Source organism: Coenobita brevimanus, chromosome 57 (assembly GCF_032717465.1).
Source record: "Coenobita brevimanus isolate Jiangsu-jjx chromosome 57, ASM3271746v2, whole genome shotgun sequence".
NCBI lineage: Eukaryota > Metazoa > Arthropoda > Malacostraca > Decapoda > Coenobitidae > Coenobita > Coenobita brevimanus.
In genome coordinates, this window is record NC_137010.1 from 54,977,956 (window position 1) to 55,039,359 (window position 61,404).

Sequence of the window (61,404 nt, forward strand, 5' to 3'; positions counted from 1 at the left end):
AAATCTGCTGAAAAATCCACAAATAAAGAGCAGAAGAAGTACGACTGTCATGTGTGCGGCAAGGTGTTCACTCGTAACAGCTACCGCAACAAACACGTTGTAACCCACACAGGGGTGAAGAAGTTTGAGTGCCTGGACTGCGGCAAGTTGTTCGCCCATAACATCGACCTCAGGAGACATGCACTAATCCACACCGGAGTCAAGGAATTCGCGTGCTCGGACTGCGGGAAGAGGTTTGCCCGTAATGCCGACCTGACCCGGCACTCGCAGACGCACGCTGGGGTTAAGAAGTTCCAGTGTTTGATGTGTGGGAGGCAGTTCACTCAGAGCACCAGCCTCAACCAGCATTTACTGAGCCACTCCGGGGTGAAGAAGTACATGTGCGGCGTCTGTGGGAAGGCCTTCAGCACGGAGCGGAAAGTGGCAGAGCACGTGGCCAATCACCCGAGGCCAAAGGAGTTCAAGTGCCCTGAGTGTGGTAAGGTGTTTTCTCGGAACTGCGATCTCAAGAAACACGTGTTTAACCATTCGGGGGAGAAGAACTTTGAGTGTTTGGAGTGTGGCAAGAAGTTCGCCCACAACTTCGACCTAAACAGACACAAGCTGATCCACACGGGGGAGAAGAAGTTCAAATGCCGAGAGTGTGGGAAGACGTTTGTGCGCAATGGGGACCTGATACAACACTCGTCCATCCATGCAGGGGTGAAGTTTAAGTGTGACGAATGTGGAAAGTCGTTCTCGAGAAAGTGGTACCTTGCCCAGCACAAGGAACGGTTACACTAGATGGAGAGGGAGACAGATGGACAGGGAGAGAGCGTGAGAGATAGATGGAGAGGGAGAGTGAGAGAGATGGAAAGGGAGAAATAGATGGAGAGGGAGAGAGAGATGGAGAGAAAAAAAGAGTAAGAGATAAAGAGAGAGAGATGGAGAGGGAGAGAGGGAGAAACAGATGGAGAGGGAGAGTGTGAGAGATAGATGGAGAGGGAGAGATGGAAAAAGATGGACTGTGAGAGACAGTTGGAGTGTAAGAGAGATGGTGAGTGGGAAAGACAGACATAAGGAGAGTGAGAGACAGATGGAGGGTGAGAGAGATAGTTTTTATTGGGAGTACAGTGTTGGGGTAGAGATAGATATAAGATTAGTATGGTAGTTTCTTTTTTTGCTTCATTTACTGACCAGAAAAGTGAGTAAGTGAGGTGGAGGTGGAGGGATGAAGAGATGAGAGAAGGGTGTGTGAGCTGGAGGGAGGGAAGCCAAATGGTAGGGGACAGGGCAACATGAAGGGGACTTGTTTGTGGCCACCCCTTATGGGATTAAGACATCTGGCTGTAGATAGATAGATAGAGAGATAGATAGATAGATAGGGTAGACAGATAGAGTTTGGTGGTGACATGACCTTCAATAGCAACAACAATACGTCTTTGCTATGGTGAAAGAAGACGCTGAGAAATAAACAGTGAAAGATCCCCATTTTACTTTTCTTTACCATCCTTGAACTTCATCCCTCTCATCTCAATAATGTACATAATTTTGGTTTTACTCCTGCTGGTGCCACACGATTTTATTCAGCGTGGGAGTAAAGTCCTCGAAGGGAAGGGGTTAAAGAAGGCTGTATATAACCCAGCTTGAAAAATCTACATGGAAGCAGTGATAATAACAATAATAATAATCCATCCATCATCCAATCCTACATTGCCATAATAATAATAATAACAAGAACAATCCATCCATCCATCATCCAATCATGAATAATAATAATAATAATAACATAATAATAATAATACCTGTACTGTAATAATTCTAGTACTGCTACAACTACTATTGCTATTATTACTACTACTGCTGCTGCTGCTAATGCTACTACAAGTAATAAATAATAATGGAAGAGATGTATCGGTGGTATTGGCCCATTTTTAGAGTATCGGAATCGGTATCGGCTGATTTTCTGCTGATACTTCTGATACTTAAAAGGAATTTAGTGTGTAGCAAATCACTCACTGGAAATTATTTTGTTAAACGGAATTTGGATGTTTTATAGGGATGAAAAATAAATTACTGATAATATCCAATTCTTTAGTATCATATTATTTTGAGTACATGGTGCATAGTACTTTAATGACAAACTTGAAAAAAAGAAAGCTGCACGAATATGGGCAACAGCCTAACAGATTGGTCTCCAATGCACTGGTATCGGTATCGGTAATAGTATCAGTATCGGTCAAAATTTTGGTATCGGTTCATCTCTAAATAATGGTATTAATAATAATATGTGGTAGGTGGGGTGCCTGTCATCCACTTACTCAATGTAATGCTACCTTATGGTCCCTACACCAAGTGACAAGCCAAATGGTTTCCTGTAACCTTGGAAACCATTTACTACGCTGGGTGGTAACCATATAATTAAATTATGGCTCCTGGTGGTTTAGTGGGTAATTAAGGCGCTCCAATCAGATTGAGCCGGTGAAGGTTTATATCCAAGGGATGGTTGGGGTTTATTGCTCATGTAATGCCACTCAGGGATGAGTGAGGCTGGTCACATATCTTAAATGTCAGGACCAACTTGCCTAGCCACGGGCTCCTACGCTCCTCATGGGGCAACATGGGATTAGATGATGGATGGATGGACAATACTGGGATAATAATGTCAAATCTGGGAATATTGGTGATACCCTAGTGGTGGCATGAGGTGGCACAAAGTAACTCCATCCACCAGCAAGAAATGGTAAGGGTTAATTCCAGTTTACCCCCATTACAGTGTAGAGGATGTGTATGCCTAGGAGGTGGAGTCAGGATTCCAGGGGCTTGTATGGTGAGTGAATGAGTGTGTGGCCCATGGAACTAGGCAAACTTTGGCATAAATCATTCCCCCCCCCCCCCGGGCTCTCTGGACTGTACCTCATCTTCAACTGTGGAAATAAAGACATCTGGATGATGATGATGATGATGATGATTAGAAGGATGGTGGTGGTGATGATGATGATGATGATGATTAGAAGGATGGTGGTGATGATGATGATGATGATGATTAGAAGGATGGTGGTGATGATGATGATGATGAAGAGGAGGGTGATGGTGGTGGTGGTGATGGTGAAGAGGATGGTGGTAGTGGGGGTGGTGGCGATGATGAAGAGAAGGACAGGTGTAGTGGTGGTGGTGGTGGTGGTGGTGGTGGTGGTGGTGGTGGTGGTGGTGATGATGATGATGATGATGATGATGATGATGATGATGATGATGATGATGATGGCATTACATGATCAAAAATCCTCCAGTTACCCCTTGAGCATCACACCTATATAAGACCATCACTCCAACTGGGGCATTCTAACCCCTACACCACCAGAGCGTTGTGTGGGCACCATGCAATAAACAATTTCATTTTTATATTTAATCAGGAACACAACATTTGGACAAAGAAATGTAAAACGCTGACATAAACTCTATATACACAATACAACAAACATTAAATCTACAGATGGGAAATTGTTGTACAGTATGCTGCTAAGAGTACACATGAGGCAGGAAGGGCTACAGTGCATGTGAAAGTGATCTGAGAACCTTTGATTTTTATGTAAGGCTGAAAAATGGATGTGTCAGGTCTTCAAGGTTGTTTAATATATATAAAGGATGGTGTTATAAAATACATACAAGATAGAACAGTGGATGCTGGAGTGTCATTAGTAAGAGAGGGTTGTTGCTCAGCCTTAGCTTGCCTGACGCAGCAGACACACTAAACACAGGTAAACAACTGCCCCTATAGAATCATTCTAAAGGTTTCCTACACTATTTCATGGTGTGCCTGTGACTGGTGTTGTATGTGTTATCTGTGGGCATTTCAGTGTGGCATAATTTTCTGTTATGCTTCACTATGTGTGTTATGTTGTGTGGGCATATTCTACAAGGAGGGCATGTGACATCTGTGAATCCATCCAAAGCAAATCTGAGCCGGTAACTAAAAAGGGATGACGATGTCCTCATCTAACCCCATTTAGATGAAGTCAATCAATTCTATTTAAGGATGCCTCTGGTGGGTGGATGTCAGGAGAGAGGGGTTGTAATACAGTGTTGTAAATGAGGGGTTATAATGGCTGGATGTACTGCCTTGCATATTCAATAAGTACATGGGTGTTTCTTCATTGCTAGTGTTGGAATGTCTGGAAGTGGGACGTTGGTGAAGAGGGTCTGGCAGTGTCTAAGTGGTAGTTATTTTATGTGTGTAGTTGTGTTGTGTGGCTGTGTTATATAATGAGAGGGTTGTTGTGTGTCAGCACAATATGCCACATAAAACTGTGTGCCCATCATGTCAAGATATTCTGTAACTGGGAGGACTTGAACTTCAAAGTGTGAGGCATGGGGGATGGTTTTGGTGCAGCCAGCGGTGATGCATGGGGCATTATTGTGTATGGTCAGTAAGGTGCATGATGTAAGTAACTGTGCTGTATGAATGTGGTACCTACGGTAAGTATATGTGTTGCAGTATGAGGGGCAGGTATGTAATAATTCCAGCTAGTAATCCGCAGCGTTGGCAGCCAGGTAATCCTTGCGTCCAATCCCTGCCGCCTGCTTGTTCTGCATGGCTTCGAGGCGTGGACAGGCAGTGATGCGGTGACCCAACCCACCACAGTACGAACACCCACGCTCGTCACCACCAACGTCCTCCATCGCTGCAAGAAGGTCCTCCTCACCACCCCCAATCATCAGCAGGAATGGTGGAACCTGAAACAACCACAATTCACTCAGTCATACTGGCTTTAGTTAGGTGGTTCCTAACACCTCCTCATCTACTATGGCACTTTAACACAATATCACTTCAATGTTCTTCTGCTGATGCTGGTGAGGGATGCCTTCACGTGGTGACACCAACAGTATCTGCAACCCTTAGCTATTTTCCAATCCCTCAGAAGGCGGATGGTGGGCTCTTGAGGGAGGCTAACTTCAACCTGCAGTCTGCCGGGTTCACATTTTAGGTGAACCTGTGGCTACAACTAGTACTACATTAATGAGATCTAACTTCAACCAAGTTATCCACGCACTGTGGGTGGCAATGGTACAGCTGGTGTTTTATATGGACTGGAAGCTATATCAGGAGTAAAAATTAGCTAATGATCTTCCTAATGGCTGTTGGAAATGGGAAAAAATCAATTATGCACCAACAAGCAACTTGTCAAAACTGGATCTCTAAATACAACAAACCAAGAATTATAAACAGCAGGAATAACAGTGAAAGATCCAACCAGCAGCATCCACACTGTACCTTCTGCTTGGCCTCAATCAGCAGGTGTTTGAGATCGAGCAGAACAGACTCATCGTTGGCCTTGTTGACGAAAGTTGTGGCAACGCCCTGCTGACCCGAGCGCCCCGTCCTGCCGATGCGATGGACATAATTCTCGATGTCGTCGGGCATGTCGTAGTTGATGACGTGCTGGATCCCGGGGAAGTCCAGTCCCTTGGAGGCCACGTCTGTCGCCACCAACACATCTTTGTCGCCTCGCTGGGGTGGCAGGGTCAGTGTCAGTATCATAATTCATCTATCTATCTATCTATCTATAGCCCGACGCCCTAATCCCACAAAGGGTAGCCACAGACAAAACGCCTCCAAGTCGCTCTGTCACCTACCATTTGACTGCTCTTCCCCCAACTCACTCCCCCTTCCCTCATATACCTCTCAGCTCCATCCCTCCACCTCATCCGTGATCTCTCCCTCCCTCCACTTCACTTACATACACCCTCTTAGTCAGTCTTTCATTCTCCATTCTCTCCACATGTCCAATTCATACAGTCTTTTATTTATTTTTGAGCTTTGAGGGAACAGTTATTGTGAGTGCCTTGCTTTTGGTTTCCCCTTTCTTGCATTAAAAGAAAGAAAAGAAAGAAAGAAAGAAAGAGACAGAGAGAGACAGACAGACAGAGGAAGAAGAAAAAAGGTTATGTTACAGGGATAGTCATCATCCATTCACCCAGTGTCATGCTACATGCTAGTGACTCCACATTGAGTGACAAGCCAGATAAAGCACTTTCCAGCTCTCCAGGAACAGGGGAATTATACCTGTCAAAGGCTTCAAGATCTATTATCAACCAGCATACACCAAGGAATCATATTTCGGAAAATGTAAAAGAATTTTGTACAACTGAGAAATCCTTACAGTAAAAGAGTAACTTGGGTATAACCTTATGTCCTGCCAACTGACCAGAAAAGCCTGAACCATGGCTGAGCGTCCCTCCCAGTTCTTTCCCTTACATACAGCGACCACTGTTATCCCCACCATAAATACGTACTATCCGATCAAGTTTACAAACCACAAGATAAAAAAAGAGAGTCAGCAAGTCCAAGAGATAGGCAAACCTCCTTTCTACCCACCTGGAAGGCCTGAACCGCAGCCGAGCGTTCCTCCTGGTCCTTTCCCCCGTGTATAGCCGCTGCCGTGACCCCCTTCAGCAAGAGATATTCCTGAATCAAGTCCACGTCCTGCTTCTTCTCAGCAAAGATCAGCACCGGTGGGGGGGTCTTGTTGAGGCAGGTCAGGATGTGAGTTACCTTGGCTTCCTGCACAGAAAATAATACAGTAATCAGCATCAGTTTTAATTATCATCAGCTTCATCCTCCTCCTCCTCCTCTTCTTCCTCCTCCTGCTCTTCCTCCTCCTCCTTCTCCTCCTCCACCTCATCATCATCATCACCATCACCATCACCATCATCATCATCTCTTCCTTCTCTCTTGTCTAATATACCATACGTCAATTCCGGCACCACACACAGGATAAGCTAAATCACTAACCAAGAGGCATTAAGAAGCCCCCTAAGCCCCCAAGACCACCCCATCCCTTTAATCCACTCTCACCTGCTTGACGTACTCCACTTCCTGCACGACGCACATGGATGCAGCTCCGGCCCGACCCACATTCACCGTGACCGGCTTGACGAGGGCCGACCGGGCGAAATTCTGGATCTTCTTGGGCATGGTGGCCGAGAAGAGGAGGGTCTGACGCTGGGCCTTGAAGTACGAGTAGATGGTGCGCACGTCCTCCTCAAACCCCATGTCAATCATGCGGTCAGCCTCATCCATCACAAGGTACCTGTTGAGGACGGCAAGGAGTAAAAAGCAAAATGAATCACTTAGGAAAGGTGCTAGGGAAAGATTTATACAACAAAGAAGAGTAGCAAGGTGTAATAAGCAAAATGAATCACTTAGGAAAGGTGCTAGGGAAGGATTTATATAACAAAGAAGAGTGCAGCAAGGTGTAATATGCAAAATAAAATGCTAAGGATGTGTTTGGGATGGATTTATATGACACAGAAGAGTACCGCAAGGTGTAATATGCAAGATAAATTGCTTAGGAAAAGGTGTTGGGGAGCTTCCTTAATCCATCCATCATCCAATCCTATGTTGCCCCATGAGAAGTGTAGGAGCCAAGGGCTAGGCAGGTTGGTCCTAACATTTAAGATGAGAGTGACCAGCCTCACTCATCTCTGAGTGGCATTACATGAACAATCAACCCCAACCACCCCTTGAATATAAACCTACGCAGGCTCAATCCGACTGGAGCGCTGTAATTACTCACTAAACCACCAGGTGCCATAATTTGGTTACTGTATATGGTTACCACCCAGCATAGTAAATGGTTTCCTGGTGTATAAGAAACCATTTGGCTTGTCACTCTGTGTAGAGTCACCCACAGGCAGAAGGATGAGGAAAGAATGAAGGAAAGAAAGGCAGAAGAGGGAGTGTAAAGTCACCCACAGGCAGAAGGAAGAGGAAAGAATGAAGGAAAGAAAGACAGAAGAGGGAGTGTAAAGTCACCCACAGGCAGAAGGACGAGGAAAGAATGAAGGAAAGAAAGGCAGAAGAGGGAGTGTAAAGTCACCCACAGGCAGAAGGAAGAGGAAAGAATGAAGGAAAGAAAGACAGAAGAGGGAGTGTAAAGTCACCCACAGGCAGAAGGACGAGGAAAGAATGAAAGAAAGGCAGAAGAGGGAGTGTAGAGTCACCCACAGGCAGAAGGAAGAGGAAAGAATGAAGGAAAGAAAGACAGAAGAGGGAGTGTAGAGTCACCCACAGGCAGAAGGAAGAGGAAAGAAAGACAGAAGAGGGAGTGTAGAGTCACCCACAGGCAGAAGGAAGAGGAAAGAATGAAGGAAAGAAAGACAGAAGAGGGAGTGTAAAGTCACCCACAGGCAGAAGGAAGAGGAAAGAATGAAGGAAAGAAAGACAGAAGAGGGAGTGTAAAGTCACCCACAGGCAGAAGGAAGAGGAAAAGAATGAAGGAAAGAAAGACAGAAGAGGGAGTGTAAAGTCACCCAAAGGCCGAAGGAAGAGAAAAGAATGAAGGAAAGAAAGACAGAAGAGGGAGTGTAAAGTCACCCACAGGCAGAAGGAAGAGGAAAGAATGAAGGAAAGACAGACAGAAGAGGGAGTGTAAAGTCACCCACAGGCAGAAGGAAGAGGAAAGAATGAAGGAAAGAAAGACAGAAGAGGGAGTGTAAAGTCACCCACAGGCAGAAGGAAGAGGAAAGAATGAAGGAAAGGAAGACAGAAGAGGGAGTGTAAAGTCACCCACAGGCAGAAGGAAGAGGAAAGAATGAAGGAAAGAAAGACAGAAGAGGGAGTGTAAAGTCACCCACAGGCAGAAGGAAGAGGAAAGAATGAAGGAAAGAAAGACAGAAGAGGGACTGTAAAGTCACCCACAGGCAGAAGGAAGAGGAAAGAATGAAGGAAAGAAAGACAGAAGAGGGAGTGTAAAGTCACCCACAGGCAGAAGGAAGAGGAAAGAATGAAGGAAAGAAAGACAGAAGAGGGAGTGTAAAGTTACCCACAGGCAGAAGGAAGAGGAAAGAATGAAGGAAAGAAAGACAGAAGAGGGAGTGTAAAGTCACCCACAGGCAGAAGGAAGAGGAAAGAATGAAGGAAAGAAAGACAGAAGAGGGAGTGTAAAGTCACCCATAGGCAGAAGGAAGAGAAAAGAATGAAGGAATGACTGAAGGGGAAAGAAGGTGCAGAGGAAAGAGCAGACACCCAAAGCAGCACTACACCAAGTGAGTGGATGGTAAGCAGCCCTGCCTACCACAATCCAGCTTCCTTTACCACCGAAAATACGAGATTTGTAATGTGTCCGTTACTCACCTGCAGATGTCCAGCCGAACCATCTTCTTGTCCAGCATGTCAATGAGGCGGCCGGGGGTACACACCATGATGTGGACACCTCTGTGGGGAAGGGTGGCTTTATAACATTATCTATTGATCTATCTATTGCCAGACGCCTTAATCCCATACAGGGTGGCCACAAACAAATCGCCTCCATGTCGCCCTGTCCCCTGCCATTTCCCCATTTCACTGCCCTGCTCCCAACTCACACCCCCCTCATTCATATACGGTACCTCTCCACTCCATCTCTCCATCTCATCTTTATTATTATTATTATTATCATTATCATCATCATCATTATTACCACCACCACCATCATCATCATCATAATAAAAACAATATGGCAGTCATCATAATCATACTCATCATCATCATCATAAAATCAATCAGAAGTACAACGTTAAAGTATTTGTTCTCTCTCTCTCTCTCTCTCTCCCTCCCTCTCCCTCTCTCTCTCTCTCCTCATTGTCATCATCATAATCATCATCGTATAATCAATCAGAAGTACAACATAAAAGTAGGTTCTCCCTCCCCCTATCTCTCTCTCTCTCTCTTACTTCCTGATGGTGTGCAGTGCCGTGGCCACCGGTTCACCCCCTATGGCCAGGCAGGTGCGCAGTTCAGGGAAGTTATCCGCCTCCACGAACTTACAGATGTACTCGATGTTGTCCTTGATCTGTTTAGCCAGCTCTCGCGACGGTACGATGATCAGGCCTGTGGGATGGACGGTGGGCATTAGAGCTAAAGTGGCGACGTGTAAAAACATCCTCACTCATATCAATACACCAAATCCTGTATGAGGCAGCCCTAGAATGTATTCAATATGGACAGTGGGTGTTAGAGCCCAAGTGGTGATATGTGTGAGTGGCACATCGGAGGACTCTGGGCCTCAGGGAACAGGGTATTAAACCAACACCCAGCCAGAAAAAAGGTGACTATAGTTATGTGGAGAGGATGGAGAGTGAGAGACTGATGAGGAGAGTGTATGTGAGTGAGGTGGAGGGGGAGAGAGGAAGGGGGAGGCCAAGGATGAGATGGAGGGATGGAGTGGAGAGGTATATGAGAGAGGAGGGTGTGAGCTGGGAGCACGGCAGTGAAATGGCAGGGGACAGGGTGACGTGGAGGTGATTTGTTTGTGGCCATCCCATATGGGATTAAGGCGTCTGGCAATAGATAGATAGATGAAAAGATCTGAGTCAAAGTGGACAGTGGCAATCATCATTACTGTCACCATCATCATCATCTTTTCATCATCATCATCATCATTTTCATCATCATCATCTTATTCTTCATCATCATCATCTTATTCATCATCATTTTCATCATCATCATCATCATCTTATCATCATCATCATCATCATCTTATCATCATCATCATCATCATCTTATCATCATCATCATCATCATCATCATCATCTTATCATCATCATCTTATTCATCATCATCATTTTCATCATCATCATCATCTTATTCATCATCATCATCATCATTTTCATCATCATCATCATCTTATTCATCATCATCATCATCATTTTCATCATCATCATCATCTTATTCATCATCATCATCATCATTTTCATCATCATCATCATCTTATTCATCATCATCATCATCATTTTCATCATCATCATCATCTTATTCATCATCATCATCATCTTATTCATCATCATCATCATCTTACTCATCATCATCATATTCATCATCATCATCTTATTCATCATCATCATATTCATCATCATCTTATCATCATCATCTTACTCATCATCATCATATTCATCATCATCATCTTACTCATCATCATTATATTCATCATCATCATCTTATTCATCATCATCATATTCATCATCATCTTATCATCATCATCTTACTCATCATCATCATATTCATCATCATCATCTTACTCATCACCATCATATTCATCATCATCATCTTATTCATCATCATCATATTCATCATCATCTTATCATCATCATCTTACTCATCATCATCATATTCATCATCATCATCTTACTCATCACCATCATATTCATCATCATCATCTTATTCATCATCATCATCATCATCATATTCATCATCATCTTCTTATTCATCATCATCTTATTCATCATCATCATCATCATCATATTCATCATCATCATCATCATCATCTTATTCTTCATCATTATCACCATCATATTCATCATCATCTTCTTATTCATCATCATCTTCTTATTCATCATCATCATCATCATCATATTCATCATCATCATCTTATTCTTCATCATCATCATCATCATCTTCTTATTCATCATCATCATCATCATCATCATCATCATCTTCTTATTCATCATCATCATCATCATATTCATCATCATCTTCTTATTCATCATCATCATATTCATCATCATTTTATTCATCATCATCAACATCATCATATTCATCATCATCTTATTCATCATCATCATCATCATCATATTCATCATCATCATCATCATCATCCACACCTCTTTTTTTTCCCCATCACTGGATTGGATATGGTGCGGTTTAGAAAGCAGCAAAAAAACGATGAAAGGAGTAACTCATCACCAGACCAATTCACTGTGTCACAACTGCATTCCCTCACCATCTAAGGCCGGGAATCATGACTCTATATATCTATAGCCCGACGCCCTAATCATGACTCACTGTGTAAATAATATGGCTGTTGGGGCTGTATCATAACAACTAAAGACACAAAGGTAAAGGTGACTCACTAATTACTGATGGTTATTTAAAGTGAGAGACTGACAAGGAGAGTGTATGTGAGTGAGGTGGAGGAGGAGAGAGGGAGGGGGAGGCCAAGATGAGATGGTGGGATGGAGTGGAGAGGTATATGAGAGAGGGGGATGTGCTGGGAGCAGGGCAGTGAAATGGCAGGGGACAGAGCGACATGGAGGCGGTTTGTTTGTGGCCACCCCTTATGGGATTAAGGCGTCTGGCAATAGACAGATAGATATTTAAAGACACCTGTAACTGTCAGACGCATTTATGTGATCATGGTATACTTTGAAATTAACATAAAAAACTGTGGGTTTCTCTCTACTTATGCCCTCCATTGTTATTGAGTGAATTCAGTTTGTCTGGCCAAGGAGACCCACCACCTGCAGGCAAGCAACCCACCATCCCTGCAGTGAACCAACATTCCCTTGTAGCAGACAGCATCTCAACACAGCAAGGAGCCGGGAACAGTGTGGAGGTTTGGTATGCGTCTCTCCACCCAGTTAACAGGGTCACCATAATGGGCTTCACTTCACCCAGTTATTTGGTTATATGGTTACCACCCAGCATTGTAAATAGTTTCTAGGGTTACAGGAAACCATTAGACTTGTCACTCACTGTACGGTCACCTGAAGTGGAAACAAGAGTAATATTGAGGCAGGAGGGGTGGGAGAAATAAAAAGAGAGGAGGACAGTCAAAAAAAGAATGATAAAGGTGATGAAAGAAGTAGGTGGCACCAAATACATCTCCACCTTAACTTGGGCCAGATTTCATCCTTCTGCAGCTTATTTCACATCACTGAATGGGAGGATAAGACAATATTACTTCTCTATATCACTTCTTTGTGACTATCATCATACTTTGGTGCTAATCTACTGCTACAACTCAGGATTCAAGAGGGAGAGATGACAATTTTAGGCCAAGGTAGCATAAAACCAATATACCTATCTATCTATCTATCTTATCTATCTATGGCCAGACGCCTTAATCCCATATGGGATGGCCACAAACAAATCGCCTCCATGTTGCCCTGTCCCTGCCATTTCACTGCCCTGCTCCCAATTCACACCCCCCTCACTCATATACCTCTCCACTCCATCCCTCCATCTCATCCTTGGCCTCCCCCTCCTTCTCTCCCCCTCCACCTCACTCACATACACTCTCCTCATCAGTCTCTCACTCTCCACATGGCCAAACCACCTCAACGTGCTTCTCCTAACGCTTCCTATCACATCACACATCCACACCACAACGCTCCTTCACATCGTCATTTGTCAGTCTGTCTCTCCATGTGACTCAATAGGCTCCTCTCAAATAACTCATTTCCACTGCTCTTACTCTTGACCAATATACCACTTATGCTTTCAGGTTTAATACACTGTATGGTAGTCATTATAAACTCACCATAGGGTCCCTCATTGCTCATAAACGGCAGCTTCTTCTCCTGCTCCAGACAGAACATAATGATGGGCAGAATAAACACCATACTCTTGCCACTGCCGGTGAAAGCAATGCCGATCATGTCACGGCCCTTCAGTGCAGCCGGGATTCCTTGCATCTGTGGAGAGATAGGACGTTAGGAGGGAAAATTATGCTTCTGGTTTCCTACAAGGGTGGTTTGAGCTGGAATGAGGGCAGCCTGAGAGCAGAGCAGAACAGAGGAGAGTGGGTAATGGAGGTGATTTATTCGTGACCACCCCTTCTGAGATTAACGTGCCTGGATATGTATAGACAGACAGATGATGGTGGTGGTGGTGGTGGTGACAACAGCGGTAGTGACGATGATACTGATGACAAAGATGATGGTTGGTGGTGGTGGTGACAACAGCGGTAGTGACGATGATACTGATGACAAAGATGATGGTTGGTGGTGGTGGTGACAACAGCGGTAGTGACGATGATACTGATGACAAAGATGATGGTTGGTGGTGGTGGTGACAACAGCGGTAGTGACGATGATACTGATGACAAAGATGATGGTTGGTGGTGGTGGTGACAACAGCGGTAGTGACGATGATACTGATGACAAAGATGATGGTTGGTGGTGGTGGTGACAACAGCGGTAGTGACGATGATACTGATGACAAAGATGATGGTTGGTGGTGGTGGTGACAACAGCGGTAGTGACGATGATACTGATGACAAAGATGATGGTTGGTGGTGGTGGTGACAACAGCGGTAGTGACGATGATACTGATGACAAAGATGATGGTTGGTGGTGGTGGTGACAACAGCGGTAGTGACGATGATACTGATGACAAAGATGATGGTTGGTGGTGGTGGTGACAACAGCGGTAGTGACGATGATACTGATGACAAAGATGATGGTTGGTGGTGGTGGTGACAACAGTGGTAGTGACGATGATACTGATGACAAAGATGATGGTTGGTGGTGGTGGTGACAACGGCGGTAGTGACGATGATACTGATGACAAAGATGATGGTTGGTGGTGGTGGTAATAATAATAATGACGATGAAATTGGTGGTGGTGGTGGTGGTGAGAGAGAGAGAAAAACACACACGTCTTCAGTTGACCTCTGACCAAAAGCCGCATCATTGACAAGAAGCTGGTAAGGAAGTTTTTTTTATTATTATTATGATTATGATTACAGTATTATTATTATTATTATTATTATTATTAATTATTATTATTATTATTATTATTATTATCTTCCTACATGGCAACAAATTGGTCACTCCCACTTAACCCCTTGGAAGCATTTCTATCTATTGCCAGACACCTTATTCCAGTAAGGGGTGGCCACAAACAAATCGCCCCCATGTCACTCTGTCCCTTGCCATTTCACCGCCCTGCCCCCAGCTTACACTCCCCTCTCTCATATTCCCCTCCACTCCATCCCTCCATCTCATCCTTGGCCTCCCCCTCCCTCTTCCCCCCCTCCACCTCACTTACATACACTCTCCTCATCAGTCTCTCACTCTTCATCCTCTCCACATGGCCAAACCACTTTAATGTGTTTCTTCTAATGCTTCCTATCACATCCACATCCACAACACAACGCTCCTTCACATCCTCATTTCTCAGTCTGTCTCTCCATGTGACTTTTTACTCTGACTTGGCCAAATAATAATAATAATAATAATAATAATAATAATAATAATAATAATAATCTATCCATCCATCATCCAATCCTACGTTGTCGCATGAGGAGCGTAGGAGCCCGGGGCTTGGCAAATTGGTCCTGACATTTAAGATGAGTGAAAAAAAAAATAATCGTAATACACAAAATACAGTAAATAAAAATAAAATAAAGTCACCCAAAGCTACACCCCCCCCTCCGACGGAGTTACCTGTATGGGCGACGGCTTCTCAATGCCCTTCTTCTTCAGTGCCTTGATGATACATGCCGGGAACTTCATGTCAGCAAAGGACTTGAGTGGCGGAGGAACATCTTCACCCTCCACCAGGATCCTACGAAATATCATCATCATCGTCATCGTCATCATCCAGACCTCCTTTCCCACCCTAGGGCAGGGTGAGGAGTAGCAATGTCCAGACAGCCCAAATTTGCCCAATCCAGTGGGCCACGCTTCCATTCACTCATCATGCAAGCCCCCGGAATCCTGGCTCTATCAGATACACCAAAAACATGCACCAGTTCACAAAATATGCGGATGGTTAGTGTTGATGCCCTGTGCTAAGCTGTTTAATTTACCTCATTCCCCCCCCCCTCATATAACTTCACCTCTCTCTCTCTCTCTCAAAAACTTCATCTCTCTCTCTCTCTAATAAAACTTTCCTTCTCTTTAATTTACCTTATTTCACCCCTCTCTCATACAACTTCACCTCTCTCTCAAAAACTTTATATCTCTCTCTCATAAAACTTTCCCTCTCTCTCCCCCTTCCTGCGCTTGCTTTTTTTATGCTTCCTTTATACCTCCCAAAAAATCTCACTCTCTATGCTTCCCTCTCTCCCAAACTCTCTCTCTCTCTCTCTCTCTCTCTTCTTCTATCAGCACTCTTAGCCTGTACTGCTCTGAGAAAAAAAAAATTGACCCCCCTCTATGCCAGCCGATTTTGGATTTTTTTTTTTTTCTGGCTAAATGGGTTTGCTACATCAATATAAGATCCACGGCACACATCAAAGTAATCCACAAAGCCAGACGGTTGGTTGAATCGAGTCAGGCTGGTGCCACTCCACCTCTAAAATCTTCAAGGTTAAAAATCTTCAAGGTTACTGAGGGGGCGGAGCGGTTGTGAGCCTGTGAAGACCATTACTTGCCTTCTTCTTGTTCTCTCTCTCCCTTTCTCGTTTCCTCTCTCTTTCTCTCCCTCTCCCTTTCTCTTTTCCTCTCTCTTTCTCTCCCTCTCCCCCTTTCTCTTTTCCTCTCACTTTCTCTCTCTCTCTCTCTTTTGCTTGCCTCTCTCTTCTATCAATCCCCTCTTTTCCCTGCCTCTCTACTGCCTGCCTCAATTTATGTCACCCTTCCTGCCTCAACTCTCCACATATGTCTGAAGTTAGCATGATACGTTATGACCTTCCAGTTTACTTTGGTTGCTTGCAATGTCTTCTCAGTGCTGCAGGACATAGATACGTCACCAGCGTTTTAGAGGGGGACGTAGATCTACATCGCCAGCACGGTACGGGTTAAAACACAGAGACAATTATCAAAATCATCACTACAGTAATCTATTCATCATTCTACTTAAACTTTCCATCCATCTATATGTTTGTCTGTCTCTTTATCTGGCTACTTTCATATCTGTTTACCCTTTGCCATGATCGTATGAAACAAGACAACACATAACAGAAACCAATACTACTACTACTACCGTACTCTTAATCATCATCATCCAATCTTGTGTTGCCCCATGAGGTGCGTAGGAGCCCGGGGCTAGGCAACTTGGTCCTGATTTTTATGATGAGAGTGACCAGCCTCACTCATCTCTTGAGTGGCATTACATGAGCAATAAATCCCAATCAACCCTTGGATGTAAACCCATTCAGGCTCAATCCAAATGGGGCACCTTAAATACCCACTAAATCACCAGGCGCCATAATCTGGTTATATGGTTACCACCTAGCATAGTAAATGGTTTCCTGGTGTACAGGAAACCATTAGGCTTCTCACTCTGTGTAAAGTCACCCATAGACAGAAAGAAGAGGAAAGAGTGAAGGAAAGAAAGACAGAGGAGGAAGGAAGGAAGGAAAGAAGGAAGAAGAGAGGACAGGGCAGGCACCTGAGAGCAGCACTACTTTGAGTGGATAGTGAGCACCCCCACCTACCACATAATGATAAAGATAATAATGATAATGATGAAATAACTGTGGAAATGTACAACTGGGTACATTTTAAAGCCAGGAATGAGTCTTACTTGTACTTGTTGCGGACGCGTTCATGTCGCTTGTCATCCATGGCCAGGATGCGTCGTGGTGGGGTCCAGGAGGTAACCACCGGGTCTTCATACTGCACTCCCCTCGCCAACTCCGATACTCCCATCAGCGCTCGTTTCTCCGCTACTGCCTCCAGAAGCCGTTTCTCCTCCCGACGCTGTTTCTCAAGCTCTGATTCCTTCCTCGCTGCATGAAAATAAGTGATTCGTTATTACCTGTACTGCTATCATCATCATCATCATCATCATTTTACTGCATACTCCAGCCAATTTTGACATTCCCACTTGCACACGTGTCTCTTTCATTGTCCCCCGGTAACCATTTCTCTTCATGATGCTGTTTCTCAAGTTTAGATTCCTTCCTCGCTACGGGGAAATAAGTGACTCATTATTATTACTATTATTATTATTATTATTATTACTATCATCATCATCATCATCATACTGGACCCCCCTGAACAACTCTGGCATCCCTATCAGTGCACGTTTCTTTGTCTTTATCTGTAATCTCTTCTCCTCATGACCCTGTTTTTCAAGATCAGTCTCCTTCCTCAATAGTATTAGTAGTTGTTGTTGTTGTTGCCTCAGGTTCATCCGAAACATGAACTTGGTGGACTGCAGGCTTAAGTTCTTCTCTGGCAGTGCATCCTACTCCTCCTGGTGGGACTGGGAGGGAGGTGAGAGATGTTCATATAACCAGGGAGCTCCTTCACCCAGTTATATAAGTGCCACCACATGAAGGCATTCCTCTTCAGTATCAGAGTCCTTCCTTGCAACAGAAAAATACACACGTACAAACACTATTCCTCCTCCTTAAGACTATGCTGGAGTGGGGCACCTTTGTGTGGTGGCACCAATATAACCAAGCAGTACTGCAGAGCTGCCCACCTATACAAACTTCCCTCAACTCCCTCCCTATCTCTGAAACAAGGATTCTGAACTGAAGGAGAAGGGCAGTTTCGGCCAACAGTCAAGTGAGTTCATGTTCAGATGAGCCTTGGGCCACAACAAGGCCAATAACAGACCCAGCTGAGATGTGGGCATCATCCAGCCCTCTTGGACTATTAGAAGGGGCCGGATGACTCCGTCACTGATGCCTGTCCAGGATGCAACACAGCACCCCATACTATTAAGCACATTATGGAAGACTGCATTGCACACAATGTGCAACACAGCACCCCATACTATTAAGCACATTATGGAAGACTGCACTGCACACAATCACCTACGCCAACAACACAACATACACTCTTTGAGAGCTCTGTGGCAAAGCCCGGTCTCGGCTGTGGCCTTCCTTAGGGCTGTTCGACCAGACTGCCTACGGAACAACTACTACTACTACTACTACAGGCCACAACAAGAACAAGAACAACAAAAATAATATGGGATTGAAATAAACATGAACATAATAATGACCCAAACCTTATTTCTCTTTCACTCCACACAGAAGTACAACACAAATTATCATGATTGTGTTTTTGAGAGAAAATGAGTGTTGCATCACAAAAAACTTTCAAAGTCAGTAGCAGAAATAGTTTTTAAGGGATCTGAGTCATATTTTACTGTGTGTTAGAGAGACAGTAGTAGTAATAGTAGTAGCTGTAGACCAAAGTTCATCTGAAATGTGAACTCAATGGACTGCTGGAAGATGATGCCCTTCTGCAGCCCACCATCTTCCTTTTGGGGGATTGGGAAAGGACTAAGAGACATTTGTATATTAAACAGCTCTATCTATCCATCTATCTATTGCGACACCTTAATCTCGTAAGGGGTGGCCACAAACAAATTGCCTCCATGTCTCCCTGTCCCCCGCCATTTCACTGCCCTGCTCCCAGCTCACACCCCCCTCTCTCGTATACCTCTCCACTCCATCCCTCATCTCATCCTTGGCCTCCCCCTCCCTCTACCATTAGTTATATTAGTGCCAATGCATGAAGGCTACCCCCTCCAGTACCCAGGTTGGAGCAAATACACTATACAGATACATTCGAATTACCATCATAATACACACAGGGCAGTCCATGAATAACACTTCCCTAGATACTCAACTGGTGGTATATTATGTGTTGCAGGGATGGCTCAGTCTGCTGGTGTGGGCATGGGTGTGGCAGTGGGAGTACAAAATGAATAAATAATACACAAAAAAATAAAGAGTAGGAGCAGGAAATGAATAATGAAGCAGTGTTGGCTGTGTGAGTGGGAAATGAAAAAATAATACAATACACAAAAATACAGTAGGGGTAGGAAATGAATAAGTGATGCAGGGTAGAAATGAATAATGAAGCAGTGTGGTTGTGTAAGTAGGAAATAAATAATTAATACAATACACAAGAAATCACAGTAGCAGGAACTGAATAAATGATGCAGGGTAGACACTAATCACGCTGACTGAGGCCATCCCCCAACACACACGAAAATATCAGCAGGTGGAGCGCTACAGGAGTGCTATATAAGGACCAGCCTCATTACACACGCACCTTCGGCAATCTTCTTGAGTTCCGTGTGCTGGTCGAGGAGGGAGATGTTGTTCTTGCGCGCCAATTCCTGGACGTCCTCTTCCTCAGGCCCCCCATCCTTCTCCTGTGCACTCAGCCCGCCACTGTCATCATCTTCCTGAGTGACAGAAGAATATCTATCTATCTATCTATCAATTGCCAGACGTCTTAATCCCATAAGGGGTGGTCAAAAACAAATCGCCTCCCTGTAGCCCTGTCCCCCACCATTTCACTGCCCCGCTCCCAGCTCACACCCCCCTCTCTAAAATACCTCTCCACTCCATCCCTCCATCTCATCCTTGGCCTCCCACCTGCCTCTCCCCCCCTCCACTTCACTCACATACACTCTCCTCATTAGTCTCTCACTCTCCATCCTCTCCACATAGCCAAACCACCTCATTGTGTGACAGAAGACAATTACCACTATTACTCTCTCTCTCTCTCCTCCGCTCCTGTCCTGTTCCTGTCTACTCAGCCCTCAACTCTGTCTTCCTGAGTACCAAAAAATTAATCTCCCTCTCTCTCTCCTGTGTCCTCATGTCCACGCAGCTCTCCACTTTCTCGCTCTTTCACTCTCTCTCTCAAGTATCTCCCCACTATGGACGGCAAGGTGTTTGAAATACTAATTGTTCCTCATAATCTCTCTCTCTCTCTCTGGGCCATCTATCTTTGTCCTGATCAACGAGCCCTTTACTATTATCATCTTCCTTCGGGGCGATAAAATCATCACTGTCATCGTCACCAACACCATCAACACCACCACCATTATCATCATCATCACCACCACCACCACCACCACCATCACAATCATCATCATCATCACCACCACCACCACCATCAAAATTATCACCACCACCACCACCACCACCATCATCATCATCATCATCACTACCACCACCACCACAATCATCACCATTATCATCATCATCATCATCATCATCACCACCACCACCACCACCACCACCACCAACAACAACAACACCATCATCACCATTATCATCATCACCATTATCATCATCACCATTATCATCATCATCACCATCATCTAATGTCACTATATCAATACTAAGTGTGACATCCCTGGCATGTATTCAGGATGGATGGTGTGCTATCAATGCCAAAGTGGTGACATGTAAAGGTGTGTGGTGCCACCTGGACTACCGTGTTGCAAATAAATGTACAGTGAAAGACACAACTATCTTCCCAGTTCTGTCCAATGATTTACACCTGGCGAAATACACTGAAAGCCCTATCTCTACAGGTGCGTGTTGCAAACGGTTCAATCTTTCCACTATATGCTCGTCAAACTTTGGGAAGATAGTTGTGTCTTTGATTGTACATCCCATCCCAGTGCTCACCTGAGTTATCTTCAGTATCTGCTTAATCTTCTGCTTCTTGCGTTCCTTCACTGGAATATACAGCTCATAATCCTCGTCATCGCTTGATCTGGTGTCCTCCAGTCGGTACCTCTGAAAACACATACTAAATAAATATACAAAACCACCACCACCATCGTCATCATTAATAAGGCTTTTTTTTTTTTTATGCTAGGAAGAAGGAACCAAAGGCCACGAGCCCACAAACTGTTCCTTCCAAGAAAAAAACAATATACAAGAGAAAGCCAACCTCAAGAGTGCTTGTACTCTATTACGTTTTGGAAATTTCATAAAACTTCAAAGAGAAAATATGAAGAAAACTGCAGATATGGTGGTCCCTTGTCTCCTTGAGGATTCCTGTTAAAGTCTAAAATTATGAGGTAATATACATTCCTGTTAAAATCTAAAATTATGAGATAATGGCCATGTGGAGAGGATGGAGAGTGAGAGACTGGCAAGGAGGGTATATGTGAGTGAGGTGGAGGGGAAGAGAGGGATGGGGAGGCCAAGGATGAGATACAGGGATGGAGTGGAGAGGCATATGAGAGAGGGGGGTGTGAGTTGGGAGCAGGGCAGTGAAATGGCAGGGGACAGAGTGACATGGAGGCGATTTGTTTGTGGCCACCCCTTACAGGATTAAGGCGGCTGGCAATAGACAGACAGATAGAATATACAAACAAACAGGACAGCTCCCATTAGCAAATCTATCAATCTATCTACTGTATTGCCTGAAGCCATAATCCCGTAAGGGGTGGCCATTTGACTCTGAGTTATTTGTTTTACAGGGAGGGGCACTAATGATGAAAAATTAATGACTGGAATTATCTTTCATGATTCTTAATTCTTGTATGAACTACACTCCTCAGAAATATTTATCGTCACCCTCATAAACTGCCTAAGTTATTTTTTCTACTTTTTGGGACATAAAAAAAAAACTGTCTCATTTTCTTAATTTTCAATGACTTAGGCAGAAACTTAAGGTGCATTTTAGACCACTCACACCCTAGACCTGGCAAAGGCAGCTATACCAATAGGTGCGCCACGTGATGAAGAATTGATTTAGGCAAAATTCCACAAATTGCCGAACAATTACTTGGGCAGTTTCTTAATGAGGGTGATGTTATGTTACTAAAGATTGTACAGTTCATTCATGACACCCAAGTTCTGGGAAAACATATTACTTGAGAGTGCAATGTTAGGTTTCTTGATGTCAGCCATGGTGTCTTACAGAAGGCAATGGGCTGAGTCACATCCAAAGCTCATTCGTCCCCAAATTGTTCAGGTTCGTTACGTTAGATTAAATCAAACTAGGCTTGCATGAGTTACATTAGGTTACGTTAGGCTGGACTGTGTTTGGCTAGGCTTGATCATATTAGGTTAAGTTAGTAGGAAGGAACAATTAGTGATGTACTGACTCTGGAGCCGAATCAACCTAAAAGTTCAGTATAGTGGGTGGCCACTTGCCATGGTTTGCCTATAAATCTGGTGTTTTTATGGCTGATATCTTCAAAGTTACACATTTCCACAATTTTTTAACACTATCACAATGGTAATTATTATGGTTTGTCGACAAAAAAATCTATCTATCAATTGCCAGACGTCATAATCCCGTAAGGGGAGGCCATTTGACTTTGAGTTAGTTGTTTTACAGGGAGGGGCACTAACCCTCCACCAACCCACATGCTGACACATAGGAAGCACGTATGGTTTGGTTATATGGTTACCACCCAGCGTTGTAAATGGTTTCTTGGCTTACAGGAAACCATTTGGCTTATCACTCAATGTAAAGCCACCTGTAAAGGAAAGAAAAGCAATAAGAAGTGACAGGAAAGATGGGAGAAACAGGAAGAGAGGAGGGCAGGCACAGAAAAAGAATGATACAGGCTAAGGAAGAAGTAGGCAGCACTACATCAAGTGAGTGGATGATGGTCACCACCACCTACAACTATGTAAAATTTATGCACGGGAGCTCTCTTGCAGCTTCACCCACAATACATTAACAATCGAGGAGGCTTATGATTCCAAACTGGTGCTGGAAACGAACGCCTTCACGTGGTGACACCAACCTAGCTGTGCAGCTCAACACATCCCACAACTACTGCACTATTCCCCAAAAGGCAGAAGGTTGACTACGAAAAGGACAACTTATCCCTGCAGTCCACCGGGTTCACGCGTTAAATAAAGTCAGTCAACAACATATCCTTAACACGTACGGGTAAGCCAATGTGATCGGAAATACATCGTCACTCACCTTCGCTGCATTAGGGCTGGGGGAGTCCATTATGCTGTTGTATTTTTAGGCTCGCATTCTCCTGCTACTGTAAAAATATATGCTCAACCCTCACAGCACAATAATAAATCTTTAAGGCCTAATTCCTAGTTTATACAAGAACGTTTGAGAGAGATCCCAGACGACAAACGTTCGTCCCTCTAAACATAGCCCGGAGAAATCTACCTTTGTAGTGTTGCCAGATACGTTTATTCTCAACACACTATAGAATATACTTTTTTTTTTTTTTTCGGGGTTACACCTAAATGACACTGAAATCAATATGATCATCAATGTACTTAAGCAATCCTAAGCGTTTCCTCTTCAGTAAGCATCCGTCGCAAATGCTTTTCACGTTCTTATAAATAGGGAGGTGGGAGAGATATACTTCCCTCCATCTTGTATTAAATCTACGTTAAAGTAAACTAACCAAACTAAACCCAGCTTAAACAAACCAAACTTAAACTAATTCTAACGTAGATGCGACAATAGATGACTACCATGAGGTCAGAGAGAGAGAGAGAGAGAGAGAGAGAATTAAAACTGCATAAACTAAATGGTGAACATAATAGGCTATTAATTTCAGCGTACATTACTTCGTGTAATTACGCAATAATACCGAATGTAGGGAAAACACACAGTACTAAAGGGTACTTACAATACTGAGGAGAAATTACTCATCATGGAGGGAAGTGACTAGCAGAGTTCCACAGGGCTCAGTGCTGGCGCCAATTATGCTTTTAGTAAATATAAATGACACAGTAACACTGGAAATGAAAACTAAAATACCAGCACCGGGAAGACCACCAAGGGGAGACCACAGGGAGGCGCGAAAAGGGACCAAACCAAATGGGCATACGTCCCCTACCATCAGACGCCCCTCTTCCCCTCGACAGAGCCCGCGGGATGTACGCCACCCCGCCACACTACTCTCGGGCCAGACCAGCACTCGCCAGGATTGGGGTGGGACTTGTTTCACAACAGTCCCAAGTAGGACCGTACGTGGCGAAGGCCACTGTACTCGTCGGGGGAGAGGACGGCCACTGTACTCCTCTCATCTACTACCCCCTGCAGAACCGCAGCGGCGTCCACATTCACTTTCCTTCCCTCACCTGCAGCCTCCACTGGGAGTAGGACCGCGGCAACGTCCACTGTACTCACCGAGGAGAGGACGGCCACTGTACTCCTCTCACCTGCAGTCCCAGGGTCCAGCGGAACCATGGCGGCGCCCACTGTGCCCGTCGGGGAGGGAACGGACACTGTCCTTCCCTCGCCCACTACCGCTGTGACGCCCCTCAAGGGTAACGCCCCTTGCTCACCTCACCCCTCCAGAGGCCGAGTGGGACGTCCCTCTCGCTCTCCCTACAGAGCCAGCCCCGCAGTGGAGTTGCAGCTGGAGAGAATCAGAAGCGGCCCCATAGTGAGCCTGGGGATACACTCACTGCAGCCAGCGCCCCTATGTCGCCCCTCGCTGCCGGACTCCCAGAGGAAGAGACGCCACAGGCAGCCCCTGACGGCTTCTCGACCAAGGCGAGGCCACAGCCCCCAGCCATCTAGGGGCGCCCCCAGGACTCCCGGCTGAGACCTTCCCAGCCCAACCGACAAGCAGTCCTCCTCCAAGAGTAGGCGAAGGGAAGCACACCTGCTCTCCCTGTTCAGCCACAGTCCTGAGGGCCGATGCACCCACCGAGGCCCCACCAGGGAAAGGCCTCCCTCTACACTGCCCAGCAGCCCACACTGGACGACTCGGCCCCTGACGGTTGTCCCGTGCCGCCTGAGAGAGATCACGCCCGACGGGACCCCTCCCACACCTGGATAACACCTGTAGCTACCCAGGCACCATGCCCAACTGGGGTCCTCTGTGTCCATATTAGTGCAATTAATCTGTTACACTGTACTGTGTCCAGCACTGTTTATCTTTGTGTCAATATACGTGTAAGGTGGGCTGACCTGAGTTGAGTCCTGTTCCTTTAGCTGCATGCTCTAGACCCGGTCTTGAAGAGAACCCCACATCAGTAGCTCGTACTCAGAGAGCAAGAAGTTGAGCTCTGACTACGTAGCATAACAAAAACTATCTAAATATGTTTGCTGATGATGTTAAAATACAAAGGAAAATTATTAACAGTTCTTGCAGAGAGCTACAAGAAGAATTAAATAAACTTCGTGAATGGAGCAATAAATGGCAAATGGAATTTCATGTGGACAAGTGTCATGTAATCAAGTTTGGTAAAAGTGGAAACAGACCAGATGGGGATTATAAGTTAGGAAGATCAATCCTACACACAGCAGAAAGGGAGAAGGACCTAGGAGAGATTATCAATAATGTTATGCTGGTGTTTTTAGGTCGACTCCTCGCCCTGAAAACACTAGCGACTGAGCGGGGTCCTCTTTCCGGACCGGAAGTAAAGCACCAACAAAGGAACAGGACATAAAAACCAGGCAGTATACCTTAACACATCTATTACCTTAATTCTACACCGTTACAATATGATACAGAGTGATATTTAGAATATAGGATACAGGGACACAGAGTTAGGTTGGGATGACACGAGATACAACTGTACTCAACTCACGATATGATGCATGTATACCAATGTCTTTAGTTATATATGTGTAGATACCCATCTTTCATTCAAACCCAAAATATATATACACACGATAACAAGGGGAATACACAAGGTTAAGGTCTGGGGGAGGAATATTACTATAATGAAGTCAGGGTGCGGATCACGATACTCGGCTCAGTTACCTAGTCGCGGCGACACTTTATACAGGCTTTTGGTTCTCCCGCGCACCCTGTTCGTCCTTCACAATTACGGGAAGTTCCTTTATTCTGGGCAGGTGATATTACTCTACTTATTATTATTGAATATTTTCTACTCTCTTGGGTATGTGAGTCTGTTGGGTTAATAACAATAGTCACTGGTTTTATATGGATCACACTCTGTCACTGTTCACTGTTCCTCTTCCTCGGGCTTATTTTCGGCCTAAGGGGCGTCACTAATTTACCCGTGTTTCCTGGGTTGATTCACTCTGTCACTGTTCGAGGGGGAGGGGCCTCGACCTGAAGGGAGACCCTTACCTCGGGGTCTCGTTGGTGGGGTGCAGGGAGGCCCTCCTGTCTGGGGGCCTCGACCTGAGAGGTGGCCCTCGGGACTAGGGCCAAACAGCTGGAGGAGGCGGGTCTGACGTCGGCGGCTCTGCGGGGTGAGGGAGTCGGGGTTGCCCTCGCCTGTAGTCTGCTGGGCTCGCCTGGGGGTCCTGGGGGGTGCGGTCGTCTGCCAGGGGACGCGCCGTCAGGGTTGGGCTGCGGCCTCGTCTCCTGCTGGTGCCTGTGAAAGACGGATTTCCCAGGAGTGGGAGGCAAGTCCGGTCTCGGACTTTGCCTCCACTCTGGTGACACCTCCGGGGCAACACTCCCGGGTGGTGTCGAGCAGTTCCCACAGTGGAACGCGGTAGGTGGAGTGTACACGGAGACCGTGTCCTCTCCTACATACAGGGAGGGAAGCACAGAGGCGACTCTCTCTCCTGGGTCTGTCACAGCCGTGGCTCCAGGTCTTTTTACCCTGGGACCCACTTTTAGCTGTCTACTAGGGCCTCCTGCCCTTGGAGTGGTGGAGGGTACTGGAACCTCGTGGCGCACTAAAGGGCCTCCTGCCCTAGACGTGGCGGAGGGTACTGACACCTCGTGGTACACTGAAGGGCCTCTTGCCCTAGACGTGGCGGAGGGTACTAACACCTCGTGGCACACTGAAGGGCCTCTTGCCCTGGACGTGGCGGAGAGTAATGACACCTCGTGGCGCATTAAAGGGCCTCCTGCCCTTGAGGGGGTAACTATGGTCGTCGCCAAAACGTTACTTGGGACTGAATCCTGTTCAGTCCCACCCCACTGCTGGCGATGGTTGTCCCGCCTGCAAGGTCGTTGCCGATCTTTGTTCACCTGGTGTTGGGGCAGGTTGCGGGGAAAAGGGGCGCAGGTCAGTAGTGGGCGGGCGACCCTCTTGCCCTGGGTCATTAGCCCCCCCGTTGTGTCTTCCTGGGGTGGTGGTGTGGTGGTGGCCCGGTGGTGGGGGTGGCGGGGTGGGTGGTCCGGCGGCGGGCATTTTAAATAACAAACTATCTCCGGCTGACCACATCAGTGAGAAGGTAAGTAACATGTATACAGTGCTTGCTAATGATTATGAGAAGAGTATCACATACATAAATGAAGACATGTTGAGAAAGATAATAACATCATTCATCAGACCAACCCTGGAGTATGTATCAGTAGTCTGGAGTCCTCACCTCAAAAAACACATAGATAAGATTGAAAAATTACAAAGGGCCGCCACAAGATGGGTACCAGGCTTAAGGGATCTAAGCTACGAAGACTAGAAAAGCTTAATCCACCAACACCACAGGAGAGAAGGAAAAGAGCAGACATGATTATGCCTGAAATACGCGCCTCCGCCGCCAGACCCCCCACTCCGCTACGGAGCCGCAGACCTACCCCCACCCCGGGAGGACACCACGGGTGGCCAGGTGAGTGCAGGCCTGGCCCAGAGCTAGACGCGTGCCTGGGGGTCCCTACCTTGAGTCCCTCTTCCCCTCAACCTACCCAACTGCGATGTCGCAGGAATGCGACACTACTTCACAGACAGAGCAGCCCTCACCAGGATCGGGGTGGGACTGCTCCAGATAGTCCCAAGCAACACCGCAGTAACGGCCATCGAACATACCGGGGAGGGAACGGCCACCGTACGTCCCTCAGTTGCTTCCTCCTGTAGCCCCGCGGTAACAGCCACCATACGTACAGGGGAGGGAATGGCCACCATATGTCCCTCAGCTACAGCCACATCTGGAGACAGCCTTGGTGTGCTAGCTATTGAGCACACACCGACAGGCAAAGGCGGGAGGAGTGGAACCACGACGACGGCCACCGTACACATCGGGCAGGGAACAGCCACTGTGCGTCCCTCATCTGCCTCTTCCTCCTTCATGAGTAGCACCTCGGTAACGGCCACCGTATATACCGGGGAAGGAACGGCCACCGTACTTCCTTCTGCTGCTGCCCTTAGAGACTGTGGAACCGCAACAATGGCCACCGTACGTGTTGGGGAAGGGAGGGCCACTGTACGCCCTTCGTCTACAGTCTCGAGGGTTCTCCCGGAGGGGAAGGCCCCTTGTGCAGCCGGCTCACTACCTCTTGGCTGCGTGGGACGCCCTTCTCTCTCTCCCTCCAGTTGTGGTTCCCCGGAGGTGTTGCCGTTCCAGGAGTGGTGGCGAGGACCTGTCCTCGAAGGCCGGATTCCTGCCCTACAGCCGGTCCCTGGACAACACTGGCCCCTGACGGATGCCCTGCAGAGGAGGTGACGCAGCCAGCCTCTGATGGTGCCCCACCCTGTAGGCGACTGCAGCACCAGGCCTCCCAGGGCCAGCCTGTGGACCCCAAGGAGGGACCGTTCAGGCCCCACTCCCCGTCAGCCCTCCGCCCGGAGTAAGAAGCGGCAGGCCCGACTCCTGACGCTGTTCGGCCCCAGTCCCGAGGGCCACTTATCAGGTCGAGGCCCCTAGACAGAAGGGCCTCCCTGCACCCCAGCCCGGACATGCGGCCGGGCGGTGACGCCCCCGGGAGCTGTGCCATGCCTCCTACAGGAGAGCTCTCCCGAGGGGCCCCCTCCCACTCCCGGGCGCCACCTCTACTAACCCCAGGCACAGACAGTCTAGTGACGACACCTTCCATCTCCCAAGTCGTGTCAAAGGCTTAGTAAACGTGTCAGTTAGTGAATGTGAACGATAAGACAGAAATAATATACTAGAAGTGACGGTCAGTGAATATGAACAGTGAGACAGAAACTATACACCAGAAGGTAATGGTCAGTGAATATGACCAGTGAGACAAAGTAAAATACCAAGCTTCCTACCCTAACTGACCCAAGGTACTGTCTATCCCTAGTGACCTGTCATATCTATGTATATTACAGAAGGTTGTATATTGACCACGACATCAATACTGTGCTTATGGACACATTGTAGGCTACCAATAATGATATCTCTGTCACTTTGTCCCATTCCATATTCAGTGTATCTTTGTTTGTGTATTGTAAGGAGTTTGGATTAAGACAATAGATGTGTTAAGGTATACTGCCGAGTTTTTATGCCCTGTTCCTTTGTGAGTGTTCTACTTCCGGTCTAGAAAGAGGACCCCGCTCAGTCGCTGTGTTTTTAGGACGAGAGGTCGGACTAAAAACACCCAGCATAACAATGCTATATAAATGCATCTCAGGGAAGGAGAAAATAGACATAAATGAATATATAACCTATGGGGAAGCGTCAGCAAGAGGACACTGCAAAAAACTGCATAAGAAGAGAGGTGATAAAGACGTAAGGAAATTCAGTTTCCCAAACAGAGCAATTGATCAATGGAATGCACTACCGAATGAAATAATGTGTGCCAAAACAATTCACAAATTTAAAGATATGTACGATAAATATGGTTTAAGACACGGGACAATACGAGCTTGACTCATTCCTGTAAAGATACAATTAGGTAAGAACACACACACACACACACACACAGTATCAGCTCAGTGTCGTGTCTGCAGTGAAGGCGTGTGCGTCCGTGTGTGCACTCGTATAGGCTATCTACCGTAACACCAATTCCTAAGCAGTTCATTCAGCACATAACTCCTCAATATCCCTTTGTTTGTTAGTGAAGCACATTTTGTCGCCTTTTCCTAAGCGATTTATCTTACATTTTACTCCTCATTCCTCTCTTCTATATTTAAATCATTCAAATATCACCATACCCAACATAAATAACGTACAAACTAACATTAACCAGCCATATCCAAAATAAATCGCTAAGGAAGCGGTGTTAGGGAGCTTCCTTCACCAACGAGAACCCATGACCAGCAGAAGTGCACTGTAACGGTTACGCAGGGTCTTAACACTTCTTCCTTACCGATTTAATTTTGGGCTGCTGTTGGTTAATATTCTTTTGTAGTTTTATGCAGAATAAGGCGATACTGGATGGATGTTTAAATTACAGAGAATAGGAGAGTAAGGTGTAATGCACAAAATAAATCGCTTAGGAAAAGGTGTCAGGGAGCTTCCTTACCTCACGAGAATCTGGGCCATCATGCCGTGTGGCAGTATGTGATGGCGGGACTGATGACACTACCTATCTATCTATCTATATACATACATACAGAGAGAGAGAGAGACAGACAGAGACAGAGAGGGAGACTGATGGATATATACAATATATAATATATATAACATATTATCTATAATATATACATATATATATATTATATAATCTAGAAAACAACAATTTTTTTCTAAAATAATGTTAAGAAGTCGGAATAGCAAAAGTGCACAGATAAGTAATGAACAAAGCCCTGAGACAAGACGTGCTACAAATGCCTGTTTGTGCTAAGGTGTGGAATGTAGTCACGGGTAAAGGTCTCCAAATTGTGCAAAGGACAAAGGTGCACAGATAAGAGGTGAACAAAGCACAGAAATAAGAGAGCATTCAGGCTGGGTGGAGATTTGGAGACCTATACCCATTAGGCCGACTACATTCCACGCCTTAGCCACAAACATGTATTTGTAGCTGGTGTAATGCTCTTCTTTCTGGGCTTTTTTCACTTCTTATCTATGCACTCTTGCCATTCCTACTTCTTAACATTATTTTAGAAGAAAACTGTTGTTTTCTAGTTTATGATCTTTTTGTGGAAGTATAATTATGCATGATGCAAGTATTAGATTTGGATTGTTACATGCATCGCATGATTTCAGCATCCCAAGCATGCATGTACATGTAACATGTGATGTGATTTGGATACCTCTCTCTCACATGCATTGCATGATTTCAGTACGCATGCACACATTGTGAGCACGCATGTACAGTACATGTACCAAGCTTTAAGGTCTGGCGCCAAGCTGAGAGACTGAAACATATAATTATAGCAGAAAACAATGACATCAAAATGAAATAAAATGAGGCAACAATGACAAATTAACTTTTTTTTATATATAACATTATAGACTGGAGTAGAGACGCCTTGCTGTATGTATGATGACTGATAATATGAGAAGGTAACGTGGTCTGTAGCACTGTCATATCACACTTGGGTCAGACACTAGATATTATGTCCGTACACGCGCGCGCATGTGTAGCACCATGCAGGCATGCACGTAAGTGTAACGGAGAAGTATCCAGAACTGCACCATAGTCGTGAGTCAGAAAACTTGCTCGCTTCCCAGGACTGACTGGTATTCAAGGTAGCGTTTAACCTACTGTTAGCCTTCTACACTAAAGTAGAAAGCACTGTTGTCAAAGGTAGAGATAATGTTGAGACGCGGAGACTAACGCGGTACTGTAGCAAGCTACGGTAGAGCGATGCTGTGTAGACTGCATCTGACTGGCAGAACATACAGTAGCTCCATTGATACTGAAAAACGAAAACGAGGCTGCGTTCCCGTGAAAAGTAGTATTGTGGTACGTTCTGTAACAGCAGGCGAGCGTTGTTGTTATAGATATATCCACCTGAAGGTCAGAGTGGAAACGAGCAAGTGAAGCCCGTCAGAGTAATGGCGTATGACTGTAGGCGAGCTGTTTCTAACCAATTTTGCGCAAAATGGCGTAGGCTACTTACGGGTGACCGCGATGCGGTTTTCAGGCCATAGCTCGCGAACCGTAGCCTGAATGCTTTTATATACATGAAAAGAAACATCTACACTTGACAAACAGCGTTTTGGTGTATAGTACGTTCGCGTTCACCTTTTTGTTTTGGAGTTATGTCTGATTAAGAAAGAAAGAATGAATAAAATCGCTATTTTTGCGGTTCAATTTTGCGACTCCTACGAAGGTTAGCAAGACTTTGCGAGTAGTTTTGTACTTGAACAGCGAACGTCTTTTAGTTCATAAGCTTAGAACTGGGTTTTGCTACCATTTTTGCGTGAATGCTCCTATACCCTATGTACAGGACGCCGTTTTGAACCTGCACTATTCCTACTTATGGAGTGGCTACCGCACTCCGTGATATATAATATATATACCAGTATATTATGTATATAAATAGAGAGAGAGAGAGAGAGAGGTGGACATTTTTAACAGTGAAGTGCATGGGATATTTCCGATAATTTATTAGTCTTATCTACACTGATGTCATTGAATCTCTCTCTCTCTCTCTCTCTCTCTCTCTCTCTCTCTCTCTCTCTCTCTCTTGCCTATTCACCATGACTAGACGGTGCCAGTGTCATGAGATATGCAGCTGTGTCCTTACCACATCTATTGAGACGATTTTACGTGTACACAGCGTAATCATGTGCACACAGCGTAATCATGTGCACACAGCGTAATCATGTATACACAGCGTAATCATGTGTACACAGCGTAATCATGTGCACACAGCGTAATCATGTGCACACAGCGTAATCACGTGCACACAGAATAATCGTGTCACTGGGCAACATACACAGGACACTCTTACCCCAAAAGTTTATATGAGAGGCAGAGATCAACTAGACACCAGCTCCCAATAAAGCATCCGTTAGTAATGTGGGATCTTTTAAAATAACGTGAAATCCTGACGGTATATCTACGGGACCATCTCTCTCTCTCTCTCTCTCTCTCTCTCTCTCTCTCTCTCTCTCTCTCTCTCTCTCTCTCTTCTTTCGTTGTATAAGCACTCTTTACCTTTTATAATACATATTTCAAATTCAAATTTCTCTCTCTCTCTCTCTCTCTCTCTCTCTCTCTCTCTCTCTCTCTCTTTCCTTGCTGTTGTTATTGTCGCTAAAGAAGTTGGACGGTCATGCATTCACCCGTGTGTGTGTGTGTGTGTGTGTGTGTGTGTGTGTGTGTGTAGGCAAGATATCTTGAGGAAGAGGTGAAGGAAGAGGGTGAGGGAAGAGGGTGAGGGAAGAAGGTCAAGGAAGAGGGTCAAGGAAAAGTTTATTACATTTTGAGATGGATGTGGATTGGAATCAAGAAATAAACACACATTTCATTGGCGCTGGAGGGGGTATACGCTCTCTGAAATCATAACAAGGCAGACTCAGACCGTAGAATCAAGTAGCAACACTTCCGCGGCGATTTATTCCGCAAAACCACCTCAATATCGCCATGAATGTTACTGAATACGGCCGGGGGAGTACCAATATGGCGGATTCCAAGCTTCATTTCAACATCAATGCTATATCTGAGTATCGCATCTTAAATAATTGAAAGATTCCGTAGCAACTCTTCCGTGGTGAATTATTCTTCACATTACACCTTAAAATACTCTTGTAGGTTACGGAATACGGCCAGAGGTGCTCCAATATGACGGATTCCAAGCTTCCATTGTACCATCATCACTGTCAGAGGATCACATTGTAAATATTTGAAAGGTTCCGTAGCAACTCTTCCGTGGCGAATTACTCTTCACATTACACCTGAAAATACTTTTGTAGGTTACAGAATTAGGCCAGAGGTGCTCCAATATGGCGGATTCCAAGCTTCCGTTCACCATCACCGGGCGAACGGAGGAGGACCTGGAGCGCAGAAAGGCCCGCGGGATTTTGAAATTGGTCGAGTGCGTTAGAGTCAACCCGGGAAATATTTTGCTGCCGGCCAGGTGAGAATACTTTAAATTTAAGGGTGTAATTGGGGGTTATAAGGGTGTAATTGGGGTTTTAAGGGTGTAATTGGGGTTTTAAGGGTGTTATTGAGGGTTTTAAGGGTGTAATTGAGGTTTTAAGGGTGTATTTGGGTGTTTCAAGGGTGTAATTGGGTGTTTTAAGGGTGAAATTGGGGTTTTAAGGGTGTAATTGGGGGTTTTAAGGGTGTAATTGGGGGTTTAAGGGTGTAATTGGGGGTTTAAGGGTGTAATTGGGGGGTTTTAAGGGTGAAATTGGGTTTTTTGCTTATTACACCTTACTGTCCTCTTCTGTGTTACATAAATCCTTCCAATATCGCCATACTCTGCATACTTAACGTATAAAAGGATATTAACCAGCCATATCCAAAAATAAATCGCTAAGGAAGAGGTGTTAGGGAGCTTCGTTACCCTAAGAGAGCACGAATCTAAGAGCTGTAGCAAGGGTCTCTCTCAACACACACACACACACACACACACACACTCACACACACACATACAAAACTGGTCACCACGCTCCACCAATTCGACTTCTGGAGGCGGTAACTGAATCGGTAGAGAGGCGGCCTGCAGTCCTAATGGACCCAGGTTCAAATTCCGGATGGGGCAAGGAACAGTTTAAGGATTTGAATTTCATAAAGGCAGACTTTCCTGATTTACCAGATGACCCGCCGACATGTAAAAATACCCCCACTAATACCAGTACACCAGTCCTGTATGAGACAGCCCTAGTATGTATTCAATATGAACGGTGGGTGTTAGCGCCGAAATGGTGACATGTGGAGGTGTAGGAGAACTACTGGACCTTGGGAGAGGCCACTGCCCCCGAGAAAATAGGCCCTGAAGCCTTTGCCCAGAGTCGGACACATAAAACACACACACACACACACACACACACACCAGGCCACCAAGCTACACCAATTCGACTTCTGGACACACACACACACACACACACACACCAGGCCACCAAGCTACACCAATTCGACTTCTGGACACACACACACACACACACACACACACACACACACACCAGGCCACCAAGCTACACCAATTCGACTTCTGGACACGCACACACACACACACACAGGGAGTCATCAGATGCAGACGTCGGACATCGGCGTTCCGTACCAAAACAACACGGCCAGTGGCAATTACCTAAATTAGTATCTTTGAATGAGTCAAGCTCTGTACCAGGTTAGACTAAATGATTTTTCATTATTAAAAGGTAAAGAAATAAGTTTAAATAAGACTGGTTCAACAACAAAGAACCACGATGCGTTGAGTCAGCTGGGTTTGTTTATACTACAGCAACACGGGGAAAGTGTACATACTCTGTAAGTACACACTCTGTTCATTTAGTTTTACAAAATGGATACATACTTCAGTAAAACAAATTTGGAAAAGAAAAGGGATAAAAGTAAAAAGCAAAATGATGATTTCTACCAAGAACTGGTTGAAGTAGAGACCCACAACAGACTGGTTGAACGTGTACACAAACTAGAAATGGCTTTCAAAAATGAAATGGATGAAATAAAGAAGCAAATGCACTTGCAAAAGGAAGAGATAGAAAAACTGGGAAGGGAGGCCAATAAGAAAGACACAACCATCAGTGAACTAACAGTGGAATTGAGTACGCTTAGGAAGAAAGTGAGTGAAATGGCAAGTACAGTAGTCAATCACGAGAGTGTTATGGAAGAGTTAAAAAATGACACAGAGACAATTAGACAAGCAAGCAGTCTTATGGACCAGAGCAGTGATATTGAGGAGAAGATAACACAGGTGAATGAAGCTGTGCAAAGCTACAAAAATGATGTAGAAACCACGTATGCTGAAATGGTGAAAGTAAAGAAAGACTTAGAAACAAGGGTGGAGGAAAAAAACATTAAAAAGGAAGTGAAAAGAATAATCCAAAACAGTCCAAAGTTAGTCAGAGATTCAGTAGAAATAAATAAATCAATAGTAATCACTGGTATAGAAGAGGAAGAAATTAAAAACAAGATCACTAGAGACAAAAAGGAGATGGCAAATGTAATGAGCTTACTAAAAGAAGTATCAGAGGAAATCTATAGTAAAGACGTAGAGGAACACAAAAGGTTAGGGAAATACGAGAAAAGCAAGACAAGACCTCTAAAGGTGACTTTCCAGAGTGTAAACACTGTGGAAGAGATACTAAAAAATGCAAAGAATCTTATGGAAAAAGAGGAGTTCAAAAATGTATGGATAAAAAGATGCCTAACACAAGAGGAACTGGAATTACTGAAAGAGAAAAGGGAGGAAGCAAAAACAAAAAATGAGGGAAGATCAGAAGAGGACAAGAAGAAATTTTTTTTACAAAGTAATAGGATTGCAGGTACGAAAGTGGTACACAAACAGGATGGAGAAAAAGGAGGAAGTTAGTAGAACCATGTCATGACAAGTATATAAACAAGATGATAAAGTTGATGTACTCAAATGTGGATGGAATGGTATCTAAATTACTAGAGATGAATGATTATGTCAGAGAAAATGAACCACAAATAATATGCCCAACTGAGACAAAATTAACACCAAGGATATCCAATGACATACTAAACTTAGAGGAATACAATATATGGAGAGGAGACAGAAATTTAAAAAAAGGAGGAGGAATTATAATATTAACTAAGAAAAATCTAAAAGTCAAGGAAATAAACCTAGATATACCATCACAAGTAGAACTGATTGCAGTAGAGATCGACACATCTGAAGGTAAAGTAATTGTAGCCAATTTGTATATGCCACCCAGATCAAACACATGGGAAAGAGACGAATATGAGGACCTGGCAGAGAGTACAATTCAGAGTATAAGATCCTTGCAACATAAAATGGAAGAGAAATCGGAAAGAATTATACTAACTGGGGACTTCAATACAAATATAAATTGGAATACTCTAGATATAAATAGCCAAGAAAGCTGTTGGGACCAAAAGCTCCTGGATCTCGCGAGTACAAGAGTTTTTCTTAACGCAACATGTGAGGGAAACCACTAGAAAAAGAGGACTTGATGTACCTTCAGTGCTAGATCTAATATTTACTAGGCAAGAAAATGACATTGACAGTTTAATATATCACCCTCCACTCGGCAAAAGCGATCATGCAGTACTAAATTATAACTTCAGGATAGCATATGACATAGTAAACAGCAATGAGTTACAAAAAGAGCCTAAACTATAAAAAGGGAAATTATCAAGACCTAAAGAAGTATTTCTTAGAAGTTGATTGGGAAAATGAGCTTAGAGGACAAGATTTAAATGCTGTATATAAAAAATTTTGTGAATTTTATGAAATAGGAGTCCAGAAGTACATCCCACAGCACAAAGAAGCAGATAAGAAAATACAGAAATGGTTCAATACAGAATGTAAAAAATCAAAAGAAAGAAGAGATTTGTTGTGGAATAGATACAGAAGACACAATAGTGAAAGGGCGTATAATAATTACAAACAGGCAAGAAACGACTATACAAGAATAAGGAGGGAAGCCCAAAAACAGTTTGAGAAGGATATAATAAATAAAAGTAGTGATCAACCAAAGCTGTTTTACAGCTACATCAGAAGCAAAACCAAAGTAAAAGATATAATACAATCCATTACGGACGAGGGAATCACTTATACACAAGAGAAAGATATTTGTGAAGCACTAAATAAGAATTTCCAATTAGTTTTTACAGAAGAAAAAAATTTTGAGAGGGACTATGTGGAACACGCATGTCCACACATTCTACCAGATATACAAATAGCAGAAAAAGTAATACAGGAGGAGTTAAGTAGATTAGACAGAGGAAAAGCAAGTGGTCCTGATGAAATTTCATGTTGGGTGTTACGAGAATGTGCAAAGGAGTTAAGTAAACCATTATTTTTAATTTTCAAGAAATCCTTGAGTCAAGGGAAACTACCTGATATTTGGAAAAAAAAGCAAATATAGTCCCCTTATTCAAGAAAGGAAATAGACAAAATCCTCTCAACTACCGACCAGTATCACTGACCAGTGTTGTAAGCAAGGTATTAGAAAAACTTATAAGAAAAGCTTGGGTAAATCATCTAGAAGAACACAGTATGATAACAGAAAGAAAGTTTGGTTTCAGAAAAGGAAAATCATGTGTTACTAATCTGTTGAGCTACTATGACAGAGTAACAAACACAGTACAGGAAAGGGAAGGATGGGTGGACAGTATCTATTTAGATTTCAAGAAAGCTTTTGACACAGTACCACACCAAAGACTTTTATGGAAGCTGTACCATCAAGGAGGAATTCGAGGCAAACTGTTTTGTTGGATGCAAGACTTTCTCATAAAAAGAGAAATGAGAACAGTACTAAGAGGAAACTACTCATCATGGAAAGAAGTGACTAGTGGAGTACCACAGGGTTCGGTGCTGGCACCAATCATGTTTTTAGTGTACATAAATGATATAAACAGTAACACTGGAAATGAGAGCTATCTGAATATGTTTGCAGATGATGCAAAAATACAAAGGAGAATTACTAGCACAGACTCTTGTAGGGAGCTACAAGAAGAATTAAATAAACTTCATGAATGGAGTAGTACATGGCAAATGGAATTCAATGTGGACAAGTGTCATGTAATCAAGTTTGGTAAAAGTGGAAAACGACCTGATTGGGATTATAAGTTAGGAAATAAAACCCTATACACATCAGAAAGAGAGAAAGACCTAGGTGTGATTATCAATAACAGACTATCTCCGGCTGACCACATCAGCGAGAAGGTACGGAACATGTATACACTGCTTGCAAATATGAGAATAGCATTCACATACATAAATGAAGACATGCTAAGAAGGATAATAACATCATTCATTATACCAACCCTGGAATATGCATCAATAGTCTGGAGTCCTCATCTCAAAAAGCATATAGACAAGATTGAAAAAGTTCAAAGGGCCGCTACAAGATGGATACCAAGCTTAAGGGACCTAAGCTACGAAGAAAGACTAAATAAACTGAATCTACCAACACTACAGGAGAGAAGGAAAAGAGGTGACATGATAATGCTATATAAGTGCATATCAGGAAAGGGGAAAATAGACATAAATGATTACTTAACATATGGAGAAGCATCAGCAAGAGGACACTGCAAAAAACTGCATAAGAAGAGAGGTGATAAAGACGTAAGGAAATTCAGTTTCCCAAACAGAGCAATTGATCAATGGAATGCACTACCGAATGAAATAGTGTGTGCCAAAACAATTCGCAAATTTAAGGATATGTACGATAAATATGGTTTAAGACACGGGACAGTACGAGCTTGACTCATTCCTGTAAAGATACGATTAGGTAAGAACAATTAGGTAAGAACACACACACACACACACACACACACACACACACACACACACACACACACACACACACACCAGGCCACCAAGCTACACTAATTCGACTTCTGGACACACACACACACACACACACACCAAGCTACACCAATTCGACTTCTGGACACACACACACACACACACACACACACACACACACACACACACACACACACACACACTGGTGGACGGGAGTTCGCGCCTCGCTCAGGTTACGAAAAGTTTCACTGATGAAGTGGGTGGTTACTGTCCCCCTGGAGCAAGGGGATGTGTGTGTGTGTGTGTGTGTGTGTGTGTGTGTGAAGGTCACAGCCTTGCCCTTAGATCGGACTATATGAGCTCTCAGCTCCCTTCCGAGAGGGTAAAAAGCTGACGATCACGACCATCAAGTGATAATGACCGACCCGGTGAATTACACACACACACACACACACACACACACAAAACAGAACCACAACAACAACAACAAGATTTATTTATACATTTTTTCTCTGTCTATCTATAGCCGGACACCCTAATCCCGCAAAGGGTGGCCGCAGACAAAACGCCTCCAAGTCGCTCTGTCACCCACCATTTGACTGCCTTCCCCTAACTCACTCCCCCCTCCCTCATATACCTCTTAACTCCATCCCTCCACCTCATCCTCGGACTACCCCTCCCTCTCCCTCCCTCCACCTCACCTACATACACCCTCTTAGTCAGTTTTTCATTCTCCATTCTCTCCACATGTCCAAACCACCTCAGTGTATTTCTCCCAGTCTTCTCAACCACATCCACATCCACCCCACAACGTTCCTTCACTTCTTCATTCGTGAACCTGTCCCTCCATGTCACTCCGAATGCTCCTCTCAAGTAACTCATTTCCACATTTTTTTTCTTTCACTTCCAGATATGCACAAATGGCCGCCACGCTCTACAATTTTGAGTTTCGTAATGATGATGTGTTGATAGCCTCGTTCCCGAAGTCAGGATCGACATGGATGCGTGAAATCGTTTGGGGGTTTAAAAATTTAAATCAGCTACACCTCGCCGACCAAGAACTACTGTACAGTCGCACCTACTCACTCACTATCGTACGTGGGTGAATGGCGGTGGTGGATTAAGTTACTGCCACACATCTTCCTTTTTTTTTTAATGATAGGAAGAAGGAACCAAAGGCCACGAGCCCGCAAACTGTTCCTTCCAAGAGAAAAACACTCCAAAAATGTGATCGACGAGAGGAAACGAGGCTCCGGGACCCGATCCTCGTTCAAACTCTGGTACTGCCGCCGCTCTCATCCGGTGCTTCGTCTCGTCGATCACAAGTTTCGAGCAAGTATGGCCGCACACTAAGAGTAGATTAACAGTAACTAATGGTAGACTAACAGCAGATTAACAGTAACTAATGTAGACTAACGGTAGACTAACAGTAACTAATGTAGACTAACAGTAGATTAACAGTAACTAATGTAGACTAACAGTTAGAGTGAAAAGAGTATAGCACTTTTTCGTGACTAGCATCATATTCTGGTGTTAATCAGCATTCAAGATGGAGAGAGAGTACAGCTCAGCATTCACCTACCTCAGGACATGGAGGAAGAGAACAGCGGCGTGGTGTACCGGGAGTGGCTGAGGCGGCTGCGGGAGGAGTGTGGAGACGCTGGGCTGGACGAAGGGCTGGTCATCCGGCTCGCTACTGCCCACCAGGGGTCATCGCGGGTCATGTATGCCAATATGCCCTTCATACTCTTTGACCCCAGCCTCCTCGACACGTGCAAGGTGAGTCAAAGCTGTACCTTGAAGTAAAAGAGGGAAGCAGTTAATATGAGATTGAGAGTTGGAGACTGACAAGGAGAGTGTATGTGAGTGAGGTGGAGGGGGGAGAGGGAGGGGTAGGCCAAGGATGAGATGGAGGGATGGAGTGGAGAGGTATGTGAGAGAGGGGAGGGTTGTGAGCTGGGAGCAGGGCAATGAAATGGCGGGGGACAGGGCGACGTGGAGGCGATTTGTTTGTGGCCACCCCTTACATGATTAAGGCGTCTGGAAATAGGTAGATAGATGATTTAGTCCTTGAAATATAGGAACGAAGCAGTTATTATGTCCTTGAAATATAGGAACGAAGCAGTTATTATGTCCTTGAAATATAGGAACGAAGCAGTTATTATGTCCTTGAAATATAGGAACGAAGCAGTTATTATGGACTCTGAAATATAGGAACGAAGCAGTTATTATGTCCTTGAAATATAGGAACGAAGCAGTTATGAAACCTCGAAACACCGTTGGGAGCTCCATAATTTAGTTCAAAATATTAATTACGTGTCTGTGTTTGCCACCCTCTCCTTCACGCGCGATGCTCCAACCCCAGCCTCCTCTACACATGCAATTAAGGTGGTTCGAGGCAGCACTCTGAAATATTGGAACGAAGCATATAGTGAGCGTTGAGATATAGGAACGAAGCATATACTGTGCGTTGAGATATAGAAACGAAACATATACTGAGCACTGAAATACAGGACCAAAGCAGATACTGAGCACTGATATATAAAAACGAAGCATATACACTGAGACTTGAGATATAGGAACGGAGCGGGACCTCTGTGTCTCAAGGTACAACTTTTTCGCTGTGATAGGTAGGCTCTCCGGAGCCCTAGCCACATGCACGGCAATGTTCATGGCAGGTGAATGCATTGTTCATTAGGTTAAAGAAACTAATATACACTTCATGTATGTTTTCAGGTGGTATACATAGCCTGGAACCCCAAGGACCTCTGTCTCAAGTTACAACTCAGCGATGGGTAGGTTCCCTGGCGATCTGACCACGTATGCAGAGGTGATGGTGGAACAAGTACTGTATTTCTAGAGCTGTACATATAAATAAACACCCCTTGTATCTTCTCAGGCAGTAAACATGGCCAGGAACCCTAAGGACCTCCGCATCTCCAGCCACAACCTCTTCTCTGTGATGGGTAGGTCCTTCGACAACCTTTCCATGTATACGGAGTTGTTCAGGGAAGGCAAATAGATGTCCTCAAGGCTGAAGATATTAAGACGTATTTCTCATGTATTTGCAGGTCATATATATAGCCGGGAACCCCAAGGATCTCTGTATCACAAGCTACAGCCTCTTCTCAGCACCGTATAGATTCTCCAGTGATTTGACAATGCATGCAGAGCGTCCAGGGAACAGAATTGAGCTGTTTCTTGGGTTGAAAAGATTTATCAACCTATTTTGTGTGTATTTTTGGGCAATGTTTGTCGCTAGAAGCCCCAGAGGTACCTGTGTCTCAATCTCTAATCTTCTCAGCAATGGGGAAGTTCTTCGGCAACCTGACCACATACACAGAACTGTTCATGGAGGGAGAATGCATTGTTCCTCAGGTTAAGGAGATAACTGTACACCTTTTGTATACTTTCAGGTACAGTTACCTCCACTTCTAACGAGTACAGCGGGTGGTGTGTTTGGTAAAATGTGGCACCATTGTGTTTGTTTACATCGTAGTAATAGTAAGTGCATGGGCAGACCCGGCAGAGCTTCCCCTCCGTTACAGTATCTAGGACCCATAAAAACAATGTTCTTCCAGGTCATACTCTGTCTGCAAATACAAGTGTTTGTCACGTATGTATAGTGGAAGGTAAAGAGAAAAACAAATAGCAATGCCATTGGATCCCATTGTTTCTCTGACAGATGACTGTGAGGCGAGGTGGAACGGAGGGGAGGGGAACAGGTAGTGGGGGAGCATGTATCGAAACTTTGTCGTGTTTCGTTTAGAATGATGAAGGGTGTGATTACACAGATGTTCTGAGGTGATCTGTAACTCCGTATGCTATAACGAGTATCGAATGAATTTTGGAGTCTTCATGTTCGTCATACAATGTGGTGAACAACTGTAATTCAGCTGATTTTTTTTTTTTTTTTTTTTTTTTTTTTTTTTTGCCTATCGACCATTGAGGCCGGAGCCCCTGGTCATTAAGGCAAATTATATACATGTATATATATTTACACATATATACATATATATATGAACATATATATACATACATACATACATACATACACACATCCATGCATATGAACATACACACTTTCATGCACACGTACATATATATATAATAATTTTAATTTTATTATTTTTTTGTAATTTTATTTTTCTTTTTTTTAATTTTTTTAACCTTATATTACTTATAAACTAAAATACCTAATGTAAAGACAATAAAACTAATCACCTAACAGACAAATCGCTAACCTATACTAAATCCTACAGAGACAAATAGCTAGACCTACACTAATGGTAAAAATACCTCGGCTAACAGAACACCATCGACTGCAGATATGTAATGCCTTTCTACATTACATACCTGCACTCATCACCTGGTGACTGTCAGTCGAGGCACAACCTAATATAGGGGACATCAATATATGAAAGAGAACCAGACGAGTCAGGAACATTTCCATATACGTCAGCTGTCGGCCCTAATTAGAATAACTTAAGCAAGATGGTATAATGTAATTACATAATTTGTACAAAAAGTGAAGAACCTCGGCCAGCAGACCACCATCGACTGCAAGTGCCCAATACCTTCCTATATTGCACACTTGCACTCATCAGCTGGTGACTGTTAGTCGAGGAACGGGGTTTAATGTAAGGGACATCTATATTAGAAATAGATCAGTGGGAGGAGGAACTATTTCAAATATGTCAACTGTCAACCCTAATTAATATTACAATATATACATATTGACCGTTGATAAAAACCATAACCACAGTAAAAAAGTCACATCACTCTGATCAGTCCGGTCTCTCTCAAGAAAGCCATCAATTTATCAGTCATAACAATGTCCCCATCACCCAGGATGGTGGAAAGGGTGAAGGGGACGTCTGCTGCACCGCAGTAATTTATAAGTGAAGCACGTTCACGAATAAATCGCCGACAGCGCAGGATGATATGACTGATAGATAACACCGCATCACAGATGTCACAGTGCGGTGGGAAGAGTCTTTCCATATATGGTTTCATGTGTGTTACAACGGTGGCATTAAACCGTAATCGTGCCAACACTTTTTCTTCCAGGCGACTGGGGCGGTTGGCGGTATCCCAGTCGCCCAGGTACGGCTTACAGGTTGGAATATTTAGTCTGGTCCACTGACCTTGCCACAGAAGATTTATTGATTTCTTTCCGAGAGAGAGACTCGACCGTAGATCACGAGGAACGTCCCAAGTCTCCTCGAGCTCTACAGCCGACTTTGCAAGTAAGTCAGCCTGCTTATTACCGTAGATACGACAATGACCAGGCACCCAGATCAGCGTGAATGACTTGTTGCATGAATGCAACTTATTAACGATGCGGCCCTGGATCTCGTGAGAGTCCGTAGTACAAGATGCAATTGCCTGAAGGGCTGATTTTGAATCTGAAAATATGACAAATGAATCATGCCTAGAATTGAGAGCATAGTCTATGGCTTTGTCAATGGCAAAAAGTTCTGAGGTAAACACAGATGTATGAGTCGGCAACCGATACCTGAGGGCACATTCAGTCGACCACACACTTGCACCCACACATTCACTCGACTTGGAGCCGTCGGTGTACAAGTGGTGGGACCCCAAGTGACGAATGATGATGTTACGAAACAAGTGGTGGACCTCCGCCTCCGGCGCCTTGGCCTTTGGTGCTGGAAGCCATGTAACATCAACAGTAAAGGCAGGTGGCTCCCAAGGCGCTATATTTTTTAACACCAACTTGTCACAGTCACTGGGGTCCACACCAAGCTCCTGAGTCAGTAAGTGGAGGCGAACGGCAAGTGGCCGACGCACCCCCCGCAGAAGGTGGTGGTATTGACGCAGGGGGGTACAGGCCACATTGCCGATATTACTTTTTCTAAATGTCCTTACGCCATAGGACAAGGCCAGGTGGTCACGGCGAATACGGAGGGGAGGCACATTCGCCTCCACTTCCATACGAGCTACACGGGTACACCGGACAGCTCCAAGACACATTCGCAAACATTTATTCTGCAACACATCCAATCCTTTCAGCGTGGCATCGGATGCCGAGCCATACACCTGTGCGCCATAGTCTAGCTTCGATCGAATAAGGGACTTATACACCATTAATAAAGATTTTCTGTCGGCACCCCATGTAGTACCCGCTAGGTACTTGAGGACATTTAACGGTTTATCACAACGAGCAAGCAAAGTATTAACGTGAAATTTAACATTCATTCTTCGATCAAAATGTATTCCTAAAAATTTTACAGAATTTTGAAAAGGTACCGCCTGATTATCCAAAGTTAAGCACAAATTAGGTACGTTACGATTAGTGAAGACTACAGCGGCACACTTACGTACGGAAAACTTAAATCCCCACTGCAAGGCCCATTGGTGGACGGAGTCAAGGGCTGCTTGAATCCGCCCAGCCGAAAATTGTGCATTACAGGAAGAGTGCCATATTGCACAATCGTCAGCGTAGAGCGAGTATTTAAGATTCCTCGGGATGGGAGCTGATGACAGAATATCATTGATCATAATACTAAATAAAGTAGGACTAAGCACACTTCCCTGTGGCACCCCGTTTTCCTGGATAAATATATCCGATGTTACGTTACGGGGCAATTTGACAGAGAAAGTTCTGTCCCTTAAGAAATTTGAAATAAAAACAGGCAAATTTCCTCTTAAACCATAAGCATAGAGCTTCATTAGTATACCGTGTCGCCAGGTCATGTCATAGGCTTTATGGATGTCCAAGAACACCCCTATCATGAATTCTTTATTGGCAAATGCATCTGCAATACAATGCTCCAAATTCATTAAATGATCTAAAATGGGAGAAATGGAGTTCCCCCGAGCTAAGCCCTGTATTGGACTATATAGCCCCGCTAGGGTTACAGGAGCGAGCTACCACTCCCAGCACGGCAGCCCGGGATTAAATGATCTAGTGAACGTCTGTATTTACGGAAGCCACATTGTTGATCATTTAACAAATTCTTCGACTCTAAAAACAAAAAGAAGCCTATTGTTAACCATACGTTCCATGACCTTACATAGACAAGAAGTCAACACAATAGGACGAAATGAAGTGGGATTCATTAGACGACCAGCCTCTTTGGGTATCGGTATGACGTGCGCAAAGTGCAATGAGTTTGGGAACGTTCGAGACGCCCAAATCTCATTGTACAATGCTAACATCTTAATCAGGTTGTCCTGATTAAGATGCTGGATCATACCGTACGTGATGGTGTCTGATCCAGGGCTGGTGTCTTTACAGGATTTAAGGGCAAGGAGCAGTTCATCTAGTGTAAACTCTTGGTTGTACGGGGAGTCTACGTCTTCTGTGGCAAAGTCTAATATCTGTAGCTCAGCCGTGCGTTTATGATGTTGGAAACGCGGGTCATAATTGGCTGAGTTACATGAGAAAAACTCCTGGCAAGGATGTTAGCAACGTACACGGGCTCGTCATAGGTGGTGTTATTCACCTGCAAGGTTGTGACAGGGAAGTATGGGCGTTTATTATTTAATAATCTTATAGTAGACCAGACTTTATGTAATGGTGTTGTACGAGTCACCGTGGACACAAAGGACCGCCAGGAGTCACGTTTAGCCCTTCTTATTATTCTCCTTGCCTCAGCCCGTGCCTGTCTGTATGCAATAAAATTTTCCTCAGTGGGCTGACTCAAAAATCCTGTATCTCCTATTGCGTTTTCTTAAAGCTTGTCGGCAATCCGGCGTCCACCAATGTGCTCTATGCTTCGCATGAACTGTAGAAGTCTTGGGAATAGCAGCCTCAGCTGCGTGTAATATGGAAGTAGTTATATTTTCGACCTTAACATCTATGGTCTCCCCAGATATATCTAAATTGGCGATCCTTGAGAAGGATCCCCAATCTGCTTTCTTATAGTTAAATTTTGGAGGTGAAGGGTCCGAAATGATGTCGCGTGTATAAGAAAGACAGATGGGTAAATGATCACTTCCCAAGGAGTCGTCGTAAGGGTCCCATGAGAGATCTTGATGTATACCAGGGGAGGCCAAAGATAAGTCAATGGCCGAAAAGTTACCAGTACGATCATCTACACGAGTCGCTCTACCATCGTTCAGAAGACAGAGGTTGGAATGTAGTATTAGGTCGGCTACTTGCTCCCCACGACCATCAATCCTCAAGCTACCCCATTGATAGTGATGGGCGTTAAAATCGCCCAACACTAACTTATTTCCAGGCAGATGTTCCACTAGTGAATTTAAAGCATCACTATCAATGGGGCCATGTGGAGGACAGTACAGAGAGCAAATAGACAGATACGTGTTATTAAATTTTACTCTGCACGCGACAGCTTCCAGAGTAGAATTTAGAATCACTTCCGTTTGTGGGTGTGATTTGTGTGTGTAAATGGCAACTCCGTGACCTTCATATCTTCTATACGAGTGGTAGTGTTTGAACTGTGGAGGATCAGGACGATCCTCCAGGCGCGTCTCCTGTAAACAAACAACGTCTGGCCTGTGTATAGAAAGCAAGATTGCTATATTTTGTAACTTATTCCCAATACCTCTACAATTCCACTGTAGTATAGTGAATGCGGCGGTTTAAGATTTACGAGGGGGGCCAGTGTGTTTAGTTTTTTTATGCCCCCCGCGACCAGGCGAGTGGCTACCGGGGGACCTTTCCCGGTGCTTGCTGACGGAAACCTCCATATTTTGGTCAATAACAAGGCTCCCAGATTCCACCGAGGAAGAGCTATTCTTCCTCTCCCTCGCTGGGCTAGGAGCAGGGAGGACATGAGGACGTGGCTTTGAAAGGGTGGTGAAGTTATGTTTTACAGTCTTGTCAGGCTTCGATTTAGGCTTGACTGACTGAGAAGCAGCAGCGGCCTGTGAGTATGATGAAGCTTTGGGGAGGTCAGTTAGAGAGTTGGATCTTACAGGAGGTTTAGAGGTGGAGGTGGAGGTAGAGTGAGTGACTTAACAAGCACGAGATCAGTCTGCGTCTCCACAGTGCACATCACAGGGCGGGACATCACTGCCGAAGCATAGGACCTATTCGGTGTGGGAGTTGCATGCAACTCCTTCACCTTTTTCCTTGCTTCGTAGAAAGAGACACCCTCAGTCGCCTTCACCGCACAGACCTCTTTCTCCTCCTTCCACTTGGGACAATCCCTTGAGGAAGTGAAGTGAGCACCCTTGCAGTGAAAGCAGCTGACACCCTCTGATGTGCAATGGTCAGCATCATGACCTTGCGTTGTGCACTTGCCACAGACTGATTGAGAAGCCCGACAAGACTTTTCATGGTGTCCATATAACTGACATCGTAAACAACGAAGTGGGTTGGGGATGTATGTCCTTACGTTAACAATTTCATACCCCACTTTGATATGGGTTGGGAGAGTCACTTTACCGAAAGTCAATATAACCGTTGCCGTTTTCGTCCTCCTGCCCTCGAAAAATCTCGTGATGAAACGGGCTTCAATTACATCTTCATGAGCAAGTTCACGTACGATGTCGTCCTCTTCCATGGCCATGAGGTCCCTGCAAGTGATGACTCCCTTGCAGGAATTCATGGAGTGAGGGATCGACGGCACAACATCATAGCAATGGAATTTGCTCATCTTCATCAAATCCTTAACCTGGGACGAATTTGCAGTCTTTACTAGGAGATCTCCGCTAGCAAGTTTTTTGACCTGTTCTACCTCTCCTGCACATCCATCAATCACCTTCTTGATAATGAAGGGATTGAGGATGGACAGGGGAGTAGAACCAACCGCATGCAACAAAACAAAACTCGCATTTTTTACATTAATGTCTAGCAAAGGGCGTGTCCGGGGCCGTTCAGTCTGGGGGTAGTCCGTCCGTGAGACAGTTGGGGGTCGGTCAGGACTACCTCCCCCCCTGAAGGGGGGGGAGGCAGCAGTGGCGTCCGCCATAGTGACCACTTCCCCCTAACGGGGGAAGTGGGAAGGAGGAGGAAAAACGAACAAGGGACAAACAACCGGGGACCACACACCTATGGCTAAGATTGCCCTCTCAAACCACTCCAGGGAGGCCCGACCGTGTTAATTCACACCCCAGAGCGATCAGTGGGGGGGACCCTCCGTGGGCGAGTAAGCAAAGGTAATCTTAGTAAAAAGATATAGACACTTACTATATCTCTAGCAAAGGGTAGGGAGGAAAATTATTACTAGCTATCCTAAGTGTCACCAGAAGGGTGAAAAAAAAAAAGCTAATGCCGGTGAGGCAGCCCTGAAAACTAGAGAAGAGCGCAACAGAGAACACGTCTACGCTCCTCACGACCATCCATCAAAGTCCCTCCCTCAGCTGATGTTAGGTGTGATGTCCGGTGTCTCGAAACGTGGTTCACCTGAGTTTACGGAGCGTGCGACTCAAATGCTGCAACATTTTTGTGGCTTAACCAGGGCGGCCATAAATCGTTCATGATTATGCATGTGACACAGCAGTCATGGCATGTTGTGCAACATCCAGTCTGTTTTATTGTGAGGAAAAACAATCATTATATTTTCAAACCATGGTATAAGTAGATGTCCTGTTGCATAGGATTATAACTACTGTGAGTGCTGGACAGCTACTGGCTTGTTGTGCGAAAAATGTTGTGCGGTCATCATACAGATGGATGATGCGGAGGTAGTGAGATACTGTATTTACATCATGAATGCATATCATGTATTATAACTGAAATAACGGTGTTATGGATGTTCAGTCCGCAAACGATGTCGCTTTCTTCGAGGTGCTGTTCCATTGGTCTAGATAGTTGTGACACAACATCCACAAACATTGAACATCGTTTATAATATTCTCTTTAAAACATTCATACATTGATTTTCATACAAATATCACACATTCAGGCCGTCCAGACACATTATGCTATTTAATCGTGTGTCTACACTCACACACCGTTCATCCAGAGGGAGCAATATTTCCTTTACTATACATGTCTGTCCGTTTTCTGCCATTATAACACAAGGTTTTAGTGTGTGGCCACGGCCACAGAAAATATATCGGTGGCGTGGTGTTGCTGGGAGAGTGTAAGATTGCGTAGTCTACGTGTGTTTGTACAGGGAGTCTGGTAATACACTTCACCGCCTTACACTCATGCCAAGATAGCAGCCAAAGTCGCGGTTTTGATGACTATACTAAGTGGCGACTGAACATGCACTCACCTCCCAGCAGTTTGAATGAAATCCTGTTTTCAACCAATAGAAACATTAAATAATACAGTGAACAACCCAATGTTATATGTAAAGTTAGGAGTGTTCTATACACAGTGTCATCACACAGGCTGATACAGTATAAAACAACCAAGGATGAGCTGAGCATACGGTAGGATAAAGGTTGAGTGCTGCTGCAGCGTCCAAGTAAACGTAAGCAACATTGGTACACCAGCACCTGGATGGTAAAACCCAACCGCTGCGTTTTTGGCAAAACACCCCCGGGTTCTGAGGCTGCCCCACGTCATCCAGTACACAAGGTCATTGATTAAACAAGGTCATTGATAAGGCTGCAATCTCGTCTTAGTGATGCGATATGATTAGGAAGTCAGTATCAGCTCCCGTTACCCACTATACGAGGAAGGGCCTAATTTTGTGTGTGTGTGTGTGTGTGTGTGTGTTCTTACCTAATTGTATCTTTACAGGAATGAGTCAAGCTCGTACTGTCCCGTGTCTTAAACCATATTTATCGTACATATCCTTAAATTTGTGAATTGTTTTGGCACACACTATTTCATTCGGTAGTGCATTCCATTGATCAATTGCTCTGTTTGGGAAACTGAATTTCCTTACGTCTTTATCACCTCTCTTCTTATGCAGTTTTTTGCAGTGTCCTCTTGCTGATGCTTCTCCATATGTTAAGTAATCATTTATGTCTATTTTCTCCTTCCCTGATATGCACTTATATAGCATTATCATGTCACCTCTTTTCCTTCTCTCCTGTAGTGTTGGTAGATTCAGTTTATTTAGTCTTTCTTCGTAGCTTAGGTCCCTTAAGCTTGGTATCCATCTTGTAGCGGCCCTTTGAACTTTTTTAATCTTGTCTATGTGTTTTTTGAGATGAGGACTCCAGACTACTGATGCATATTCCAGGGTTGGTCTAATGAGTGATGTTATTATCCTTCTTAGCATGTCTTCATTTATGTATGTGAATGCTATTCTCATATTTGCAAGCAGTGTATACATGTTCCGTACCTTCTCGCTGATGTGGTCAGCCGGAGATAGTCTGTTATTGATAATCAAACCTAGGTCCTTCTCTCTTTCTGATGTGTATAGGGTTTTATTTCCTAACTTATAATCCCAATCAGGTCTTTTTCCACTTTTACCAAACTTGATTACATGACACTTGTCCACATTGAATTCCATTTGCCATGTATTACTCCATTTATGAAGTTTATTTTATTCTTCTTGTAGCTCTTTACAAGAGTCTGTGTTAGTAATTCTCCTTTGTATTTTTGCATCATCTGCAAACATATTCAGATAGCTCTCATTTCCAGTGTTACTGTTTATATCATTTATACACACTAAAAACATGATTGGTGCCAGCACTGAACCCTGTGGTACTCCACTAGTTACTTCTTTCCATGATGAGTAGTTTCCTCTTAGTACTGTTCTCATTTCCCTTTTTATGAGAAAATCTTGCATCCAACAAAACAGTTGGCCTCGAATTCCTCCTTGATGGTACAGTGTGGTACTGTGTCAAAAGCTTTCTTGAAATCTAAATAGATACTGTCCACCCATCCTTCCCTTTCCTGTATTGTGTTTGTTACTCTGTCATAGTAGCTCAACAGATTAGTAACACATGATTTTCCTTTTCTGAAACCAAACTGTCTTTCTGTTATCATACTGTGTTCTTCTAGATGATTTACCCAAGCTTTTTCTTATAAGCTTTTCTGATACCTTGCTTACAACACTGGTCAGTGATACTGGTCGGTAGTTGAGTGGATTTTGTCTATTTCCTTTCTTGAATAAGGGGACAATATTTGCTTTTTTCCAAATATCAGGTAGTTTACCTAGACTCAAGGATTTCTTGAAAATTAAAAATAATGGTTTACTTAACTCCTTTGCACATTCTCGAAGTACCCAACATAAAATTTCATCAGGACCACTTGCTTTTCCTCTGTCTAATTTACTTAATTCCTCCTGTATTACTTTTTCTGCTATTTGTATATCTGGTAGTATGTGTGGACATGCATGTTCCACATAGTCCCTCTCAAAATTTTTTTCTTTTGTAAAAACTAATTGGAAATTCTTATTTACTGCTTCACAAATATCTTTCTCTTGTGTATAAGTGATTCCCTCGTCCGTAATGGATTGTATTATATCTTTTACTTTGGTTTTGCTTCTGATGTAGCTGTAATACAGCTTTGGTTGATCACTACTTTTATGTATTATATCCTCCTCAAACTGTTTTTGGGCTTCCCTCCTTATTCTTGTATAATCGTTTCTTGCCTGTTTGTAATTATTATACGCCATTTCACTATTATGTCTTCTGTATCTATTCCACAACAAATCTCTTCTTTCTTTTGATTTTTTACATTCTGTATTGAACCATTTCTGTATTTTCTTATCTGAATCTTTGAGCTGTGGGATGTACTTCTGGACTCCTATTTCATAAAATTTACAAAAAATTTTATATACAGCATTTAAATCTTGTCCTCTAAGCTCATTTTCCCAATCAACTTCTAAGAAATACTTCTTTAGGTCTTGATAATTTCCCTTTTTATAGTTTAGGCTCTTTTTGTAACTGTCATTGCTGTTTACTATGGCATATGCTATCCTGAAGTTGTAATTTAGTACTGCATGATCGCTTTTGCCGAGTGGATGGTGATATATTAAACTGTCAATATCATTTTCTTGCCTAGTAAATATTAGATCTAGCACTGAAGATACATCGAGTCCTCTTTTTCTGGTGGTTTCCCTCACGTGTTGCGTTAGGAAAAACTCTTGCACGAGATCCAGTAGCTTTTGGTCCCAACAGCTTTCTTGGCTAATTATATCCAGAGTATTCCAATTTATATTTGTATTCAAATCTCCAGTTAGTATAATTCTTTCCGATTTCTCTTCCATTTTATGTAGTAATGATCTTATGCTCTGAATTGTACTCTCTGCCAGGTCCTCATATTCATCTCTTTCCCATGTGTTTGATCTGGGTGGCATGTATAAATTGGCTACAATTACTTTACCTTCAGATGTGTTGATCTCTACTGCAATCAGTTCTACTTGTGATGGTATATCTAGTTTTATTTCATTGACTTTTAGATTTTTCTTAGTTAATATTATAATTCCTCCTCCTTTTTTTAAATTTCTGTCTCTTCTCCATATACTGTATTCCTCTAAGTTTAGTATCTCATTGGATATCCTTGGTGTTAATTTTGTTTCAGTTAGGCATATTATTTGTGGTTCATTTTCTCTGACGTAATCATTCATCTCTAGTAATTTAGATACCATTCCATCCACATTTGAGTACATCAACTTTATCATCTTGTTTATATACTTGTCCTGACATGGTTCTACTACCTTCCTCCTTTTTCTTCCATCCTGTTTGTGTACCACTTTCGTACCTGCAATCCTATTACTTTGTAAAAAAAAAAAATTGCTTCCTCCCTTTTCTCTTTCAGTAATTCCAGTTCCTCTTGTGTTAGGCATCTTTTTATCCATACATTTTTGAACTCCTCTTTTTCCATAAGATTCTTTGCATTTTTTAGTATCTCTTCCACAGTGTTTACACTCTGGAAAGTCACCTTTAGAGGTCTTGTCTTGCTTTTCTCGTATTTCCCTAACCTTTTGTGTTCCTCTATGTCTTTACTACAGATTTCCTCTGATACTTCTTTCAGTAAGCTCATTACATTTGCCATCTCCTTTTTGTCTCTTGTGATCTTGTTTTTTACTTCTTCCTCTTCTATACCAGTGATTACTATAGATTTGTTTATATCTACTGAATCTCTAACTTTGGATTGTTTTGGATTATCCTTTTCACTTCCTGTTTAATGCTTTTTTCCTCCACCCTTGTTTCTAAGCTTTCTTTACTTTCACCATTTCAGCATACGTGGTTTCCACATCATTTTTGTAGCTTTGCACAGCTTCTTTCACCTGTTTTATCTTCTCCTCAATATCACTGCTTTGGTCTATCAGACTGCTTCTATCTATCTATTGCCAGACGCCATAATCCCGTACGGGGTGGCCATTTGACTCTGAGTTATTTGTTTTATAGGGAGGGGCACTAACCCTCCACCAACCCACTTGACACGTAGGGAGCACGTTTGGTTGGTTATATGGTTACCATCCAGTGTTGCACGGCTGGATTAAGCATGTGGGAGGCCCGGGGCCCGCTTGGAAGGGAGGCCCCCTTTCCAACTCCCCCAATGGCATGCACCACAGACTGGTAACCTAAATCGTAATATATAAATAGAACACTTTTAGTTAGGAAATACTGAACGGGGACTATTCATCCAATGCTGTAATATGTAATGCATAAACACGAAATGAAATGAACACAAGTTGCTCTGGTGGGAGGCCCCCTCTTGGTGGGTGGCCCAGGGCCCGGCCCCTTGGGTCCCCCCCTTAATCCGGCGGTGCAGTGTTGTAAATGGTTTCTTGGCTTGCAGGAAACCATTTGGCTTGTAACTCAATGTACAGCCACCTGTAACGAAAAAAAAAGCATTAAGTAGTGACAGGAAAGATGGGAGAAATAGGAAGAGAGGAGGGCAGGCACAGAAAAAGAATGATAAAGGCTAAGGAAGAAGTAGGCAGCACTACATCAAGTGATTGGATGATGGTCGCCACCACCTACCACTAACTCATCAACCTAAAATTCAAAAATGCCTTAGTATACTTATATTCTAGGTCTCTCCATTACCTTTTCTAACATTAATAAGTATAATTAATGTCAGTAAATTATTCATGTGGTCAAAATGTGATCAGAATAGAAAAATTACCAAGGCAACCATCTTCTGTGTACCTCTCACAATAAATCATCACATAATACACCAAGATTATCTTCACATATATCCTACTAATCTCCATTCACTTCTCAAACATTAGTAAGCATAACAGTGTGCCCAAAATACCTCTAAGTTCCTTGTCTTGTACAGCCTCTCTCCTGTCTTCCTAGCATCCTCCTACTGTCTTTTTGTGTGTTCTTCTCTTCCATTCTTTTTTCCTTGTCTCGTACAGTCCTACATGTTTTCCTTATATCCTACGTCCTGTCCTGTTTTCCTGCCATCCTCCTTTCCTCCTGTTTTCTTGACCTTCTAGCCTCCTTCACCCTCCTCCTCCCCTAAAACCCCAGTTATTATCCTGCTGTCTTCCCTTTTTTCTACACTCCCTTCTCCTTCCAGTCCTTGTACACTTTCCCTTCACTACATCCTTACCTCCATGCCTTACTACACTCCTCCTGCCAGTCTTCTTTGCTCCTGTTTTCCTACCCTTCCTCCTCTTCTCCTCGAGTCTCTCTCTCATTTGCTTCTCGGTTCCTCTGCCCTTATCCTTTTCGTCTCCCTGGTCTCCACCCTTCCTCCGTACTGTCTCCCTTTTCTTTATCCATCTTCTTTGTCTCTTACTCCTTCCTTCTTCCTGTCTTAGCATCTTACTCTTTTCTTACCTTCCAGATCTCCTGTAGACTGCTTACTTGCCTAATTGTCTCTGTGTCATTTTTGAACTCTTCCATAACACTCTCGTGATTGACTAGTGTACTTGCCATTTCACTCATTTTCTTCCTAAGTGTACTCAATTCCACTGTTAGTTCACTGATGGTTGTGTCTTTCTTGTTGGCCTCCCTTCCTAGTTTTTCTATTTCTTCGTTTTGCAAGTGCATCTGCTTCTTTATTTCATCAATTTCATTTTTGAAAGCCATTTCTGGTTTGTGTACACGTTCAACCAGTCTGTTGTGAGTCTCCACTTCAACCAGTTCTTGGTAGAAATCATCATTTTGCTCTCTACCTTTATCCCTTTTCTTTTCCAAATTTGCTTTACTAAAGTATGTATCTATTTTGCAATACTAAAAGTTAGAGTATGTACTTACATTCCCCGTGCTGCTGTAAACAAACCTCAGCTGACTGAGCGAATTTTTTCGTCTTGGTTCTCTTTTCTGTGTGAACAAGTCTTGTTTAATCTTCTTATTATTTTTTTTTCATTTAATAATGAAAAATCATTTAGTCTAACCTGGTACAGAGCTTGACTTATACAAAGATACTAATTTAGGTAATGCCACTAGCCGTGTAGGTTCGGTACGGAACGCCGATGACTGCCTCTGTGTGTGTGTCAACGGAAATGTTGTGTGTGTGTGTGTGTGTGAGACAGACAGACAGACAGACAGACGGGTGCGTTCATGGTGTCATTACAACTTGCTACAATACGATATAATAGACCCAGGGAAGGATAGGGTGGTCCTTCTCTCTGCAACAGTGAATACTGGCCCGAATCTGTCCTAGCAATTTCATGACAGACAGTGGACACACATAGTATTTTCAATCGTAGGACAAAAAGAAGCAGAACTTAAAATATCATGACGTGTAATGTGTACCGGGCACTGTGGTGGTGGTGATTGTAGATGGTAAGCGAAACGTTGTTATGGTATACTTGTGTGGAACCATCATACGAGATTCATAATAACCTCATGTTTGACAATAGAGTTTGATATTACCGATATCTGTGATGCCGTGTGCCATGGTGCTGAACACTCAAAACGATATTCTCAAGGCAGTTAGAAATGAAACAGAATATTTGGTAGGTCAGGCGGGACTTGAGGAGAGGTTCGTAAGTGGGACGAGGTATTAGAAGAGGAAGGAAATGTTGCAGGAATAGAGAGGGTGGGAGGCCATGACCACCCTGCTTGGTGGTAAGGTGTGTGTGGAAGTGGACCGTTGTTGAGTAGGAGGGAGTGAGGAGGTGGGCAGGCGGGAGTAGGGTCATCACCAACATATGTGTGTGGTGTTGGTAAGGGAAATATTGCTCCCTCTGGGTGAACAGTGTGTGTGTAGACACACGATTAAACAGTATAATGCGTCTGGAGAGAGAGAGACCTTCTCTCTCTCTCTCTCTCTCTCTCTCTCTCTCTCTCTCTCTCTCTCTCTTTCAAAATACAGACTTTTCCTCGTATATGGGGTAATGAGACCTGATATTGACTTCCTTATCACATCACATCACTACGACGAGACTGCAGCCTTATCAATGACCTTGTGTAAATCTACTGGATGACGTGGGGCAGCTTCAGAACCCGGGGGTATTTTGCCTAAAACGCAGTGGTTGGGTTTTACCATCCAGGTGCTGGTGTACCAATGTTGCTTACGTTTACTTGGACGCTCCAGCAGCACTCAACCTTTATCCTACCGTATGCTCAGCTCATCCTTGGCTGTTTTATACTGTATAAGCCTGTGTGATGACACTGTGTATAGAACACTCCTAACTTTACATATAAAACTGGGTTGTTCACTGTATTATTTAATGTTTCTATTGGTTGAAAACAGGATTTCATTCAAACTGCTGGGAGGTGAGTGCATGTTCAGTCGTCACTTAGTATAGTCATCAAAACCGCGACTTTGGCTGCTATCTTGGCATAATTGTGAATAAGTCGGTGAAGTGTATTACCAGACTCCCTGTACAAACACACGTAGACTACGCAATCTTACACTCTCCCAGCAACACCACGCCACCGATATATTTTGTGTGGCCGTGGCCACACACTAAAACCTTGTGTTATAATGGCAGAAAATGGACAGACATGTATAGTAAAGGAAGTATTGCTCCCTCTGGATGAACAGTGTGTGAGTGTAGACACACGATTAAATAGTATAATGTGTCTGGAGCTAAGGACGGCCTGAATGTGTGATATTTGTATGAAAATTAATGTATGAATGTTTTAAAGAGAGTATTATAAACGATGATCAATGTTTGTGGATGTTGTGTCACAACTATCTAGACCAATGGAACAGCACCTCGAAGAAAGCGAGATCGTTTGCGGACTGACCATCCATAACACCGTTATTTCAGTTATAATACATGATATGCATTCATGATGTAAATACAGTATCTCACTACCTCCGCGTCATCCATCTGTATGATGACCGCACAACATTTTTCGCACAACAAGCCAGTAGCTGTCCAGCACTCACAGTAGCTATAATCCTATGCAACGGGACATCTACTTATACCATGGTTTGAAAATATAATGATTGTTTTTCCTCACAATAAAACAGACTGGATGATGCACAACATGCCATGACTGCTGTGTCACATGCATAATCATGAACGATTTATGACCGCCCTGGTTAAGCCACAAAAATGTTGCAGCATTTGAGTCGCACACTCTGTAAACTCAGGTGAACCACGTTTCGAGACACCGGACATCACACCTTCTAACATCAGCTGAATTACAGTTGTTCACCACATTGTATGACGAACATGAAGACTCCAAAATTCATTCGATACTCGTTACAGCCTACTGAGTTACAGATCACCTCAGAACATCTGTGTAATCACACCCTTCATCATTCTAAACGAAACACGACAAAGTTTCGATACATGTTCCCCACTACCTGTTCCCCTCCCCTCCGTTCCACCTCGCCTCACAGTCATCTGTCAGAGAAACAATGGGATCCAATGGCATTGCTATTTGTTTTTCTCTTTACCTTCCACTATACATACGTGACAAACACTTGTATTTGCAGACAGAGTATGACCTGGCAGAACATTGTTTTTATGGGTCCTAGATACTGTAACGGAGGGGAAGCTCTGCCGGGTCTGCCCATGCACTTACTATTACTACGATGTAAACAAACACACTGGTGCCACATTTTACCAAACACACCACCCACTGTACTCGTTAGAAGTGGAGGTAACTGTACTATACACTGCCAGGAACCCCAAGGACCTCTTAATCTCAAGTTACAACTTCTTCTCAGCAGCGTGTAGGTTCTCCAATGACCCGACTAGGCAGGCGCAGCTGTTATTGCAGGGAAGGTAGGCTGCCCTCAAGGCTGAAGAGATTTAAGGCGCATCTTTTATGTGTCTGCAGGTCATATACGTGGCCAGGAACCCCAAGGACCTCTGTGTCTCAAGCTACAACTTCTTCTCAGCACCGTGTAGGTTTTCCGATAACATGACCAGGTACGCGCAGCTGTTATTGCAGGGAAAGTAAGCTGTCCACAAGAGATTAAGGCGCATCTCTTATGTGTTTGCAGGTCATATACATGGCCAGGAACCCCAAGGACCTCTGTGTCTCAAGCTACAACTTCTACTCTGCATTGGGTAGGTTCTCATGCGACCTGGAGACCTATGCGGAACTGTTCATGGAGGGCGAACTGTTCCCCGGGTCGTACTGGCACCACGTACAACAGGCGTGGCGGCTCCGGAACCACCCGAACCTGTGTTTTGTCTTCTACGAGGACCTGAAGGCTGACCCGATGAAGGAATTGGTCAGACTGAATCGCTTCCTTGGCCTCGCCCTGACCCAAGAGCAGCTGGAGAGGTCAGGGCAAGGGAGCTGAGTCATCCTGGGTTTTTGAGGCTTCATAGCACAGTACACTCATCGGCCTAGGATAGACGGACAGATAGATAGACACAGACAGATAGATGTTTATGTATGCCTAGGATAGATAGATAGATAGATAGATGTTTATGTATGTCCAGGTTAGACTGATAGATAAATAGGATAGATGGACAAATAGATAGACAGGTGTTTATGTATGCCTGAGATAGATGGATAGATAAATTTGATAGATAAAGAGATGAAATGATAGACATGCTTTTGTATACTTAAGGCAGACATAGATACATAAAACAAATAGATATACAAATACGATAGATAAAGTGATAGATATACAGATAGATGTTTGTATGAATCAAAGTTTCTAGTATTTTCTTCACTCATTTTAAGATGGTAATAATAATAATAATAATAATAATAATAATAACAATAATAATAATAATAATAATGACAATGATGACGACAACAATGACAATGACCACAATGATGAAAATAATAATAATAATTATAATTATAATAATAGTAGTAGTAGTAGTAATAGCAGTGGTGGTGGTGGTGGTGGTGGTAGTAGTAGCAGTAGTACTAGTAGTAGTAGTAGTGGTAGTAGTAGTAGTAGCAGCAGCAGTAACAGTAGTAGTAGTAGTAATAGTAATAATAATAATAATAATAATAATAATAATAATGTTTCCTCCCCTCCCTCAGCGTGGCAGAACACGCGTCTTATACGAAGATGATGTCGAGGGAGAGGACGCTGCCGATCCTGGACCTGACCCACGGCAAGAGCTTCTACAATGGCGGGCGGGTGGGGGGGTGGGGGTCCGTCGCCTCGAAGGACCTCAACGCCAAGATGGATGCGTGGATTGCGGAGAATTCGAGAGAGATAGATGTTAAATTCAGATACGCGTAGATGCGGATACTCCAAGACTGCGGCTACCTTGGCGGTGGGCGATAGTGAAGTCTAGAGATATAGATATAAGAATTAGATACTTCTACATTTCCAGATACTTTGCTGGGAATTTTAGAGATATAGTAAACTTAGATACTCCCAGACTGCGGATAATTAGCATCTACATATTCCTAGACTGCAGATAATTTGGCGATGGATGATAGCTGAGAATTCTAGAGAGATAGATATAAGAATTAGATACTACTACATTGTAGATACTTTGCTTAGAATTCTAGAGATATAGATATTAAATTCAGATACTCTAAACCTGCAGATACTTTGTTGAGATAGAGTGGATAGCTAAGATTTCTAGCAATATATATATTAGAACTAGATAAATTTGAAAAAAAAAAAACATTGCTTGAAATTAGTTTCTAATTAAACCTTCACAGTACTATTATTATTATTGCACCATCCACTCACTCGATGTAGTGCTGCTGTCGGGTGTCTGCCCTTTCCTCTTCTCCATCCTTCTTTCCTTCTATCCTCTTCTGTTTCTTTCCTTCATTCTTTCCTCTTCCTTCTGCCTGTGGGTGACTTTACACTCCCTCTTCTGTCTTTCTTTCCTTCATTCTTTCCTCTTCCTTCTGCCTGTGGGTGACTTTACACTCCCTCTTCTGTCTTTCTTTCCTTCATTCTTTCCTCTTCCTTCTGCCTGTGGGTGAC

General features: G+C 43.8%; 3 protein-coding genes across 3 annotated transcripts in view; 2 read left to right on the forward strand and 1 right to left on the reverse strand.

Annotated features, from left to right (window-relative positions):
- LOC145402018 (uncharacterized) overlaps nt 1–791 on the forward strand; it is a 1,070-nt gene extending 279 nt beyond the window's left edge. Inside the window, exon 1 of the mRNA XM_080274117.1 lies at nt 1–791. This exon is cut by the window's left edge and continues 279 nt beyond it. Within this exon, the coding sequence (XP_080130243.1) occupies nt 1–783 (783 nt within the window). The 3' untranslated portion in view covers nt 784–791.
- A 2,608-nt stretch (nt 792–3,399) lies between these two features.
- abs (ATP-dependent RNA helicase abstrakt) lies at nt 3,400–23,497 on the reverse strand. Its single transcript, XM_080274268.1, has 12 exons — nt 23,353–23,497; nt 21,084–21,194; nt 19,708–19,843; nt 17,213–17,417; nt 15,187–15,307; nt 13,278–13,431; nt 9,694–9,850; nt 9,116–9,196; nt 6,836–7,070; nt 6,356–6,541; nt 5,252–5,488; nt 3,400–4,713 (listed from the first exon to the last, which is right to left on the reverse strand). Exons 1-12 carry the CDS (start codon nt 23,380–23,382, stop codon nt 4,504–4,506), a joined length of 1,863 nt encoding a protein of 620 aa, XP_080130394.1. The 5' UTR covers nt 23,383–23,497; the 3' UTR covers nt 3,400–4,503.
- Nucleotides 23,498–33,843: 10,346 nt separating this feature from the next.
- Nucleotides 33,844–60,699, forward strand: LOC145402019 (sulfotransferase 1A1-like). Its single transcript, XM_080274118.1, has 5 exons — nt 33,844–33,977; nt 40,234–40,417; nt 40,911–41,102; nt 59,488–59,774; nt 60,495–60,699. The coding sequence occupies exons 1-5, from the start codon at nt 33,844–33,846 to the stop codon at nt 60,697–60,699; spliced, it is 1,002 nt and encodes a 333-aa protein (XP_080130244.1).
- Nucleotides 60,700–61,404: the final 705 nt, after the last annotated feature.

Coding starts and splice junctions, on each gene's coding strand:
- LOC145402019 (XM_080274118.1), top strand. CDS start 33,844: ATGGCGGATTCCAAGCTTCCGTTCACCATCACCGGGCGAACGGAGGAG. Junction 40,418..40,910: donor GCACCTACTCACTCACTATC/GTACGTGGGTGA, acceptor CACCTACCTCAG/GACATGGAGGAAGAGAACAG. Junction 59,775..60,494: donor ACCCAAGAGCAGCTGGAGAG/GTCAGGGCAAGG, acceptor CCCCTCCCTCAG/CGTGGCAGAACACGCGTCTT.
- abs (XM_080274268.1), bottom strand. CDS start 23,382: ATGGACTCCCCCAGCCCTAATGCAGCGAAG. Junction 17,418..19,707: donor ACTCAAGAAGATTGCCGAAG/GTGCGTGTGTAA, acceptor ATTTTCATGCAG/CGAGGAAGGAATCAGAGCTT. Junction 4,714..5,251: donor TGATTGAGGCCAAGCAGAAG/GTACAGTGTGGA, acceptor TGGTTGTTTCAG/GTTCCACCATTCCTGCTGAT.